Genomic DNA, 72089 nt, shown 5'->3' on the forward strand with positions numbered 1-72089 from the left:
CATACTTTATAAATTTTGTTGCTCAAATTGTTCCAACTTTGACCACTGGGAGCTCATTTAGTTGACTCTTGGGCCCCATAAGTTTTTTCTTTTTTGAGCACTTATTTTCTAGCACTACAAGATATGCTGGATTCATCTTCTATATTTCCTGCCTCATTTCTAGAATCAGCCCCTTCCTCAAGGAACTATGTTTCCTTTTATTGGGGAATGGTGTAAGAAACCAAGATCTGCACACTAGGTGTGCTCATTACTGCTAGGTTATTGTTCCTAGGCCTCTAAGTTACCTAGAAGGTTGGATGTATACCAACCCATGTAGGTGCACATATCTGCAAATATACCCACCTTTATCTATATTAAACCGAACGTGAGTTCATTAGAGTATATAACTCCAATCTACCACATGGGTCATTCTAACCTCCCTCCCTTGCTTCTCTTCCCACTTCAATAGTGAGAAACCTGATGTCCATTTACTTTAACTGTTATCAGTATCCATGTATAGGGCTTTCAAAATTGCTCACCCATGTGCCAGTGGGAAACCATTTCACTCAATAGAGAGTGGTGTTATGAACACCCTTCAGTGAAGTTGGTTCTTTAAATTAGAAACATATTCAAGGAATATTATTTTTACCTGAAATATGGCAGGAATTTAATAAAGATACGGTTTAAAAAATATATTCTAGTTTCCTCAATTCCTTGTTTGTGCAACTGGCTCATCTAAATTAAGAGCAAAACTAGTCCATTTCTTTGGTTTCCTTTGGCTCATTTCTCTTCCCTTCTGAGATTCAGTTAGAAAGTTAATGGGAATCCTAATGGGTGACATAAGTAACCCAAGATCCTGATAAACTCTCAAATTATGCTGTGTAATGATGAAGACAGTACTCAACGCTTTACCTACAAAAGAAGGAAATGTTAAATCCTGGTGTAGGGCATCCAAGACATTCTACAATAGGTCATCAATTGATTACTTCAGGAATAGCTGCCTCTAATTCCTTAAGATGAACATTAAACATAACACCAACTGACTTGTGTGAACAAGTTGACACCTTCCTGTCATTTTGGAAAGCTCTCTACAGAACAGACACTTATCTCTCAAAGTGTAGATAATTTACATAATAACTCACCAAAAAGCTAGAAGATCACCTGTTAGCTCACAGCCCAGTGGTACACACAGGAAATAGTGAGATGAGCATTCAATCCCACTCTTAGTGAGAAAGACAGAGAAGAAAACAGCTATAGCACTCAGATAAATATTATGATAGAGGTTAATATAAAGTCTTCCCTCATCCCTAGGATTGGAATAATTTGATAATTTCTCTTTGCTTATACTAACTTTATTTTACTTATTTTATTTGCTATTATGATTCATTATTTTCATGATCTCTTATTTCAATGTTATAGCATTCATGAAGGCAGATATAAGATCTTATTCATTGCTTTGTTTCCACAGCATCTAGCACAATGCTTTGACCAGATAATAGCTGTTCAAAAAGATTTACAGAATAAACCTTTAAGAGTTTGCTAATATATAAATGACATTTCTTATCAAACTAATCTTTTTGTTATAAAGGATGTGAAAATTCTTTGAAATCATACATTTAGGACTATCTGAAATAGCTTGTTGGTAGGTAATCCTTTTAATTAAAGACTATGATTTATTATGGCAGCATCATTAAACTTTTGGTAAAGAAAAAACATGAAATTATATGGAATTATAGCTCAAATGTAGAATGCTCAGAAAGATAATTATAAAATCTAAATATACTTGCTGAACATTTATCATGCTTTAAAGTTTTAATATACCTGAAAACAGAAAAAAAATTCCAATCTGAAATGAATATTAATAAAATTAAGAAAAAATGTGAAGTCCATTGTTTAGAAGTGAGTAAATATTATTAATACAAATTATGCTACTGAGTTGACTATTTAAATAATTATTTCAAAGCATATATTTAATTACTTATTTTAAGGCACCATTAACATCACCAGGTACAGGCCACCAAAAGCTGTAAGATAATGTTTACTAAATGTATTTCACTTGTCTTTTCAAAAGAAGTAAAGCCCAATTTCCTATATTGTATTGGTTAAGGGAATAAACTCCTGCCAAATGTGAAATATGCCTACACAAATTAGCTATTGCTATGAGATAATATTCAGCAAAGGTTACAAGGAACCAATCAGAGATTTTATCTTTACAAATAATAAGTATGATGGAGTAGAATTTCTTGAAGATGTTTATAATCTGAATGATATATGTGTGCAATATTTTTATAGAATGGAAAGGGTAGCCTCATTTTGCATTCATTCACTCAGCATATATATTATGTGTAAGGCACAATGTCTTGTGAAAATAGGTATAGAAGGATGTTACCTCATCATCTCTTTCTTTCTCTCTTTTCCTCTCTTCTTTCCTTTGTTCAGAAAATGTGCAGTGCAATATTTTTCCTAGAATCTTATCTGGATATCTGGTTTCTATTTCTCTTTTATTTTTATATTCAAAGAACCTTGTATAGCACATGCCATAGAACTTCACCTAGAACATTCCTTTCAGGGTGGAGACACTCAGAACTCTGGCTGGCAGGCTGCTCCTGGCTGCCCCTTCAATTGCCCTCAGTTAAAGTTGCACCCTTTCCTTTGAAGCAACCTGCATCCAATGTCTAATTGATGGAGGGAGAAAAGGGCCTGGCCCCCTTGTCTCAATTTGGCAAAACTCTGAAGTATTATCTCACTCCTGAGCTCTCTCTGTGAACTTGTCTGAGGGCCTGAGGCCCCTGCCTCAACTACATTGAACTCCAACTTTTCCCTCTGCCAGTCCTGTCCTGCTCTCTTTACTTCCTTCCAGGTGTGACTCCCTATAGTCCCTTCCCTATAGTCCCTTGCCTACATATCTTGTTCTCAGTTTTTGTATATAGTGAACTTAACTTAGAAGAGTTAGTACTGGAAGTGACCTAAAAAGCAGGCTCTAAAATGGGGTTTTGGAACTGCAGCATCTGTTGGCCAAATCGCAGGGAATGCAGCTCCTGGTGTGTTGCGGGGTGTAGCTGTCAAGAATTTTACAGGGGCGCCTGGGTGGCGCAGTCGGTTAAGCGTCCGACTTCAGCCAGGTCACGATCTCGCGGTCCGTGAGTTCGAGCCCCGCGTCAGGCTCTGGGCTGATGGCTCGGAGCCTGGAGCCTGTTTCCGATTCTGTGTCTCCCTCTCTCTCTGCCCCTCCCCCATTCATGCTCTGTCTCTCTCTGTCCCAAAAATAAAAATAATAAACGTTGAAAAAAAAAATTTAAAAAAAAAAAAAGAATTTTACAGGTGGTGAACTGGTTAGAAAGGAATTCATTAATGCTTGCAATATCTCAAGTGTTTGAGAGGTACAAGGAAATTACTAGTTCTAGAGACCATCTGATCAGATGGCTGTTTCTGGTATTGATATGTTAGATAAAAACAGGCTGAGAGTGATTCACAAGTGAATGGATAAGTAAAGTAAGGGAATTTAAGGTAGAACGTGAAGGTTGTATGGTTTTCCTGGTGGTATATATAAAGTCTCATCTCTAGCAAACAAAGGGCAGAGGATGAAGATGTGAGCAAAAACTTAATCAGAAAAGTAGCAGAGCTCCAGAGAAGGTTGAATTCTCAGTCATAGGAAGTTTCCTGTAGTAAAGTAAGGTCTCTTACCAAGAAGGAATAGGACCCTGAAACTGGGATGCAGATATCTGATATGATGTACTTAAGACTTTAGAACCCAGAGCACTTCTCCAGGTGTTGGAAATGGAAAACACATCCCTGGCATAGGATGATAGAAAGGCTTCTTCTCATAAGATAACATATGGGTTGTTCTGAGCCTGCTAACAGAGGAAAGGGGCTATATGCTGATGGGATACAGCATCCAGCAGCATGTATAAGGAGTAGTTGTGAGAGAACATATAGAACTGGATCTTGAGATTGCTTGAGGTTGCCAGGGTATGTGTGGGGTGGGGGGGGGAGAGGAGATATAAAGTTTGATAAGGGAAAGTTTACTGATATGGCCTACCATCCCAAGCTAAGAATTTAAAGCACAACACAAGACCTCTCGTGCTCTCATGCTGTGAGGAGGGCTCTTGGAAGGTGGGAAAAGTGATTCTCTATATTATAATAAGTACATGTCAGATGGTAGAGGTGGGATCAAAATGATAAGTGAAATAAGTATGCTAAATAAACTCTAAAAGCCCAGAAAACACACAAGCTGACTATGATCCAGAGAGAGCCTGAAAGGCATGTCATTTGCCAAAGTATGAAGGGCATGCCATTTGCCAAAGTGATAGAGAATATGATGATTAGAATGGTACTAGCATCATTGAGAAGCTCAAGGTAGGCGTCTTTGGTAGGCCGGGGCTGAGGTTAAGAGATACCATTACAGAACTGGGTTCCCTAGCAATGGTATGATGGGAGGGATCCCAAAATAAGGCTACGCAGCATCGACTACCAGAAGCAATGTGGGAACAACTACTGTAATACGTGGCAAGACTGGACTGTCAGCCCAGGGTCCTGGACTCCACAGTGCTAGGAAGATGGTTAAAGACAGTTTTTATAGGAACAAGATACATGGCCAGACATTAAGAGTGTTGCCTTATATATACCATTAAAATGAATTACAATGTATAACCAGGAGGCAGAAGGAAATCACCCTAATGAAAGTTTATGTTTTTTTGTTTAGTTCTCATATCTGGAACCTGTTGACTGGAGAATGTGAGGCCTCATGAGCAAAGATCCTGAAATACCACAGTATATACATATGATAATGATTCCCCTAGACCTTCCCTGAAGGGAATTATGGCTACTTGCTCAGGTAAGCTCATACTGAACAAAAGGGAATGGCCAGACATTTATAGGACTATTGGGCATAAATCTGAGTTGACACTGATGACTGGTCCCAGTGTCATCATGGCTCCCCTGCTGGAAAGATGATAGTTATCAACTGTGGCTGCCAAGGCAGAAAATGTAGTTCATTCAACTAACTTTCTTCTTGTACATTTCCTTAATTAACAAGACAAACCAGTGTTTGGCCAAACTTTACATTAGAAGGGAGTGAGCAGTGTAAAAGAATAAGAAGTGGATTATAGTGTTGCAATGGGCTGCCTGGATCCCTTCTCCAGTAGAAAGACACTCACTCCACCAGCTTCCAGGAACATTGGTTGCTGATGCTTACATCTGTATCTCTCACCAGTGTCTGCCCTTGGCTTAAGAAAACTGTCTTCCCCATGGTCGACTTGCTCTCATTTCTTTCCTTAAGCCAGCTTGTAGATGTGCCAGTTTGGAGTTTAAGGAGCCCATAATCACCTCCAGATGCTGGCTACTCCAAAATGTGCTGCCATACTGCTGCTGCTGTGAAATGAGACGGAGGCCCTGGTGAAGCCGGTGAAACTCAAACAATCCAGAGAAATTTAATACAATTAAATGTTACTTAATTCTTCAGGGGCTGCCATTGATGCTGAGCTGTGAGGCTGTCCTGGATGGTCTTTTTAGGCACTAGAGCTATGACCCAGACAAATTCTCCTAAGGTTGGGAGACCACTAAGATGGGAGACTACCAGATGATGGTTGCTCAAGAGACTTTGTGAGACTCTGTGGCTTCTATCATGACACAGCTGTCTCAGGTTACATGCACACACACACACACACACATACACATGCATGCATATGCAAACACATACACACCCCCCACACCATCATTTTTCACCTATAGAGCTACATGGTAGGTTGGAACTGGACAAGATCATCTGTCTGGGCTCCACTCTCAAAAAAGGAAGAAATTAGGATCCTAATCATTTTCTTCCTGGTTATATCTTCATGCCTTTTGCTATTTTTTTTTTTTTTTTACATTATACCCAGAAAATTGAATTCTACATACCAAGAAATTTGGGGTGGAGCAATTTCTGTTAAAAAACAGAAACAAAAACTCATAAAACCTGGTAAAAACTTTCTCCAAGGCAATGGATACTCACTATCTTTCATCTGTTATATGAGAGGCCACATGAGAGATTCTTTCCAAAGCAAAAACAATAATATCAAGGAGAGTTATATCTCTGTGTTAGATCTAAGGTCTGGTTGTCTTAAAAACTAGGTTTTTGCTAATAACAACAACAAAATATTTTATGTACAACCTTATCAAACATTCTTTAACATGCATATTAACTTTGTTGGTGAAAAAGGAAAAACAAACTAGATGTAAGTGTTTGAAAATAGATTAATCATTATTATGTTACGCTATCCAATTAATCAATTCAAAAAAGACGATCCAGGGGCGCCTGGGTGGCGCAGTCGGTTAAGCGTCCGACTTCAGCCAGGTCACGATCTCGCGGTCCGTGAGTTCGAGCCCCGCGTCAGGCCGCGTCAGGCATCTGGGCTGGTGGCTCGGAGCCTGGAGCCTGTTTCGGATTCTGTGTCTCCCTCTCTCTCTGCCCCTCCCCCGTTCATGCTCTGTCTCTCTGTCCCAAAAATAAATAAAAAACGTTGAAAAAAAAAATTAAAAAAAAAAAAAAGACGATCCAGAGTAATAACTTGTGTCATTTAACTATTTCATTATTGAATACATTTTTCAATTTAATTTTCACCTGTTTGCTACAAAGTATACAAAACAAATATACAAACAAAACAAACAAAAATATACAAATGTATATTTTTATAAATATATATGTGTATTTAAATATAATAAATATATACAGGAGGCCAAGTAAATGGTGGTGAGTTTGCAGCAGAAATGAAATGTTAGAACTTAGGTGATAACAATGAATTAGAAGTGAAGTCAAAGCTTCAAGAAAGTAGCTTTCCTTGAAATACACTGATTGGTTGTCTGCATTTGATAAATATATTTTTATAATTGCTCAAATCATATTTCAAACTGCTTCTATGAATATATCCTCCCTGGAATATTTTAAATCTTTCAATGCGTTTATTAGGAGCATATATTATAAAGTACGAAATGATTATTTAATGAACTTTCTCTTCTGCTTCAGCTCCTGCTATGACGCACCACCCACAAAGCTACATTGAAGTGAAAGCAATGTCATAAATAGAACATTCCTAAAGATGTAATATAGTATCATTTTAAAACTTTAAATTGCTAGCAGGTGATGAATGAGGTTCTAGATTTAAAAAAAAAGCTTCGACTGCTGTTTTATTGGATGTCAGGGTGCAGTGATATGGGACTGCAGTGATTCAAAGGTAACGTTCAGAGCTGCTGCACCCAGAGGTGGTGTAAGATGGCAAGTGTTAGGAGGTCATGCCTTCTGCATGGATGGAGGTGATTTTTTTGTTCATATACAGGACAGAAGTTCCTGATAGAATAGGGACTACAAAATCTTCCAATCGCTGCAATGAAATTCAAAAATTGATGTTTGAGACATGGTAAAAAATAAAGGCCCATTTAAAAAAGGCAGAAGAGTATAGCACCATGCAAAGAGAAATAGCATTTAGTAGCAGTGACTAGTGGCCTATGTTTGCAGAGCATACTAGAAGAACAAAAAATCTCGGTAATGCAACCAAAGCTGTTCATAATTTTCCCTACCTGTACCTGTATCCCTACACAATGTACCTTGTAGTTTTTTGCAGGGGTGAGGATTTCAAGGAATAAAAATAAATATACAGAGTAACTCTGAAGTAGGCATTGGAGTAAACTCAAAGGCCACACTAAGGTGTTTTAATGAACTATAAGTAGGAAAAGAGAAGGAAATGGCAAGAAGAAGCATGGTCTCCACCGTGTTCTGTGATATATTATTGTTAATAGCAGTGCTGATAATCTGCCTTAAATATTTCGGTCTCTGTTTTTTGTTGAGTCCGTAGGAGGATTATTCATTGCCGTAAATTTGGGAGTGGGTTTGAGGGTAGAAATGGCACACATAAAGAATAGTCCACTTAATCCTGTTAAATCTTTGGTACATTTTCTTCTTCTCAAGCAAAACAAAACCTAATACTTCAGGTGTACATAATAGTGTCATAGCCAAGCATTGAACAAAACCCATATTAATTAGTTCAGAATAATTAACGATTTTTCATTGTAATTACTTTCAGCCTCATCTTTCAAAAACAAAATTGTAAATATTAAGGACATAAAACTGAAATACAAATTTGGACTGGAGTGGTAGTCACTAATAAAAAGAAACACATTTCTGCAATTATACTGGGTCCTTGCTGACCTTACCTGGCCAAAATCAGAAAATCAGAACTAGAGTAGGAAGAAAAGTACCATTGAAATAAAGCTGCAAATTTCTCTTTTATTATTACAATATAAAGTACGAAGTTACGGAGGTTCAGAAATGTCTTTTAATTTCAACAAACAAATATTAGACATTTATTACCTGCCAAGTGCTATGTGCTCGTTGCTCAGGATAAGAAATGTAAATACTACACAATTTTTTGCCCTTGACTTGCTTACAGTGTAACTGTGAAATTGTACAAAGGTTCAATTAACAGTGTCAGGTGTCCTTGTCGTATGGGTGAAGTTGTGACTTGACGTGACTGCAGAGACGGAGCCAGAACAAGCTATAATTTTTTTAAGCCACGGCTCTTGAAAATCATGAATACATAGTCTGGGAAGGAAGGAATGCTGTCAGTCACTAGCTTGAAGATCAGGCAGAAAGAGACAACAGGAATGAGAGCCACTACCAGCTTACATCAGGTTTCTGCAACATGGTTTCCTTACTTGAATGGGAGTGAATGCTAAGATTTTTGGAAATACCCATATAGAAAAGCTATACTCACAGCCCAACAAAACCATAAACACTTTTTGTATTATCTGATACTTTGTACTATTCACGCTTCAGCTCCTCTCCATTAAAATAAAGACTGCACGTTGAATACTGGTGCACTTGCTTTCCATTTCCCCTCTGTCAGTGTGATTAAAAGGTGAACACATATTATTTAGCCCCAGGCAACATCTTGCACAGGATCTCTGGCATTCAGTAGGGAATTATTTTGCAGTTAATGAACTACTGAAAACATTTTTAGCCAAGCAAAATATTTTATCAAATTCATTTTCTACTTTTAAAATATATACTCATTATTTTTGGCACATGAGGGAAATGCCAATTAAAAGAAAAGTCATTTAAAGTTAAAAATGGTTTCTAATCAAACATGGTTGGAGGGGAGAGGCAAGGTAAAAAGTAAAGCATTAAAATAGCACTGTCCCAAACAGCATCATGAGCATAGACTCCTCACTCCAACCCTTCTCGAGAGAGCCTGAATAAGCAGATGGCTTTGAATTTTGCTTAGGAAGAATGAGCATATATTTTTAAGAAAGGGAACACTCATAATATTCACTGGAGAGAGTAATCAAAAAAGAGTAACTTGTTATTTTTCTTTTTCCAAACATAAATACTTTTGCTGTTTTCACTTGTAAAAGTACTTCATGCTCGTTGCAAAAATCTGAACAAGTATGAAGAGAAAACTAGCTTCCCTGAATTCCACTATGAACAGTTGGGTGCAATTCACTCTGCTATTCAAGCTGACTTCCTGTTTCTTCTAGAACATTCTAAGGACTTCCCCGGCCTCAAGCGTTTGCATTTGCAATTCCCTCTGATTGGAATTCTATTCCTTAGCTACTTGAGTAGCTTTATCTCTACTCCTCACTTCTTACAGTTTTCTTCAGACTTTATTTATTTATTTTTTTTTTTTCAACGTTTATTTTATTTATTTTTGGGACAGAGAGAGACAGAGCATGAACGGGGGAGGGACAGAGAGAGAGGGAGACACAGAATCGGAAACAGGCTCCAGGCTCTGAGCCATCAGCCCAGAGCCTGACGCGGGGCTCGAACTCACAGACCGTGAGATCGTGACCTGGCTGAAGTCGGACGCTTAACCGACTGCGCCACCCAGGCGCCCCATTTTTCTTCAGACTTTAAAGAAGCCTGCTATAACCACTCTTACTCAAATACTAGTTCCCACTCATGGCTCCCTATTCTCCTTACCCCCATGAATTTTCTTCACAGCACTATTTCCACCGAGAGAGGATATATAATGTACCCAAGTTCATACAGCCAGAAGTGGCAGCCTCAGGATTCACTCAGGTGATCTGGCTACAGGGTAGGTGCTTGTAATTGCTATAAGATGCTGCCCTTCTGTACTAGACATTTAATACATCTTCTGGGGTGAATTCAGTATATTTGCTGACACATTTCTATGTACATATACTTTCTTTCATAAATGAAAGCATATCAAATATACTGTATTCTCATCTCTTAAAATATATCAAAAGTCGAATGAATTTCTATGCTTCTATGTGGCTTTCTCTCTATATATCTGAATCTGTGTCTATCTATAAATCCTAACTATTTGAATCAGTCCATTATTGTTGGATACTTTAGTGGTATGCACAAGTTCACAGTTATGGTCATTATAAGACTGTTTTGAATACTTCTCCAATTGTTTTAGAGTAAATTTCTATAAGTGAGATTAACAGGCCACATTTTGAAGGCATTTAAAATATTTTACAACTTTCAGAATTTCTGAACTGACTTAAACATCCACTAGGAGGGCCTGAGAGGGCTTGTTGTGTCCTGCCTGATGGCTAATACTTGCCAGTTATCCATGGGCAGCAGGGCAGTCCAGCTGTGTGCCCCCCTGATGCTACCTGAGTAAAATTCCAATTTTGTCATATCTTCACTTTCTTGGCTATATAATTTTAGGCAAGCTATTTAAACTCTGTCTTCTACTTTGTATTTTAAAATACTGCATGTACATATAATTAATACTTTATTGTACATGCTACATGATTTTGTCACTTCAATTTTTTTGTCATTTATCTTAGTTTATGGTATTTGTTTTCCACACACTTTATATTTTCTTTCTTTCTTTTTTTAATAAGGGAGCTGTTTTTGAAGTTTTGTTTTAGTTTTTATATAGTCACATTAAGTAAATATCATGATTTCTGCCTAAACATGAAAATGATAATTCATACAGGTATAGTCTCTTCATTATTATATCTTCCCCTGCATGTTTGGACTATTCTTATGTTTGGAAAGTTAGCCTTTATTCATGAATGTATTCTAGTACAACTTACACAAAATTTGCAACGGCAAATTTGTGAGAAATTCCAAAGTCCGTTTGTGAGAAACTCAAATACAAAACAAAAGTATGAAATAAGGAGCGGAAGTTCCAGTCTTCTTTTACCAATTCTAAGATTAATTGCTGTGAACAATTTCTTTGTATCCTCTGGCCCTCTGATATACAAATTCTATCCATTGTTCTATAATTTGCTCCTCACTTAATATGTAGTACAATCCTTCCATATTAGTATGTTGACATATAACTTATTATTTTGATTGCCTATGTAGATTTCCATAATTTGAAAATGTTAAAATGTATGTAATTATTCTTAAGTGATAAACCTCTAGACTGACTCTAGTTTTCACTACTGTACAAGGTTCAGCTGTTTTTTTTTTTTTTTTTTACCTATGTCCCTGCATATTTGTACCAATATTTATGAAGGAAAACCTGGAAAACCAACTGATCACTCAAAGGATATGCATATTTAACAGTTTTGTAGAAAATGTCAAATTGCCCCCAGTTTGCCCTTCCATCCATCCTTAAAAGCATGTCTGTGGTTCATTCTTTAACAAATGTTCAGTATTTACCATCTGCTTTTCTATCTAATGTAACTAACTTATTTTTTTATTCTGAATATAATTTGAATTTCTTTTTATTCTTTGATGTCTCAGATTACATGAAGACCTGTCCTAGATTTGTCTCTAAGGAAACATTTTCTATACTGAGTATTTTATGTTTTCTCCTTTTCCATTATTTCTATTTCCTATTTGTAGTATACTTGAACTGCTTGTGAAATTTCTATTAGATATGTGTTGGATCCTTCCAATCTACCCTCTATGTCTTTTGAAGCTTTTTTATAGTTTTATATTATTTTTTATTTTGAACTGTATATTGGAAAAAAATAAGTATATCTTCTAGACTATGAATTCCATCTTAAATCTAATTTGTTCTTGAACTTATTCTCTATGTAGAAATTTGGAATTATTTTAGTAATCAGGTTTTTAATTTCTGAGAACTAAAATTAACATCTTTCCATGTATTAGTTACTGCTAGTTTTCTACCATTTCATCCTTCTCTTCTTTGTCAACAGAATATGGAATGGTAATATGCTCAGCTAAAACAAAAACTAAAACAAAAAAAAGAAAGAAAGAAAGAAAAAAAGAAAGAAAGAAAAGATAAAGGAAGGAAAGAAAGAAATGAAGGAAAGAAAGAAGGGAAGGAAAGAAGGAGAAAGAAAAGAGAAAGAGAGAAAGAAAAGAAAGAAATGAAAGAAAGAAATGAAGGAAAGAAAGAATGGAAGGAAGGAAAGAAAAAGAAAAAGAAAAACAAAAGCCTTAATTTTCCAGCCTCCCTTGCAGCAGTATTGTGTTCTGGTAAACAGTTGACAATGGGCTCTATGGAAGTAAAAAGCACAAGCTTTGCAGCTTTTTCTGATTCCATGGTGTAAATACTCAGAGCTAGAGTTACCTGAGTTACTTCCTTAATTCTCTCTCTGGCTGAAAAGTCTGTTCTTAAACTCTGTCAAGGAACACGTTTACATTATCTCTCTATCTCTCTATCTCTCTATCTATCTAGTGTTCACTGAGAACAAACACCATAGCCAGGCACACGGAATACTTGTCTGGAATGAACTAGCTGCTGACTACTCCTTGGTTTATTCACTCCCTCCAGCAGTGGTGAACCTAGACCTTGGGTCCAGATTCCTGACAGGCAATTCCATTTAATTCAGAAACTATCCTATTATGACCAATGGAATTGCATGCTGTTTTTGTTTGTTTGTTTGTTTGTTTGTTTTACTCTAAGTTTCTGTCATTAATCCAGTGCAGTGTCCTTTATATTTTCAGATTATTCCTCAGTGGATGGCTCCTTCTTGGTTTTATATTGAAACTGTGAATTGTTTTTATATTTATATTTCTTCTGTTACTGAAATCATCTTCTGGGGAAGAAGTGTGTATTTTATATGTTGAATTGGAACCAGGTAAACTTTAGACTCAGACAGCAACATTTTATTTATTTATTTATTTATTTATTTATTTATTTATTTATTTAAATGTTTATTTGTTTTTGAGAGAGAGAGAGAGAAAGAGAGGAGCGAGCAGGAGCGGAGGAAGGGCAGAGGGAGAGGGAGACACAGAATCTGAAGCAGTCTCTAGGCTCTGAGGCGTCAGCAGAGCCCAATGTGGCCTCAAACCCATGTACCCTGAGATCATGGCCTGAGCCAAAGTCGTATACTTAACAGACTGAACCACCCAGGTGCCTCAGACAGCAACATTTTAAAGGTCATGATCTCACAGTTCGTGAGTGTAAGCCCCATGTTGAACTCTGTGCTGACAGTGTGGAGCCTGGTTGGAATTCTCTCTCTCTCTTTCTGTCTTTCCACTCCCCACCCCCCAAAATAAATAAATAAATTTTTAAAAATGCTAAAAAAAATCGTATGTTGAATAGAATGTCATAAATGCAGTGCATAAGGAAAAAGACATTAAAGTTATATTTGCTATGGTCCTACTTTGTGAACTTCTTAGTGCTTGTAATCACTTAAGATTTTATACTTGGTAAACACTTTCCATGCCATTAATATTTGAGAGTATTCTTTTATTCTACAATATTTTAGTTACTTGCCTCTTTTAGAATTTTAGGGAGCTTATTTTTCTGTTGGTTATCTTGTTTTACTTTTTAAGCAATATCACGGTGAGCATCATTTTACCTAAATCTTTGGTTACATATAACTAAATCTTTAGTATAATTTTGGAGAAATGAAATCAGACCAAGAATTTCCACTTTCCAAATAAATATTGATATAAATAATTGAATTAATTGGATAGTGGTATTTCAGGTGGAGATGCTAAGTAAGACAAAGGATTGGGCTTAGGAGTGAAACAGATGTGGTTTTAATCTTAGTTCTGTTTACAGGCTGAATGAATTTGGGAATACCCTTTAATCGCTGTATGTAATTTGGAGATTATAGGGGCACCTGGGTGGCTTGGTAGTTTAAGCGTCAGACTCTTGATTTTGGCTCAGGTCATAATCTCATGGTTTGTGAGACTGAGCCCCGTGTTGGGCTCTGTGCTGACAGCATGGAGCCTGCTTGGGATTCACTTCCTCCCTCTCTCTCTTTGCCCCTCTTCCGCTCATGCACACGCATGTGGCTCTCTCTCTCAAAATAAATAAATAAACTTAAGAAAAAAGGAGGTTGTGATGTCTTGCACAGGGGAGTGTTGAGAAGATGAAATGAATGCCCTATGTAAATCGCTCTGTACTTGGTAAATAGTGATTCCTCAGTCATGTCTAGGTATAGAAGTTATATGCTGCAGTAGTACACATCTGTGTGGTCATACAGCATCAACTCTGGCTGAAAATAAATGCTCTTTTTATTGATATGTTATCAATAGTTTTACAGAGTTTCAATAGTTACCAAAGGTTTTGAACTCTTTTATCATTAGTGTTCTGAACTAAGCCATTTAGTCCATTACCTCAATTTTCTTCCAGTTATAGTTTCTCGGTTCTAATTTATAATTTGATTGAATTTCATCTTTAATTTTTCTACGAGTGAGCTCTGCTTTATGTTAACTGGCTTCATGCATATTTGCTCAGCATATTTTTAATGGAGCTTTTGTATCTTCAGAAAAATCACTATAATTGTTACTTCCACCCCTCTAGGCTTCTCCAGATTGTTTGAGAAGGCAGGGTTGACTCTGTGGATAATTACACAGTTTGTGGATAATTACATGAGAAAATTATTTGCTTTCTGGGAATTTTTTTTTTTTTTTTTGGTAAAAGTCTAACATAGCAACACTTGAGACAAGATCATATATACCAACAAGAATTCATATTGTCACAGTTAAAGAATAGAAAAAGTGCTATCACTGAATTTTGAAATAAATATTGAATACCTACCATGGAGCAGGCTTTTTACTAAGGATCGTAAACAAGACACATATGGCCCGTAATCCCCTGGATTTTATATTCTAAAAAAAGTAACAAGAGTGACTCACATTCCAGAGCCAAATGGCTCCATGGCTCATTGAAGCTATACATGAAAATTAAAGTCTTCTATTAACCCATTAGAAGGCATCCAAATTAATGGCATATTCCAATACACTCGAACAAAGAGAAACCTGATAATAAACAGTTACTCTTGCCAGTGATCTACATATATATATATATATATATATATATATATATATATATATGTAAGGAATAAATCACAAACTTTCCCTTCAGCTTTATATGCATATTACAGCCTTTAAAGGAGTGGGCTCAGCAGAACACCATTGCCGCTGTAACTGTTTTCCATTTCCCAGTCTGCACAATGACATGAACTAGAATTCTTACTTCTCCCTGAATATCCATGACCTTAGGGAAGCATCTGAGGTTTTTTGGCAATGGGGCAGAATATTTGAAATTTTTATAGTTTTGAATAAATAGAATTTATATTATATTATTATAACATATATGAAGTGTAATGAACATAATATATTAATAGATAAAAATACATTTTTATATTTTATGCCCTGTGTGCATGCTGCATGTTCCATTTAAATCTCTTTATCCACCTTACATTTGGATTTTAATAACCTATTAAAATTTGTTTAATACCATTTAAATGTTAAATGTTAAATTGATCTCACTGACAGAGAAAATGTATGCCAAATCATTTAATTCTTGTATAATCTTCCCATGAAGGTGGACAGGAATGTCCCTTGATTGGACATGGTAGCTTTTGAAAGCAGCCTAATAGTGAATGGGCCTTTTAAGCAAATTAATTTCACCATTGCACATATTGAACTTGTGGTTAAGTAAAGCCTTTCAGGGTTTCCTCACACACATTGCTGTCAGATCAGATCACTGTAATGATCTGCCTGGCTCCTGTCCCCATTGCATGCCAATCCTGAGGGAATTGAGACCCCACGGTAAACTTTAAAAATCCTGTATTTGGGCCTTGACAATTTCTCATTTGTGCACCAACAGTTTTGTAACGAGGTTTCTGTTTTTTTCTCTTCGCTTTTTGGATGGAAGTTTTTCCTAGAGAGCTCGGTGCTAACAACTGGCACCATCTCTTGTCTCTCTAAGTCCTGAACCCTATCTTCATTCCTTAGTTCAAGTCTTATTCTTAAACAAGATGTGTGTCTAATCAACAAAATCCTGTTTCTTTACATTCTCCCCATTGCATTCTTAACTGATAGAGACATCACTCTTGATTTGTAAGCATGCATGCTAGGCTTATGTTGTTAACATGTTCTGGTTCATTTTAAACTCCTTGCCTTAGGTACCCTTCACTGTATACTTATCTATTAGTCCTATTTCTAATTCTCCTTAAAAAAAAAAGTCAAGCTTACTGGGGTATAATTTGTGTAGTGGGCAGATCGTAAAATAGCCCCCAAAGATCTATCCCCTGGTATTCACATATTTGCGTGATTCCCTCCCTTCATGTGTAGGCTGGATGTGGTGACTCATTTCTGATGAATAGAATAAGGCAAAAGTGGTGGACTGTCATTTCCAAGGTTAAAAATTACGGTGGCTTCTGTCTTGGGCTGCCTTCTTTTGATCTCTTGCTTGCTCATGTTGTGGGAAGCCAGCCGTCGTGCTGTGAGCTACACTACGGAGACACCCACCTCTCAAGGAACTGAGGAAGATCCCTGGTCAACAGGCAGTGAGGAACTGAGTTCTGCCAACACCCACTGAGTGGGCTTGGAAGTGGATTCTACCTCTACTGAACCCGGCGATGACTGTAATCCCAACCCACCATTTGACTGCAGCCTTGTGACAGACTGAGCCACAGGCGCCCAGCAAAACTAAGCCTGGATTTCTGATAAACAGAAATCATGAGATAGTAAGTGCTTATTGTTGTCAGCTACTATGTTTGGGGATACTTTGGTAGGGAACAATAGATAAGTAGAATAATTCCCATACAGTATACTTCACCTTTTTAGATATACAGTTCTTTGAGTTTTGGCAAATGCATACATTTCTGTGCCAACATCACAATTCAGATACGGGACATTTCCATCCCTCATCCCGAAATGTTCCCTTTTGATACTTTCTTTTTCTTTCTTTTTTTCCTTTTAAGTCTATTCATTTATTTTTGAGAGAGAGGGAGAGAGAGAGAGAGAGAGAGAGAGAGAGAGAGAGAGAGAGAGAGAATGAGAGCAGAGGAGGGCAGAGAGAGGGGAGAGAGAGAATCCCAAGCAGGCTCCACACTGTCAGCACGGAGCCTGATGTGCAGCTAGAACCTCACAAACTGTGAGATCATGACCTAAGCCAAAATCAAGAGCTGAACAGTTAACCAGCTGAGCTGCCCAGGCACCCCCCTCTTGATACTTTCTAATCAGTGTCTTCCAGCTTCTATAGCCCCTGGCAAACTGATCTGTCTCCTGTCCCTATGATTTTGTTTTTTCCAGAATGCCATATATATGGAATCACACAGTAGGCAGCCTTTTGTGTCTGTTTTCTTTCACTTGAGTGAAAGGAGTTGAGTTCTTTTTACTGCTGACCAGTATTCCATTTCATGTATGTAGCACAGTTATTCCTCTATTACCAGATAATGAGCATTTGGAATATTTCCAGTTTGGGGTGATTATAATAAAGGTACTATAAACATTTGCAAATGCTTTTGCGTGGCCATATGTTTTCCCTCTTGGTTAAATACCAGAGGGTAGGGATTATACGGTTGCATGTAAGCATAGGTTTAACTTTATAAAAACTATTAATGTATTTTCAAAAGTGAGTACACTTTACATTACCACTATTAATGTGGTGACAGTTCCAGCTGCTCTGTATCCTCAACAGGTGTTGGTATTATCAGATTTATTTTCCATTTTAGCCACTGAAATATATTTTCTATTTTAGCCATTGTGAATCTAATTTGTATTCTCCTAATGACTGATGATGTGAAGCATCTTTTCATTATTTGTTTAAATTTATTTATTTATTTATTTATTTATTTATTTATTTATTTATTTCATCATTTATTTAAATTTATTTATTTCAATTGCTGAACCAAACTTGTGATCCTAGGATAAAGCACACTTACTTTTATGGTGGATTTTATTGATTCAATTTTCTAATAATCTATGTTATGAAGTATGTTAGTCTGTACACTTCTTTTCTTATAATAGCCATGTCTTTTTCATATTAGTATAGATCTAGTGAGTTGGGAACTCACATGATGACTTGAGAAGTGTTTTTTGGAAGAATTTGTGTAGAATTGGTATTGTTCTTATGAGTATAGATATTATCAGAGATATATCAAAACTAGAAAATTTCTTTATTCTTCTTTCAGTTAAAAGTTAAATGATTCTTCAGGAGTGTTTTTTTTTTTTTTTTTCCTTCACAAACACTTGATTCTTTCCTCTTTGCTCCTTTGTAGTATAGATTAGGAAAATATAGTTTCTCTCTTCTCTCTCTTTTATTTTAGAGAGAGAGAGAGCGGGGGAAAGGGACAGAGAGAGAGAGAGAGAGAGAGAGAGAGAATGAATCCTAAGGAGGCTCCATGCTCAGCACAGAGCCTGACGCTCCGGAATCCAACGTCCTGGGATCATGACCTGAGCTGAAATGAAGAGTTGGACACTCAGAACTGAGTCACCCAGGAGCTGCCCCTCTCTTGCTTCTCCATAAGGAATCATCCTAACACTCTTCTCCAAACACCAGGATTTATTCTTAGATTTGTCACACACACACACACACACACACACACACACACACACACACACAGACACACACTTTTTATTAAATACTGGCATTTCCCTTTCTATTAAGAAGTATTTACTTGAGATTTCTCATTCTATTCACATGTTATTTGTCAGTTCCATAGCTCCAAATTATGTTACTATGCACAAAACTATATTTGCCTACTTGTGTTAAAATATTAAGCCCCAATTTCTCACCCTTATTTGTGCAATGACAAACATATAGTACCAAGAGTTACTTCATAGATTCAGAATTATGTTCTCACTGTGTACAGGTATTGTGCTTAGGCAATGAGGATAGGACAAGGAAGACAGACATGTTTTCTACTCTTATGGGACTATAGACAAGTGGGGAAGACAGTATTTTTACTAAACCACATAATTCCAATTTTGTGTAGATCATCCCTGTCTTTTGGGTACCTGGCTTGCTCAGTAAGTAGAGCATGTGACTCTTGATTTGGGGGGTGTGGGTTCAAGCCCCACATTGGTCATGGAGCCTACTTAAAAAAAATAAATTAAAATAAATTAAAGAAATAGATCGTCCCTCCCCTTTTTTTTTCATCCTAATATTGGGGGAGGTCATTGAAAGGACATAAGCATGGTCTGAAATTCAAGCTAGACTTGGTAATAGGAGGCTTCTCACCCCCCTCTGCTGTCCTTGGAATGTGTGTTTTCTTTGCCTTCCCTGCTCCCAGAAGCTTCCACAAGGATTCAGCCTTAAGATAGTGATGTGGTGTTGAGACCCTCTGGATGACATATGTGACTGAACCCGGTGAGGGCTTTGTATCAACTTTTACAATTTAGCTGACAAGTACAGAGATTACTTACCCACTGTGCCTGTCCAAGACAAGCATCACATGTAAATTTCCTTGTCTATTAAACTTGCCACCTCCCAATCTGGAGCGGCCTGCTCTTTAATATCTCCTTAACCGCTGTGTGTGGGTGCTCGTTTCAGATTACACCTGAGAAGCTTCCAAAGTTGCAAACCAGCACCTAAGAATGCTGGAAGTCTTCTTTACTGAGATTTTTCTCTCTCATCATTTTTTTCCTTTAGTATTTACTTTGCATACAGGTGAAAGAATGGAAGATTTTCTTCTTACCCTTCATATTTCAATTGAAAATTTTTTTGAATGGTCATTGAAAACACATTGTTTATAACCCATTATATTGTTGACAAATGTGGCATAGGAAGTCAAATCCATTTGCTTAGTGATTTGCACATTGTTGAATTTTACGAAAGTCTCAGTCACAGTTCAGGAATAGAGCATACCTCTGTCTATGCCAGCAGACTTACATGGCAGTATTTTACCTATCCTGCAATACTTCTGTTTTTTCTTCCCCCTTCTTGGAGCAAACATGAGTTTCACTTTCTGGATTAGAGGATCTGAGTTTTTCTGTCTTTAGCAATATTCCCTGGTACCTGTTTTGACTTGAAGTGAGGCATAATTCCTTTTGATATTTAGTACAATACAATTCATACCATTGGTCTCTTAAAACTGGGTTTTATTCCATTCCAAACTCACTGAAATTATGGTTTTTTAAATGTTTAGGGTTTTTACCATAAAAGCAATGCATATAGCTTAAGATATATGGATAAAAATGATGCAAAGTTAAAAAGTAGTCTTGGGTGCCTGGGTAGCTCAGTCGGTTAAGCATCCGACTTTGGCTCAGGTAGTGATTTCATGGTCTGTGAGTTTGAGCCCCACATCAGGCTCTGTGCTGACAACTCGGAGCCTGGAGCCTGCTTCGGATTCTGTGTCTCCCTCTCTCTCTCTGCCCTTCCCCTGTTCATGCTCTGTCTCTCTCTGTTTCAAAAATAAAATAAAACATTAAAAAAAAGTAGTCTTGTGGGTACCTGGTGGCTCAGTCAGTTAAGCGTCAGACTCCTGCTTTTGGCTCAGGTCATGATCTCATGCTGATAGTGCAGAGCCTGCTTGGGATTCTTTCTCTCCTCAGCTCTATGTCCCTCCCCCGTTTTCCCTCTTTCTCTCAAAATAAATAAATAGGCTATAAAAAAATTTTTAAATGTAGTCTCTTTTCAAAACTATTTTTTCTGAGGTGTGCTTACAGAAATTAAAAATGTTTAACAAGAAATAAAGAAGACCTCAAATATATATGAATAATTGCCTTTTAAATATATTTATTTTGGGTATAGAATTCCAGAGTTTTTGTTGTTATTGTTGATAAAAACTGTTCCATTGTCTTCTAGCTTGCAGTTATTCTTAGGAGGAGTCCACTATTATTTTTATTTTTATTCCCTTTTATGCTATGTTTCTGACTGATTTTAATATCTTTTTCTTTGTCACCGGTTTTAAGCAATTCGACTGTGATGTACCTTAGTATAGTTTTCTCATGTTTGGGGTTTGTCAAGCTTCTTGAATTTCTAAGTTTATAGTTTTCATCAACTTTGGAAAGGTTTGGCCATTATGGCTTAAATTTTTGTTTAATTTTTTTCCTGTTCTCTTATCCCTGTTTCAGAATTCCAATTATACATATGTCTGACCCATTAAAGTTCTCCCAAATCTCAATGATGTATTCATTTATTTTAGGCTTTTTTCCCTCTCAGTGTTTCATTTTTTATTCTATTGCTATGTTGTCACATTCTCCACTGTCTTATCCTATAGTATTTAATATGCTGTTAGTCATATCAAGTATATTTTTAATCATAGACATACTTTATATAATCCCTTAAAGTTCAATTTTTTAGAAAATATATTTCATGGCTCTGCTTAACATACTCATGCATGCTTCCTCTACTTTCTTGCATACTTCCTTTAATTTCTTGACACATCAAATAGTTTAAGTTATTTCAAAATATCCTGGTCTTTTGATTCTATTGTTACTGTCATTCCTATTGATTGACTTATCTCATCATTATACATGATGTTTTCCTGCTTACTTGCCTGCCTGCTAATTTCTGATTGGATGCCACACATTTTGAATTTTAACGTTCTGAGTGCTGGATTATTTTGTATTTTATACATTCCAGTTTTATTCTGGTATAGGTAAATTATTTTGAAACAGACTGATCCTTTCAAGGCTTGTGATTAAGCTTTTTTAGATTGGATTTGAGTAGTCTGTAGTCATGTCGCACTAATGAAGCAATACTACTCCTCAGGTGCATGTATCATGAGGCTTGCCACTGTCTGCTGGGACATGCGCTATACCTAAATTCGTGTTACCCCTAGGAATTCTTTCTTCAGTTCTTTTCCTGTGATTCTTTTCTCACCCTTGTATGATAAGTACTCAGCTGAGGACTCATGGAGAATACTCTCCAGCTTTCCCAAGTTCTTTCTGTGCAGTACCCCTCTCTCTAATACTCTTTCTGCATAGTTTGGCTGCCTTTCTCTTCTTGAGTTCTCAATAAAGTCTCCTCAGTTCATGAAGAGGACCAGGATATGTTTATGGTTCTCCTCCCTGGGCAGTGGCCTGGAAATGCTAGTCCCCTGAGACAATGGTCTCATCTCATTGCTTCCATTTATTACCACCAACAGTGGACACTTTGTATTTCCTTACACACTTGGTAATAATGGATTTTGATATTCTTATCTGTCTATGCTCACTGTCTTGTGATATCTATTATTGAAGGTCTGAAAAACATTAATTTACATATTTTGTCTGGTGTCTTACTTCCTTAAAGTAGGGGTTAAATCTGGTCCTTTGTTACTTCATCACAGAAGATATAGCCAAAGTCCCCCAAGATAGAGCATGTTTTAGTTCTAATATGCCACTATGTTCTTTTTCTAGAATTTCCAAGTTTCTACTGGGATTCTTTATTTGTTCACTCATTCTGCCATCTTTTGCTATAAATCCTTTAACATATCTATTATAGTTCTTTCAAAGTCCTTTTCTGCTAATTTCTGCACCTGGGACATCTGCTTGTATGCTTTTGTTGACTTTTTTTCATGATTATGGGCTACATTATCCTGTAATTTTTAATTGAGGTGGCTTGCAGATACTCTGGATTTTCTTACCTCCTCTATATTGGAATTAATTCTAGCTGGCAGTTAAAGTTTCATAACCATTTATTTATGTATTAACTGATTTGTTAGATTTTGTTACAGATTCAGGATACAAACCTTTGGCGAACGGAATATATGTGTTACAAATACCTTTTCCAGGCATGCCTGGTTAGCTCAGTAGGTTGAGTATCCAACTTCAGCTCAGGTCATGATCTTGTGGTTTGTGGGTTTGAGCACCATATGGGGCTCTGTGCTGACAGCTCAGAGCCTGGAGCCTACTTGGGATTCTGTGTCTCCCTCTCTCTCTCTGCCCCTCCCCTGCTCATGCTCTATCTCTCTCAAAAACAAATAAACATTTAAAAAGATACCTTTTACACTCTGTGACATACCTTTACTTTCTCCTAATAATACCTTTTGATTAAAGAAGTTTATTATTTTGAAATAGTACACTTATATGTGGTTTTTTTTTATGTTACTCTCTATACATATTGTATCAATTTGTACTACCACCAACAGTGGATACTTTCTATTTCCTTATACATTTGGTAATAATGGGTTTTGATATTTTTATGTGTATCCATATCTTAGGTAAGAAATTGTATATTATTGTTTAAATACATTTTATTCAATAAATATTAATTCAGAATCTGTTGTATAGCTAAAAAATTTCTTTCTGCATTATCTGAATAGACTATACATCATATCCGCAAAGTTACAACTCTCAAGTATGTTCATTCCAGCTCCAGGATGGGATGGGATTGGAGTGAGAGAGCTAGATATAAACCAATAACAAACACGATAAGGTGGTAAAACTATGCAGGAAGTTAAAACAGAGTTATGTGACAGACATTGGATAGTTGGCAATTTTATTTTGGGTAGACTGGAAATGCTTACTTGAGAGACCGATTTTTAAGCTAAGATTTAAAAAAACAAGAAGGAGCCAGTCATAGGAAGAAAGAAGGAAAAACTACCAGAAAGAGGGAAGTGCTAGTGCAAAATGTGTTACTCAAATATGAATTTTATTTGTGAAACAAAAAGGGAAAACACTGTGGCTATGGCAAACAAACATGTGGGGGCAAGACAAAAGTCATCAGAACTCAAATTTAGTAACTGGCACACTAAAGTTGAAGGATGGAAAGATATGATAAGAAAGGTGCCCAGGACAAAGGGATGAATTGCAACAGGTCCAAACAAGTTCTAGACATTTAATTCTCAATTTCTAAATCTTCATTGCATCTAGGGTTGGAAATGCCAACTAGTTCTAGCCAATAATGTATATGGGGAAGTGAGCTGTGGAGGGGCACATTAGTAAATGCTTTTGTTCCTAGATAAAAAAAAACAAAACAAAACCAAAAAAAAAAAAAACACACCAAGATATGCACCATGTGTTCTTTCAGCATTGTTTCCTGGCTTTGAATATTCTGATGATGTCAGACACTATGGTGGCTATCTTCAAGCCGTGTGCTTATAAAGAAGCCAAAAAATATTTTATTTATCCAACAAATATTTGGCTTACTGAAAGGGAGAGAGTGGAGTTGCCCTCCATCGTGATGGAAATTTGGTAGTTGAGCAGAGTTTCAATGGTAGATGAAGTGTTCAGTTTTAGACATGTTAAATTTGTGATCCTATTTGACAGTCAACCAGTTGAACTCATGGGAGAAGTGGATGGTAATAGGGACGTTCATTGGAGAAGAGTGTAAAAATGTGAAATATGGGAAACTGAACAGAGCAGGGAAATGCAGGGTTATTAGGAAACACTAAGCCATCTAATGTTGGAGATCATGAATTTACATGAGTGTGGTTATAATGAAAGACTGTGGAATTTAAGTTTAACAACGATGGAAGTCAGGAACTGAGGGAATTGAGGAACAGCAAAAAGTAACTTTAATGCATTAAAGTCCCCTGGAAAAGAGACACTAAAATGGAATAATTGGAAATTGTCTTCAGGGACTGGAAGACTGAAACTTGGTTTACAAATTGGATGTAATTATTAGTAATTTAAGCCATGGGATCAAGTCGCCAAAGTACACTATAAGATCAACTTGTTGGAGGGGAGGTCAAGGAACTGAGAGGCCAAGGGATTGGAAAGATCACATGAATAGATAATTAAGTTACCCAGAATTATGACAGGAGTGGCATTGGTGAAAGTGATCATGATTCAGGAGCTAAAATATTTAGAGAGTTACAGTGAGGGTCTGTGGGTGACTGCAATATGGAGGGATAGCTAGCGGCATAGTTTAATGGTATACAATTCAAAGTTGGGGGAGGTAAGGAAGAAGGGAAATAGTGTCATATTAAACTGAGACTGGAGAAGTAGAGTCATGGATTTAAATCAGCTGAGCCCTTCCTGACACTGTCAAGTCCCTGACCTACATAAATCTAGTCTCCTATTATGTAACATTATTTTTTTTAATTTACTTTATTTTTAAAATTTACATCCAAGTTAGTTAGCATATAGTGCAACAAATGATTTCAGGAGTAGATGCCTTTACCCATTTAGTCCACTCCCCCCTTCCACAGCCACTCCAGTAACCCTCTGTTTATTCTCCATGTTTAAGAGATATGTTTTGTCCCCCTCCCTGTTTTTATATTATTTTTGCTTTCCTTCCCTTATGTTCATCTGTTTTGTATCTTAAAGTCCTCATATGAGTGAAGTCATATGATATTTGTCTTTCTCTGACTAATTTCACTTAGCATAATACCCTCTAGTGCCACCCATGTAGTTGCAAATGGCAAGATTTCATTCTTTTTGATTGCCGAGTAATACTCCATTGTACATATATACCACATCTTTATCCATTCATCCATCGATGGACATTTGGGCTCTTGCCATAATTTGGCTATTGTCGATAGTGCTGCTATAAACATTGGGGTGCATGTGCCCCTTTGAAACAGCATACCTGTATCTCTTGGATAAATACCTAGTAGTGCAATTGCTGGGTTGTAGGGTAGTTCTATTTTCAATTTTTTGAGGAAACTCCATACTGTTTTCCAGAGTGGCTGTACCAGTTTGCATTCCCACCAGCAGTGCAAAAGAGATCCTCTTTCTCCTCATCCTCACCAACACCTGTTGTTGCCTGAGTTGTTCATGTTAGCCATTCTGACAGGTGTGAGGTGGTATCTCATTGTGGTTTTGATTTGTATTTGCCTGATGATGAGTGATGTTGAGCATTTTTTCATGCGTTGGTTGGCCATCTGGATGTCTTCTTTGGAGAAGTGTCTATTCATGTCTTTTGCCCATTTCTTCACTGGATTATTTGTTTTTAAGGATGTTGAGTTTGATCAGTTCTTTGTAGATTTTGGATACTAACCACTTATCTGATATGTTGTTTGCAAATATCTTCTCCCATTCTGTCAGTTGCCTTTTAGTTTTGCTGATTGTTTCCTTCTCTGTGCAGAAGCTTTTTAATTTGATGAGGTCCCAATAGTTCATTTTTGTTTTTGGTTCCTTGCCTCCAGAAACATGTTGAGTAAGAAGTTGCTGTGGCCAAGATCAAAGAGGTTTTTGCCTGCTTTCTCCTTGAGGATTTTGATGGCTTCCTGTCTTACATTTAGGTCTTTCATCCATTTTGAGTTTATTTTTGTGTATGGTGTTAAGAAAGCGATCCAGGTTCATTCTTCTACGTGTCACTGTCCAGGTTTCCCAGCACCATTTGCTGAAGAGACTGTCTTTATTCCATTGAATATTTTTTCGTGCTTTGTCAAAGATTAGTTGGCCATACGTTTGTGGGTACATTTCTGGGTTCTCTATTCTGTTCCATAGATCTGAGTGTCTGTTTTTGTGTCAATTATCATGATTATAAATTCTAGTTCAGACATCTTGCTTCTATTAGGGTTGGTTAAGTCCCTGGCTATTGTTTCTCCCTGCTCTTTCTTTTGGGGTGAATTCCTTCATTTTGTCATTTTGAAGAAATAAAAGGAATTAATAAGGTAAAAAAATTAAAATGAAAAATTAAAAAAAAAACCCACACATACACAAAAATCAAATAAATGATGGTAGATCCTGGGTGTGTTTTGGTCGGGTATTGCAAGGAGCTTGATAGATTAGAAGAAAAAAAGGGGGGGGAGGAAAATGTTTGAAAATTTACAAAAATGAATAAAATGAAACGATAAAAGTAAAATAGAATTTAAAAAATTTACAAAAAAGTAAAAAAATAGTAGAATAAAAAAGTTAAAGAAAAATATTTTTAATAAAAATTGAATGCAAAAATAAGGTTTTTCTTTCTGTATTCAGGAAAAAGAAAAATGAAAAAGAAAAAAAAGAAAATTGAACAGATGGACGAGGGAATAGTCTGAAATATGATTGAAATTACATCGTTTTCCCTTAGAAGTCAACTATGAAGTACCTTCTAATCCGTAAATTAAGCAGGCAGAGAGACTTGTGTTCTTAAAGGGAGATTGGCCCAGTTAGGCGGGGCTTAGTGTAATGGCTCCGTTCTCCATTAGATGGCGCTGCTTAGCTCACTGGGGTGGATTGTTGTGGCGCTTACAGGTGTGTATGGGCGTGGGTAGGAGTGGGGTAGTGGTGAAAATCGCGTCACCCAGCTACCCAGTGTCTACTCTCCGAACGCTGTTCTCCTGGATCAGCAATTGCCCACCTGGCCTTTGTCTCTGGCTTCCGTCTACTCCCTGCTTTTACACTGTCTGCAACCAAGCCATCAGGTTGCCAGGCAGCACCTCCCTCCTGAGTTTTATCTCAGATATGGCTATGTTTCCCAACCCCTCACTTCTGAGGGACTGAGGCTTTGACTCGCTCAGACCTTCTGGGAAAGGGTCTCACCAAGCACTGGCTGGGTGCTGGCTGCACCCAGGAATATTCACAGGACCGTGCTCCTGCCAATGCCCAGAGACTATTGCTGGGTACTAGCCCATCCCAGAAAAAGTTCACGGGATAGTGTAGCAGCAGCGTTTCAAGGATTACAGAAAACCGCAACACACAACTGGCACCAGGCTTCACCCTTTACCACCTTGTTCCAGCATCAGCAAATGTGGTTGTTCTCTGGGGTCTGCTGGGACCACTGGAGTCTGCTGGGGTGGCTGCCAAATGTCCTCCCAGCAGGGGAACCACCTCTCGCCAAGTGACCCGAAGATCCCCGGACTCCACTCTGCTCTTGGGGATTCGCCCTTGTCAGGAGCACTGCCAGGTATCCAGCTGTGGAGTTTCAGACTCTGTGCTCCCCCTGTTTATAGAGTCTTAATGTAATTTAAACCCTCTCCTCCCCTTTGTTTTTCAGTCCCTGCAGCTGTTTCCACTTTTCCACTTTCTCTCCAGCTACTTTTCGTGGTGGGGGTGCTTTTCCTGAACTTCCCCCCCCCCCCCCCACCATCCTCTCTCCTCAAACAAAAACAGCTTCCTGCCCTCTTTGGCTTCTCTCTCCCCCCAGTTCACCTCTCCGCACCACATACCTGCTGAGTTCTGTGGTTCAGGTTGTGCAGATTGTTGTGTTAATCCCCAGATAAGTTTTCTAGGTGTGCATGATGGTTTAGTGTTGATCTGGCTGTATTTCATGGATGTGAGATGCAAAATAAGCTTTCATGCTGTTCCTCCATCTTGGTCCCTGAGTAACATTATTTGCTTTAGCCTCTGCTTTTTCGGTTTGTTGTTATTTGCATCCAAATTGATCCTAATATAACAGATATGGGTTGTTTTTTAGCAGGTGTCTGATTTAATCTAATGTAAATTTTAAAAAGAACATTTTCGCTGCTCCATGGAAAATGTGATATATGGAAGCAAAGATAGAGGCAAAATTACTAGTGGCCAATAATTCAAGAAAAGATGCTCAAACTGACTTTTAATATTTGTTGGCCATTTGCTTGTTTTTATGTCAGTTGCTTGATGTGTGTTTTAAAACAACAGAAATTAATTTTCTCACAGTTCTGGAGGCAAGGAATCTGAAATCAAGTGCTGGAAGGGCCACACTCCTCTGAAGCCTCTCAGATAGGATCCTTTCTTGCCTTTTCCAGCTTCAGATATCTCCTGGCATTTCTTGGTTTGTGGCAGCAGTAAGTCCAATCTCTACCTAATTCAATGGCCATCTAACCTACCTGTCTTTGAGCCCAAATTTCCCTTTTCTTATAAGGACACTAGATATTGGGTTAGGCCCCAGCTCAACCCATAATACTTGGTTATATCCTCTGTTTAGTATTTTTACTGGACTATTTGTTTCTTTCTTACTATTATTTTGTAAATTCTTTAAAAATCTAAATTTAAATTTAAATTTATATTTAAAAATATGCTGCAATTTTCCCTTTTTTTAATTTAAAATTTAGTTAACATATAGTGCAATAATGGTTTCAGGAGTAGAATTCAGTGATTCATCACTTACATACAACATCGAGTGCTCATCACAACAAGTGCCCTCCTTCCTACCCATCACCCATCTAGCCCATCCCCCAACCCACCTCCCTCCATCAACCCTCAGATTGTTCTCTATCATTAAGAGTCCTGTGTGGTTTGTTTCCCTCTCTTCTCTTCCTTCTCCCTCCCCATATGTTCATCTGTTTTTTTTTTCTTAACTTCCACATATGAGTGAAATTATATGGTATTTATCTTTCTCTGACTACTTATTTTGCTTAGCATAGTACATTCTAGCTCCATCCATGTCATTGCAAATGGCAATATTTCATTCTTTTTGATGGCTGAGTAATATTCCATTGTGTATATATTCCACATCTTTGTTTTCCATTTGTTAGTTGATGGACTTTTGGGCAGTTTCCATGATTTGGCTATTGTTGATAGTGGTTCTATAAATATGAGGTGTAGGTACCCCTTTGAATCTGTTTTTGTATCCTTTGGGTAGTTAATAGTGCAGTTGCTGGATCATAAGATAGTTCTAGTTTTAGTTTCTTGAGGAACCTCTATACTGTTCTCCAGAGTGGCTGCCCCAGTTTGCATTCCCACCAATAGTGCAAAAGGGTCCCCTTTCTCCACATCTTTGCCAACACCTGTTGTTTCTTTTGTTGTTAATTTTAGCCATTCTGGCTAAATTTGATTTGTATTTCCCTGATGGTGAGTAATGTTGAGCATCTTTTCATGTGTCTGTTAGCTATCTGGGTGTCTTTATAAACATTTTTTTAAGTTAGTTTTTACACTTCATTTAGGAAAAAATAGCTATTGGAAACCTTTAATTTTTAATAAGTAGGAGTCCTTCTTTCTTGAAATGATAGCATTTTGTTACTTATGAAATATCTATCATTCCAAAGTTGTCTTCAATGTACACATTTTAATCAATTATCTTTTTAATATTTAAAGAATTGAATTTTTGATTATTTTGGAATTTGCTTTTATTGATATCCTAATTATGTTATATTACATCATGGTCTTTAACCCCTTTTTTTAAATTTTTTTTAAATTTTTTAAATTTTTATTTATTTTTATTTATTTTTTTGTCTTTAACCCCTTTTATTAGCAAAGAGATCAACTTGTGTTTATTGTCCATATAACCAATTCCTGCTTCAGGCCAGGTTGATGCATAATATAGGCCCTTACTTCACCTGGAATGGTCCCCCAATGTTCTTTCTTCCTGTTTATCAGGATGAACTGAGTTATTTATGATATATTCCCAAAAGCTTCTTGCTAAGCCAACTTGGAAATTTCTAGGCTTATTCCTTCTAGTCTGAAGTACAGGTTTCTCCTGGGAAATTCTGCTCTTGCAAATTTAACTTTTCCACGTGTGTATGTAGACAATCACTAAATGGGTATACTCTTGAGGGATTTAGGGGAGGAAATATCCTTGAATAGAGGGGTTGGGCATGGATTATAGAGTAGAAGAAACTCCAAGTCTCAATGCCCAGGAGAAAAATGTTAGTGAATAGAGTTCTTGAACCAATATGAATCACAAGTTGTTACTGTTTGCACATAGATTTTTCTTTATTTTTCTTCTTCTTCTTCTTCTCCTTCTTCTTCGTCTTCGTCTTCTTCTTCTTCTTTTAAGAAATAAAGACTTTGCAGTCAGGCTACCTTTAGTGGCCATAAATCTCTCCCAAATGCTAAGAACCTGCTCAAATTTGGCAAGCCAGCTGAGTGAAAAGGTCATCTTCTTGCCTACTGGCAGATTCTGTAGTTTTTACCACACAATTCCCTTTATGGTCATAATTGTCCCTTGCAAAAATATAGCGTTACAGCAGAACTCATAAAACTGCTGCCTCTGGAATAAACAAGAAAGGGCACATTCTCATTTCAAAACAACTTATGCACCAATAGAGTTTAGCTTCGATTTAAAATGGAAAGTAGTGATTCCACTAACAATGCAATATCTTTGATAGACAGCCCGTTTGGCCTTTTAGTACATAGATGAATCTGTTTGCACTTATTTGGATACGTATGTCTTTTAGATTGTATCTAACAGATGATTCTCTCATATATTTACAGTTCCTATAGGGCAGCAATGCTCTCTTTGGTTAATCCAGGACTCAGCACACTTTTAAGTGTAAGGAGGAGCTTAATAATACATGTGTTTTCAGCATTTTCAGTCTTGAAAAGAAGCAAAAAGAAAAAGAAAGAAACAGTGCATGGGGGAAGAATGGGTGCAGCCTCAGCCTGAAAGAGAATTTAAATTGACCTCCACACTTTGAAGTTGGCAAGAACACGATGTGTGGGAAAATAAAGGATGAACAGTAAGAATCACATATGCAAAACTACTTCTAAATCGGGTGGGGTTTCAGTGAATTATTTCACAGATACAGTAGCCAAAGCCCTATTTTTTGATGGAGGTAATAGTAACTTTTACATTCTGGGACATGAAAAAGGAAATAAAAATTTTGAGGAGCAGGTTAAGGAGGCAATAACTTTCCTTCCCAAGGTACCTGACCTGTAGGGAAAGAACATCCCACAGATATATAGTGACGGAGGAGAGGCCATTAGACCACATGAAAAACATAAGACAGGGTATAACTTTTGTGTTTTAAGCCCTGTGGCCCAGTTGTGCTTTGGCTTTGGTAGATGATGGTGTGCAGATGTTGAGAGCTCTAGACCTACACTGGCTAGATCTGAACCCATATTCTCAAGTCCCTATTCATGTGAGCAAGTCACTTAACTTGGTTCTACTGCAGTTTGATCTATCTATAAAATGGGGCTAATGATAGTGCTTACTTTATGGGGTCTGTGTTAGTATTAAATGGGTTAACATATGTAATGCCCTTAGATCAGTGCCTGATACTGCATAAACACAAAAATTTCAGTTATTGGAAGTAGTTGTAGCAACAGTAATACAAGTTGCATTAGTTTGCTTGGACTGCCATAAGAATGTGCTGCAGACTGGGTGGCTGAAACAACAAAAATTTATTTTCTCAGTTCTGGAAGCCATATCTCTAAACTTAAGGTGCCATCAGGGCCATACTCCTTCCTTGCCTCTTCTGGCTTCTTCTGGTGGTTCTTGGTGTTCCTTAGCTTGTGAGGACATTACTTCAGTCTCTGCCTCTGTCTTCACCTGGCCTTCCTCCCTGTGTCTCAATATCCCTCCCCTTTATCCATTTAAATTCAAGATGATCTCTTCTTGAAATCATTAACATTACATCTGCAAAGTTCCTATTTCCAAATAAGGTTAAATTCATGGGTACCTGCAATTAGCACTTGGGCATATCTTTTGTGGAGGGACACAGTTCAACGCACTGCATACCCCATGCCTAGTGGTTCAGGTATGGTTTATCACACACAATATCCCCACCTCCACCCTGTGTAAGTGTTTTTACACCTGAATTTTTTTAAAGTAGCCTGTCTTTTCAATCTCAGCAATAGGTTTAGAATGAGTCAGTAATTCTAATTTGGCCAATCAAACCTTTCCTGGAGTTCTAAGACTTTTCTGATATAATGATTTACTATTGGTCTTACATAAGCAGAAGTTAGTTGAGGCCATCAGGCCCAACCACACTTGAAGAAGCCATTTACTTTCCAGTATGATGAAGGCAGCTTGCAAAAAGAAGCACAACTTTGGCAGTGGGAAGCTGGGAGGGAGGGAGGAAGGGAAGGATGGAAGGGACAAGAAAAAGAAAGAGAATACTTTCTTTTTGTGGTTTAAACAAAAGTTATCTCTTCCTCACTTATAGTACTTATCACTTTATGCCATCGTATTATAGACATTGCCTGCATGTTTCTCTCCTTTATTAGGTGAAGGATTGAAGATTCCTTGAAGGTCAAGCCTGAATGTGATTGATCTTGGTGACCTCTCACAGTTTCTATTCCATTCCACTGGGAACTCAGAAGAAATTTATTGAATGAATGGGAATGGGTGGGATTAAGGAAACTACTCTTTTAAAATCTCTTACTATGTTTTACACAGTGTGCTAAGTATTTTCTGTAAATTATGTCATTTAACCCTTGTAACATCTTTGGAAGGCAAGCATTATTATCTCGCTTTTAGAGATAATTGAGCTGCCACTCAGAAAGTTTCTTTGGATTTCTAAACACCATTTAGTCTCAGTGGTAGAGTTAGGATTTGGACCCAAAGCTGCATAGTTTTAAACTTGGCCTTCAAGTCTACCTGGTCCCCAAATTTAGTGTTCTAACAGAATTTATAACAAGGAGGAACATTTCGGTCAGTTTTTATGAGGATAAATGATAGAGGTGGGACACTTGATTTGAACTTTGAAGAATGGATATAATTCCTATATCTAGAAAAGTATTTTGAAGATGCTTAAAATATATAAAAGAGCTCAAGCAAATTCCTAGTTCAGAACTCTTCAGTAGCTTCTCCTTATGCTTGGGATAAAATCCAAACTTCTGACTGTGTGTTAAAAAGCCTTTCATGACCTGTCATTTGCCTTCTAGCCTAGCCTTATGTATGCCTTGTTCCCAGACATTCTAAAGCTTCCTTTCTGTTCCCCAAACACACTCAACACACTCCTGCCTAGTCACACTAGCATTCCTTTTCTCTGATGCACTCCCCTGAACTCATGACTGGTTCTTTTCTGTCATTCAGATCTCAGAGAGGTAGCACATCAAAAGCAGCTTATTCACTGCCGTCAAATAAAACTGTTTTAATTTTAAATTTTAACACTTCACTCTATTTGACATTTTCTTGTTAGTTTGCTTACTTGAATGTGTTTGTCTTCTATTTTCCCACTCCACTTGGATGGAATGTAAATTATCTTAAAAGCTAGACCACTGTCTGTTGGTTGCATCTCCTCTCCCCACATCCCTGGCAATCATATGGCTTCAGCAGCTATCTTTTGAATGAATGAACGAAATTATAGTAGCTTGAAGTGGCTATGGATTGGCAGGACCCACAATAATTGAACTCAAGATCAAATGTAACGGAATAAATATTTGAAAGTAATTGGCTGGCGTACAAGGTGCATTAAGGATAGCAGGAGGTAAAGCGTTTTCATATGGCCATTTGGATGCTGCAGTTTTGTTTTGTTTTATTTTGTTTTTTTGATGCATTTATATCAAAAACGGTTCTGGAAAAATAGATGCGACAGTGATGAACATACCAGATGGCAAGTATTCATAGGCTTTTCTTTTCTTCTGCCTGCAAAGGAAGGCATTTTCTCTGTTCATGTTCTTGGATCCCGTTGTGTTGATCAGATAATGGGAGTTACCTCCCATTGGAGAGGTATCTTTAATATCTCTGTCTCTGATAGAGAAGAATGGGAGGAAAGAAAAGACGTGGATTGATTTAAATAAGAAAGGTGATGTAGTAAGTCATGAAAGGAAAGCATTTATCAGGAAGGCAAAGAGGGAAAGAGGGCCAGTGTTCAGAGAGAAACAAAGAGGTTGAGGGAATAACAGCTGTCCTGCAAAGAGGATTTTTGAGGGTTTGGAGGGATAAATAGGACTGATTAGGACATTTGGAGTGCTTTCTGTGATGTGTTTTCCCTGCTTCTTCACCTCTTCAAGGTACTCCAGTACAGAGTTGTATGATTTTTTTCAAAGCTACTGGAGTTGGATTTGTGTTTCTCCTCGATGTGACAAAGCCCAGAGAAGCCTCTAAAATAAAAATTTTACAACATAGATCCATCTGCTCCATGTGTATGTTTATTTTTAAGTTTATTTATTTTTATTTTTGAGAGAGAGAGACAGAGACAGTGAGTATGGGAAGGGCAGAGAGAGAGAGAGAGAGAGAGAGAGGGAGAGGGAGAATCCCAAGCAGGCTCTGAATGTCAGCACAGAGCTCAACATGGGACTCAAACTCACAAACCGTGAGATCATGATCTGAGCTGAAACCAAGAGTGGGACACTTAACCAACTGAGCCACCCAGGCGTCCCAGTATGTTTGTTTTTATTAGAAAGGAAGTCATGCTACAACGTGTATCTCAGATGTTAACTTCTTTCTTACCCCCATTCCTGCTGCTCAGTGAGCATCACTTCTTTAAAGCCAGAAAACAACCAATACCAGGTTAGCATTTTAAGAGTTTAATGCCTGATGATTTTTCATCATAGTAAAAATATTTAGCAAAATAAAATACATTGTATGTATGCCATTGATTATTAAGGGAAATAACAAAAATGTTACTGAGAATTTTTTGTACAATTTGATGCTGAGATAAGTAATTATACCATGACCCAACTCTCTGCCGTGTTTCCCAATAATGCCACTTTTCTTTCAGATAAATATTCTCAATGAAATAGCATTGGTCAAATAAGGGGGTTTACCAAAAGCAATTTCCCGTAGATATAAATAGGAAAAGTACTATCACTAAGCTAGTTGGTCTATCTATTCCCATTTGGAAATGATATTTCTAAGTGAGGAATAAAAGACCAAGAGTCAGGCCATACAAGGTATATGTTAATATGGAGATAATAAGGAAACACTTAGCTTATATTGATTAATGGTCTTTCCTGAGATAAACAAGGTTGGTGACATGACTCCTGATGATATGTGATTTGTTTGCTAGACATTTCTCACAAACCAGTTCATTCTTCAGTCCATTTCTTGCCTCATATGTCTGGCCTCCATGTCATCTCATTATCTGCCTTGGGTTGATCATAAAGTGGTAGAGTTTATAGATGGAGGGAGGCTGAAAGTGAGGTAAAAATATATGTTTTCCAGAATTCAAAGAGTTGAAAGTTTGGTTTTTTACTTATTTATTTCAAAATAACCACATCAAAGACATTCAGTTAAAATGGTGTGGGTGTTAGTAATCAGCTGTATCAAAGTAGCCACTCTAAATGCCACATTTCCAGGGGAAGAGCTGGTAAGATTCATAAAGGGCCAAGATTAGATTTAAAAGGCACATTTGTGTTAGATTTTGGATGTTTGAGTAAAAAACATGCATTTGGCCTCGATTCTATAAGAAATAGGAAAATAGAAAATTTTCTTTTTTAATCCGAGTCATAAAATAAAGTGGCATATTTATTGTATCCAGTAAATTCCAAAGTTAGTTTCTTAGGTATTAAAAATCTTACTTGGAAAAATAAAAAGAAATTAAAAAAAATTCCATAGTCAAATATATTTGGGAAACACTAAGTTAAACACAGCCAAGCAAGCATATTTCCAAGCTGCAGGGTCTCCAGGGCCTTCAGAGACTTTTGATACTCCATAAATGTCCCAAAGGGGGATAGTAGACAGTGTTTCCTCAACTTGGGGAACTAGTGGTTTGAAAACACACTAGTCTACAGGATGCAAATGATTTCGAGGGTAAACAGAACTGGAAAGTAGAGGAAATAGTAAAACGATTATCCAAATAACTCAGAAGGAAAATAATAATATCCTGCCTTAGAAGTAACAGGATGAGGGGCACATGGATAGTTCAGTCAGTTAAGCATCCAACCCTTGATTTTGGCTCAGGTCAAGATCTCATGGTTGTGGGATTGAGCGATGCATGGGGCTCTGTGCTGAGCATGGAGCCTGCTTAGGATTCTCTCTCTCCCTCTCTCTCTCTGCCCCTCCCTCACTCCCTCACTCTCTCTCTCTCTCTCAAAATAAATAAATAAACATTGAAAAAAGAAGTAACAGGATGAGATTGAAAAGGAAGTTATCCATGCTGGGGTATATAAGAAGTATTCAAAAAATTGGTATAAAATAGACACTCTTGAGATTTTAACGATCCCTTTTACAGGTATATGTGTATACATACTTAATTTTTTATTAACCTATACTTCTGTCAAATTGAACATTTCTATCGTTAATTAAATGTGACATGTGCCAAACTCCTTATACTTTGCTGTACCTACTCACTTCCTATGTGACTTATTCACCTAGTGCCTCAGTCTCTCAAGCTCTAACACATCAGATTCTTCTTTGACTCCTCCTTCTCACCACCTAAAAATTCACAAAAAAACCTGTCACTTTTACCTCCTCATTATTACTAATCTTTGTCCACCTCTTCATCTCCTCTAACTTCTCATCAAATTCTCTTTCCAAAAGTATTTTCTTAAAAACAAGTTTGATGGTGTCTGTCACCTTTGTTCTGTGCTTGAAATGCCCTTCTTTGTTGCCTAATGGATAGAGTCATCCTTCTAAGTGAAGGCTCACATAACCTGGTGCAGACTGCACATTAGTCACATTAGCCATCTCTTCCTCAATTGAGCTGGGGCTGTTCCCTGACACCACACAGCAGGCATTAGGTCCCTGTGCCTTGTGCACATGCTGTCTCCTCTACCTGAAGTGTCCTTCCCTCTCCTCTCTATTTGCTGAAATCTTGCTCATTCTTTAGAATTGTTTGCTCCCTCTTCGATATCAGTTATGAAGATATTAATCTGTCCTGTCACTCTCCCTCACATACTTCAAAGCTGCTATCATATAGGCAAAGAAAAACAATATGGTCCTACCTTTGTTTCCTCTACCGAAGTCAGTTTGCTCTTCATGAATGAGTAAGCATTTTCTCTAATCTTCTGGTGAATTTGTCGGTCTGGAATCTTCCCAAGACTTTCTAAAGGTTGAAATAAATTATTCCCATTGGTTCCCCTTTGTCTTCTTCTCCAAAATATAAACACCACTTAGTTAAATTTAATTCCATTTTTGGCCCATTTTGCCTTTTTAAAAACAACTAAAAACTGCTTATTTCATTACTAATATTTATCACATAATTTACTAATTTTCAATTCAGTAGCAGCAAACCAATTCCAAGGTCACTTTCCAAGTCTTTTTAAAAAACGAGATGGCAAAGTGCCAACAGTTTGGTGCAGTGTCCAATTCTAATGAAAGATTAAACATTTTAGCCAGCAATTCCAGCGTCCTCTGACTGCTTTAAAAACATTTGGTTGGATGCCATCTGTTCTTGGTGATTTATTTATGTTTTGTTTGTCAATTTTTTCTAAAGTATCCTCTCGACTTATTCATTTATTGATCAATTTCTCTGGCCTATGCACTATGAAAGTCACTAAGAATGTATTAAACAGCTAACCTGTGCCCAGCATAGTGCTGGGTAAATGTGGGAAAGGAAAGACATTTGAGATTATGCATCCGTCCTCCAGGAGCTTGTCTTTAGTTGGGGTAAAAAAGCAAAAACAAAAATATGTAGACCATGTGACTTAAGTGACCCAGGTGTTATTAGCTGCAGGTACAAAATACATTAAGGTCCAGTTTGCAATGTCTCTTGGGCTCCTTCCAGCAGTCCTCTCCACTTCCCTGCCAAACCCTTCCATTTCTCTGTGGTGTTTCTAAGAGGTGGTGTTTCTAAGAGGTGTTCTCATGTGCTCTAGAAAAGTCTACTCATATTCTTTTGTGCTAACATTGTCGTGGACATTTATTGCTTCAAATTGTTTTGAGAGAGATATTTCACTATGGCCACTGCTGTCAGTAGTCTTGAAATTTTTGCTTTCTGTCAGGCATAAGTGCAATTGCTGATGCTTCTTGTTTTCTCTACAAGCTGGCTTGATGCTGCCGTTTAGTTTCACGGAAAGACTGGAAGACTTTTGCTCATCCTAATTCTGTTCCCTAGGCTCTGAAGTGTTCCTGACTGCATACCTCAGCTCTCACTATCTTTTGAAGAAGAAATCCCTCATTTTCTGTCTTGCACCTCTTTTTTAGACCTTGGGGTGGCTGGACGATAGACTTCATCTTTTATTTCCTCAACTTGATTTCCTCTGCCTCTGTCACCATGCACCATTCTTTTCCTTCCTCTTGCAACCAAAAATAAAACTCATTCATATAGACTCATGCAAAACAATGCTGGGAGGTATCAGTGATCCTACACGTCTAGTCTTTGTTACTAAATCCACAATGCATTGCAATAATCCTCACAACAACCCTACAAGTTGGGCACTGCTATTCATGCTTTACAGCAAAGGGTACTTAAGTTTAGAGAAACTAGGCTTAAGGGTACAGGACTAGTGAGATTCCATTATTAGAAAACGTTGGCAGTCTATTCCATGAGTGGGAAACTGCAGCAGTGTGATTGCTTTAATTTGCATTCCTTTTTGTTATATATATAAAAATAGTAATGTCTTGATTATAGAGAAACCAACAAAATGAAATTTATTTTGATAGAACTTTAAGATAGAACATGATATTACTTTAAGTTACATTCATGGTGGCTGATTGGTCCCTCCATCGGAATCTTTTTTTTTTTTTTTTTTAATTCTAATGTAACCCTCTAAGCCAAATTTGAAATCAGTAAACAATAAGGGCACTGCTCAAATCAGGCATTATCTGCTTCAGAACTTGTCAGGTCTCAGTTTCTGATTGGCAAGTGAATTACAGCCAAATACTTATTAAATGGTTAGGCTCCCTTCCAGTGCAGTCTTCAATTATCTTTGTTATTGTACAGCAAAGAACATTTGCTTGATGAAGTAGGGCTGATTTGCTTATTGTATGTCTTTGCATTCTCGTTAATCTCTTCAATTCTGCAATTTGTATTGGTTTTCTAGTTATTAGTGTGAATTCATGAGACCATGCTTTATTATTAGTGCTGTCTCCTAGCAGTACGTAACCCTTTGGAATATGCAAAAAACATGACAGATCTCTCAGCCCTGAAGTCTTTGCAGGCTGAGTATGAATGGCTCCACTACAACAAACAGACAGGGAAGAGTGCTAATGTTTTAACTGGTGAAGTGAAAGAGTGAATAGGAATCTATTAACATTCTTAGACATTTAAACAGTCATCTCTTCCTTCTTCTCATCCCTGTAGCTTAAATGTAGTTTAAACAATGTATTTTCATCTGTGTGGGATTGTCACTTCTTTGCTGGTATTTAGTAGATTCATGACGATGCTAGACCTAGTCTCAATTTTACTGTAGGACTTTAATCGGAGAACCCCTTGAGCTTCTTAACAAAGATTTCCCTGTTAGGTGACCCACATGAACTCTCTAGCTTATAATTAAATATTGATTAAGAAATGGTCTTAGTACATGTCTTCAGAAAATCCCAAATAATCAAATGGTCACATTCTTGAACTTGGGGGATAACCTGTCTTTTCCTTTCACCAGACATTCCTAAGCATCGTCAGACAGTACCTTAATGAGGGCAGATATAGGTAGAGAGATCTTGATATCTCTTGAACACTACTTCAAGGAGAAATACAACACTAATGAATTTCAAAGATATTCTAATCAATTCTTCTCAGTGGTGAATTATTTCCATAGGACATTAGAATTCTTACCTTATGACTTGAGAAACGTGAAGTTTGGCATGGGATATGGGGATACACCTGCAGCTTATGATGTTGTGACATGTGAGTAATTACAAAAATAAGATTACTGGCAATAAGTTTTTGGACAGTGTTCACTATTATATCTTTTCAGATGCCAGTGAGAAGTGATCATTTCTCCATTTCTAATCAAGTCTTTCTATATTCAATATTGTGCAAAGATGCCCTGAGAGGTAAAGTGTGTGAATAATGATATTTTATGACTGCAATTATTCTTCGGTTGATTATTCATTACTCATAGTGTGAACTCTGAGTGAAATTTACATTCTCTTCCTATAGTTAAGTGTTACTATCAATTTAGTGTTATAAATTTCTGCCGGATGTAAAGTAATCACGCTTCATTTCCAATATCGAATTGTCTTTGAGTGAGTGATCATATGTCTTTACCAAGCCTTTTCTATTAATTACTAATATTTTCAATCTTGTGTAGAACCATAAATCTTATCCATTAAATGAAAAATCATGGTTAATTCTGAATCATTAAATGAAAATGAAAGACTAAATCTAACTCAATTCATGATAGTATCCTTCTAAACTTCGTGTTTGCCCTAATTTCCGTGAAACCAGATGCATTTATATGCTTGCATCACATTTGGATTTTTTTTGCAACTGTTTAGCTTTTATTTATTTATTTATTTATTTATTTTTAATTTAAATTCAAGTTAGTTAGCAGCTAGTGCAACAATGATTTCAAGAGTAGATGCCTTAATGATCCTTACCCATTTAGCCCATTCCCCCCCCACAACCCGTCCAGTAACCTTCTGTTTGTTCTCCATATTTAAGCATCTCTTATGTTTTGTCCCCCTCCCTGTTTATATATTATTTTTGCTTCCCTTCCCTTATGTTCATCTGTTTTGTACCTTAAAGTCCTCATATGAGTGGTCATATGATATATGTCTTTCCTAATTTCGCTTAGCATAATACCCTCTAGTTCTATCCACATAGTTGCAAGTGGCAAGATTTCATTCTTTTTGACTGCCGAGTAATACTCTTTTGTGTGTGTGTGTGTGTGTGTGTGTGTGTGTGTGTGTATACCATATCTTCTTTATCCATTTCATCCATCGATGGACATTTGGATCTTTCCATACTTTGGCTATTGTTGATAGTGCTGCTATGAACATTGGGGTGAATGTGCCCTTTGAAACAGCATACTTGTATCCCTTGGATAAATAGCTAGTAGTGCACTTTCTGGGTCATAGGGTAGTTCTATTTTTAAATTTTTGAGGAAGCTTCATACTGTTTTCCAGAGTGACTGCACCAGTTTGCATTCCCACCAGCAATGCAAAAGAGATCCTCTTTCTCTGCATCCTTGCCAGCATCTGTTGTTGCCTGAGTTGTTCATGTTAGCCATTCTGACAGGTGTGAGGTGGTATCTCATTGTGGTTTTGATTTGTATTTCCCTGATGATGAGTGATGTTGAGTAGTTTTTCATGTGTTGGTTGGCCATCTGGATGTTTTTTTTAGAGAAGTGCCTATTCATGTCTTTTGCCAATTCTTCAATGGATTGTTTGTTTTTTGGGTGCTGAGTTTGATAATTTCTTTATAGATTTTGGATACTAACCATTTATCTGATATGTCGTTTGCAAATGTCTTCTCCCATTCTGTCAGTTGCCTTTTAGTTTTGCTGATTGTTTCCTTCACTGTGCAGAAGGTTTTTAATTTGATGAGGTCCCAATAGTTCATTTTTGTTTTTGGTTCCCTTGCCTCTGGAGATGTGTTGAGTAAGAAGTTGCTGGCCCCAAGATCAAAGAGGTTTTTGCCTGCTTTCTCCTTGAGGATTTTGATGGCTTCCTGTCTCACATTTAGGTCTTTCATCCATTTTGAGTTTATTTTTATGTATGGTGTAAGAAAGCAGTCCAGGTTCATTCTTCTGCATACCACTGTCCAGGTTTCCCAGCACCATTTGCTGAAGAGACTGTCTTTATTCCATTGAATATTTTTTCCTGCTTTGTCAAAGATTAGTTGGCCATACGTTTGTGGGTCCATTTCTGGGTTCTCTATTCTGTTCCATAGATCTGAGTGTCTGTTTTGTTTTTTTTTTAACGTTTATTTATTTTTGAGACAGAGCATGAACGGGGGAGGGGCAGAGAGAGAGGGAGACACAGAATCAGAAGCAGGCTCCAGCCTCTGAGCCATCAGCCCAGAGCCCCACGCGGGGCTCAAACTCATGGACCGCGAGATCGTGACCTGAGCTGAAGTCAGACGCTTAACCGACTGAGCCACCCAGGCGCCCCCGAGTGTCTGTTTTTGTGCCAGTACGACACTGTCTTGATGATTACAGCTTTGTAATAAGCTTGAAGTCTGGGATTGGCATCACATTTGTGTTTTAGCCTTTTTCCCAGTTTATTCCTTCCCCAATAGTTCTATATTTATAACTTGAATTCTTACAAAAGATTTTAAAGTAGCTGTCTGCTGGGTTCACTATGGTTTCAATGTCTTTTCTCAATAGCTTGAATTTTTTTTTCAAAATATTTGAATAGATTTTCCATTTATTTCCAATACCAAATGTGTTCACATGTTTGGCCAAAAACATTAAATAGTGATCATATAAATTATTTGCTGCAAACACATAAAATAGTCTTAGTCACATATGCCCTTTTCTTCATTTTTTTTCTATTATAGGTAAATAATACTTTGATGAATATTCTTGTACATCATATTTGTACTCATTTCTTTCATATAATTGTTTAGAAGTTATATCAACAGGAAAATGCTCTTACTTGGGCAAATTTTAATCTTTGTCCAAATTTGGTATGTGAATATATATATGAAATTAAGTCATTGCATATATTTATTAACCACTTATGTTTCCTCAGTTACGAATTACCTGTTTACTAGTTTCTTTCATCCACATGTCTTTGAGTTTTCATATTCTTACTAATTTGTAGGAGGTATTAATAAATTTGTAGGAATTATCCTTTGTCACATATTCTCCTTGTATACACATTTTATTTACTTAACTTTATTAATCCTCTTTTAAAAATATTTCCTTCATTTTCTTTTAAACTAAGAACTTATTGGGGTGCCTGGGTGGCTCAGTCAGTTAAGTGTTTGTCTTCAGCTCAGGTCATGATCTCACAGCTCCTGAGTTTGAGCCCTGTGTCGGACTCTGTGCTGACAGCTCAGAGCCTAGAGCCTGCTTCAGATTCTTTGTTTCCCCCTCTCTCTGCCCCTCCCCTGCTCAAATACTGTCTCTCTCTCTCTCTCAAAAAATAAATAAATATTAAAGCATTTTTTTTAAAGAACTTATTTAGCACTGTCAAATTAATATTTGCCCATAGTTTCTTTTAACTTTTTTCACTTTCCCCTATTTACTACTTTAATAAATTTGTAATTTGCTTTGTTTCTCACAAAAGTGACCTATTGAACCCACACTCTTGCTTTCACCATTGGCCACAGGTTTAGTATGCAATTACAGTTGCCTTTTAGAAAGTTTGATTAATTTTAAACTCCTGCTTATAATGTTCTGTCACTAGCAGCTTTACTTCTCTGACTCCAGCTTGTTCCCAGCACAAATAAGAGGTACCATAGTGATGGCCCACAAAAGATGCCCATGCCCTCAGCTCTAGAACATGTAAATATGTTACACTACATGGCAAAAATAACTTGGAAGATGGAATTAAGGTCATTACCCTTAAGATAGGGAGACTATTTTGGATTATTTGTGTGGACCCAACATAATCAGATGGGCCCTTCAAAATGGAAGAGGAAGGCAAAAGAGTCAGTCAGAGAAATGTAATGTTAGAATAGGCAGGAGACATTCAAGGCGTGAGATAGACTTGACTCTCTGTTGTTCCAGTTGGTGGTGAAGGAAGGAAGCCTTGAGGCAAAGAATGGTTGGTCTTTAGAAATGGAAATTGTCCTCAGCTGACAGCCAGTAAGGAAATGGGGACCTCAGTCTGACAACCACAAAGAACTGAACTCTGCAAAGGAACTGAATGAGCAAAGAAATGGATTCTCCCACACAGACAGAAAGGCACACAGACTTGATAAACGTTGACTTTAGTTCAGCGACATCATGCTAGACTTCTGGCATACAATACTGTATAATAATAAATTTGTGCTGTTTAAGATGCTGAATTTGTGGTAATTTGTTACAGGAGTAATAGGAAACTAATACACAAGGCTTTCTGGACTTTGGTATTGGGCATATCTGGTTCAAATTCTGACTTAGTCCCATAAGAGCTGAGTAATTAAGGAGATTTATTGACTACCTATCTCATGGGGCTGTTGGGAACCAGAAAATAACTCCAATAATGATAGTAATAGCAACAATGTCAATAATAATACTAATAATATATTAACAATACAATAATATAGGTACACACATTTATTTTCTAAATAATGATTGTAGGCAAGACATTGAATGTTTACTGTATGTCAGAGTCTTAAATATGTATTACTTCTTTTAATGCTTATATTAAATCTCTTATATTAGATGGTTTTGTTATGATCTCCTGTACCTATTTTTTTCTTACACATGAAGGATAGAGTTATTTTTAAAAAACAAAAAGGAGAGGAGCAGAGAGGGTAAGTAACTTGCCTAAGCTCATGCAGATAGTCAAAGAAAGCTGGAGCCAGTGCACTGACCTAGTCAGTGTCATTCAGAACCTGCATGCTTAATCACCTTGCTACTGCTGCTCTATTAATTTTTTTTACTCTTTTAATATTAACCATTATGCCACAGATGCTCAGTTATCATTGTTTCTGTCAGTACTATATTATTGTTATCAACCCAATATCAATAAAAAGTCCACAGGTAATACAAAGGTAATAGTGGGAAGATTCATGTATGGGGTTTTGACTTTGAGCAAAGATTGCCTTTGAGCCTACTGTATGGTTTGATCAAGGGGCCAGTTTGGCTAAGCAGAGCCTTTACACCAGGTCTAGGAGTTGGCAATTTATCCTGGAGTCAAGTGATCTGCCTTTAAGTACTAGCAGTTTTTTAATCAATCTGTGAATTTTGAATAGTTTATTTAACTTCCATGTTCCAGTTGCGTAACTGATATAATCATGAATTCAATGAGAATGATGGTCATCATAACTATGAAGTTGCAAGATAGATCATTCAAATATGAGGCTTTGTATCAGCAGAACATTTTTTTTAGAGTTTTGGAAAAGGGCAAAAATCCAAAATTGTTGGATTTTTCACATATATCCAGAGGGTTTATACGTTTTGTTCATCAATGTAGTTGCTTTCATAACACATTTCCTCTGGTTTTCACAGTGTTTAGCCATGGGACTTAAGGCTGACAAAGCAGAAGTGTATGAGAAGTGAGACAGTGAGAAGCAATGCCCAGCTGTTTAATATTATGATACTGCAAAAAAGAATCAATCTATCTTCCTGTGGGAGACACAAGTACCTTGCTCTGCAGCAGCACTGTGTACAGAGAGGAGATGCTCTGAGTGCTGAGGATATGATGACAAAGACAGGGCTGGAATTCGCTAATGAATTCTCAGTCAGAGAAGACCCCTGCCCCTACTAAGTAAATGCTGCACCCTCTTGGCCTTGACCATCTCACAGATGGTGCTTGTATTTCAGCCTTTCCCCCCAGTCTGAACAAAAAGGATAATTGGGAGACCTTGGGTAGGGGAGAGATTATTCTAGTCAAATCTGGAAGTCCTATAAGCCTGGGCCAGAGGATACAACTTTAATCACCTCTGGGCCCCTCCTCACTTTGCTCAGTACTCATCTGGCTTCTCAATTAGTGTTTCATTTCTTTGGCAAGCTATTTAGTCTGCTTATAGTTTATAGTACTCATTTATTTTCAGTCATAGTCATGGTAACTCAGCAAAAGCTCTAGCTTAGAGGTTTCAACATCCTCTTATTCACCTTCTTGGTTTAACTTTGCCAGCTCACTTCCCACCTAGAAATCAGTGAGGTGTCTTTGAAAGGCAAGTCTGATTGTAATATTCCTTGCCTACCCCCAAGCCAAAATTAAAATCAGAGCCTCTTAATATCAATTGCTTTATCATGAAGAGAAATTCCACATTCCTTAATATATCTTCAGAAGTCTTTGTGCCTACTGTCTCTCTCTCTCTTGTTCATTTCTCCAGTCCCATATTTTCCTGCAGTCTACCCCTGCTTTGACCCTCTGCATGTCCACATGAGCAAGATTTCAAATCTTTGCAGTCTGGTAAAAACTTGCCAGCATGTCACATAATTGCTTTTCTTATAAGATAAAGACGTAGCATCTTTTCCTTAGTAAGCAGAATGCTAATGCTTGTACATACATACATACATACATACATACGTATATGTATGTACCGTCTGTTTTTAAATGCTCATGGAAATTTCATGTGCGTTATGTTGTTTATTCCTCATAACACCACTTGGAAGTAAATAGTATAATTTTTATCATCTCTTTTTCATAGATGACAAAACTGGGCTCCATGTGCTTACTATTTAGCCTGAGTCACCAGACAGTGGGTGACAGACCACGTACATCTGGTTTACTATGTAGAGTCTAGTTTCTTTTCAATTCTGGGTTATTTCGAGATGCCTCTAGTTCAAAATGAGGAATAATTCAGACAAAAATCAACCCCGTGAGAACAAAGTCCATGTATGTTTCCTTCACTAATGTGTTGCCCATTACTGGTCTTGGCAGAGAGCAGGTACTTAATAATTATTTGTGAAATGAGTGAATGAACCTATATTGGGAATTATCTTCATTGCCTTTTGAGATTTTTATTTTTGTAAATGGCACACAGAGAAGAGATGGGATCTTCTAAGGTACTTAACATGCAAGAGGGACGTAGGACATTGAAGTGTGAATAGATAGACTCAGAAATGAATCTTGGCTCTATTTATTAGTTGTGTGTTTTTGGACCATTATTTTAATTCCAAATCTCAATTCTATCATCTGGAACTTCAGTCATCTGGCTAAAACATGAAGACAACATTATTTGCTTCATAAAGTTTTTGTGGGGGGTAAATAAGATACATATAAAAAGCATGTACCACAGGGTCTAGCACTTAGAAGATGCTAGATAAATATTAGTAGTTGTCTTCCTGGCATGAGAAAGAAGTGTTAATTCATAGCCATTTAGGTCAGCAAGAGATCCAATCATTTAACTTTTTTTTTTCTAAATCGTCATTACATATTTATAATTTCAGGCTGCTTGATTTATATGTGTTCCTGTTAGCTGCGTCTAAGCGGTTTCCAGCTTTTACATACCCCTAGAGTTTATCTCATTCTGCTGTATGTTGGAAATAAATTTTGAAAATCATACCAATATAACTCAACAATCTTTCACACTGGTGGATTTAGTTGTGAGTCTTAGCTAGGAAAAATAACAACCATAGTAAAATGTTTTGTAAATCCATACCTGATTGGAGAGAGGATATTAGAAGTTAAGCTCTTGATTTTAATATATCTGGGCTTTAAGCTACCTTTTGTATTTTGCTTGGTATGCTAATCCATACAGAAAGGACTACAGAAATTTTGATTTTATGAAGGCTTCTCTAAATGATTCTTTTAACCATGTGAGTACTGAAATGTACAGTTTTGCAATCCATTCCAAGTACTCAAGGATTCAGGAAACAGCACTAGTTTTGCTTTTAAATAAAAATTATTCTAGACACGAGTTATGTTCAGGGGTTTCAGAAAAGATAATGATATGTTTCTTGAATCCTTTATGTTGCAATATTAATTAAGTTAGTTCAATTTGTTCCTTTCCTTCAAATGCCTTTTTTAAAACAAGTTGAACAAAATATGTTTTTAGCCATTTCTCCAGCTGATTATTGCCTCTTGTTAGGTTTTGGCAACTCCTTTCCCTGGTAAAAATGTGTGGATTTCGAACCAATGCACAATTTACATCAATAGCTTCTGTAAAGTCTTCGCAGTGGCTCTGATTTGTTAGCAAAGTCATTTCAGCTGATATAAGTCTCAATCTCCCCATTGGTCAAAAGCAGCAATTAATATCCACCTAACCAGTCCATTGTATGGATGAAATAATATATGCATATCTCTGTGTATACATGGAGAAGAGGCTCTCTATTAATCCTTTTTCCATCGTTCTCTGTTAAGTATTCTTTCACCATCTATATGCTGCTGATGGTTTTATGTCTGGTAATAATACCACTTTGCGTTTATGTACCACTTTCAAGTTTGCCAAGCACTCTCCCGTGTCAGCTTTTCATCCTCATAACAAACCTGATAGGTGGGTAGCACAGTGATTACCACTTCCATTTGGAGATTAAAAAAAGAAAAAAACAAAAACTGTCACATTGTAAACTTTTTGCGCGTGAAGGACTGTCTTTTGCTCTCTTTTTTGTTCCTCAGGTTGAGCTTAGCAGTGAACTTGGCATATATTTGAGGCTGTATAAATATTTGTTGTATGGAACTGATTGATGGGAAGGACAGTAACTTCTGCAAGGTCAGACAGAGGTTATGGCAAGACCAGGACAGTCTTTCAGAATTTTCCATTAGACAAATGGTGAACAACTTTTAATTTTTTTTCCCAAAAGGGTCAATTCAGGGAAAATAAAAATGTTTATGTGCCACAATTTTCCAATTAAAATGAAAATAGCTTTATTGAGTCTCAAGGAAAAATATATTCTTTCTACTTAGATTACTTCCTTCTGCAGTAGGAAAGTGCCAATGAGAAATATTAGCACTCCTTTTTCACCACTAAAATGTTAATATCTGAGAATATTTGAGAAGGAGCCATGGAGAGGCAGCTTTCCAATCTTTTATCCCTTATATTTGCAGAGCACTTTAGAGTTCACAAAGTGCTTTCATAGGCATCATCTAATTACATTCTTGAAACAATCCCAGGAAGGGGTATTATTACCAACCACACTATACAAAGGGTACACTAAAGTTAAGGTTGGGAGGAAATGACTTGCCTAAAGTCACACAGCAAGTGCATATTAAGCAAGGTTAGATGCATTGCCTCACATACCATATACACTGAGCACTAACTCCCTTCACTTGTTTAGCTATTGGGGGTGGATATAAAATAGATTCCTTTCACCCAAAACCCAAAACAAAATCATTCTGGGCATTCTTTCCCACTCTCTCTTATCTCTGCATGTGGGGGTTTCTTTTTCGTTTTTTTTTTTTTTTTTTTTGTCCAGCTGAGTACAGAAACCTGGAAATGAACCAGTCCAACACAATACAACACAACAAAACAAAACAAAAACATACTACTGTATTTCCTTCCCTGGAGGGTTTCTGCCGTAAAGTCTCTGCTTTGTATGGGTGAGAAGGCTGCCGTAAGAATTATACTATGAACTACAAAGTGAAGTCCTGTGGCCTTCAGGCTGTTCTGCATGACCTAGTTGGGTGACTGATGCTACCAAATAGAGGTTTGCTCTGGTGTATGGAATGCCAGTGATCCGGTACAGTTTTGACTTGAAAATCTAGAAATTAATTTTGTGGTGATATGCAAATATAATAAGATGAAACATTTTTCACTAAATATGCATGTAGTGACCTTTCTTTCCCACATTTATCCATTCCATTTTTTCATATACTCATTTGCTTTTGTTTACTTGCAACTGGAGATTGCAATAAGAAATTTATTTAACTAGGTTGCCCACTGTGAGCAAGTGAACAGAGGATATCCCCCCCTCCCCCTAACATCACCATTGCTCCTCTGGGGAATTCTCCAAGCCTCTGTGGAGAGTGGAGGTAATCTGTGGAACTATGTGAGGCAGGTGTACATTTACATAAGGTGCCAAAGCTGGGAAGTATGATGAGGGAGAGGGAATTGCACAGGGGGCATGGCTTTCTGCTGATGTGACTGTCTCCCTATATACTGTCTCATCCCACTGGTCTCCTCCTTTATCTCTCTTCTGTGGCTTCTTATTTGTCATGGCTACATGAGGTAAGAATTAATTTTAAAGTTCTTTTTTTAAGGGTACTTTTCTTTTTTTTGCTACTACATCTGCTCCCTCCCTCATTTACATTTCACAGTTTATCTGTTGTAAGTGACATCATTTTCCAAATTCCTTTGAAGAGGACAGAGTTGTCTACCCCATGGTAACTGATAATATCTTTTGCAGGGAGAAAGCATACTTGTGGAAAGTGATGTTGGCCTCAGATAACTCACTACCCTTGAAATCCAGAACCGCTCTATATTTGATTTTCTGCTTTCTGACCCAATAGAAATAATCATTGACTTGTTTTAGACATGGTTGTGTTTGCCAGCTGATTGATGAAGTCCACATTTAGTGGACTTGCTGGATTTTTCTGTTTATTCTTTGAGTAATGCTGCTGAAAGTGAAATTAGACCCCGGATAAGCAGATAGATTTAGTCCACGGTAGGAAGGTCACCTTAGACTTGGGTACATATACTTTTTCTTCTTCTCATATTTTCTTACATCTGCATTTCTAAAATATCACTATGCTTTTTTAATCAAAAAGCATAAATGCAAATATAAATCAGTTAATAGTTCATTGAATTAGAAATCTGTGCAACATGCAATTTGCAAGTATATGTCACTTTTGTGATGTTTGTCATTTTCCCTATTTGCAACATGCTAGTGACTACATAAACAAAATTAGCCCCATGTATTTTTATTTCATAAGAATCAAAATCCCCAAAACCTATGCTTATGTCCAGAATTTCCCCAAAAGATAATTAGCATAATTGGTAAGAAAAGCTTATACTGTGCTTTCTTTTCCCAGTGTGGTAACTCAATTGATTGTCAGAAATAAGATTCAGCCTAATAATGTTCACATTTTGCAAATATTTATGAATCACCTAACTCCCCAAGGCCCAATTGTTCAGCCCTCAAATACGAAGCCATTTCTGACTCCTCCTTGGAATTATCTCAGCCTGTCCTTGTTTAAGGCGCAACACTTACTCATGTTTAACAGCATGTGATATATGTTATCATTGGTTAATGTATTCAATACAGATGATGCAGATAATTAGTTACTGATAATTAGTGGCAGATACAGATGGCTCCCAGGCACCCCCTCATTTTTAAAATAGACTGTTGAGTATAACATGCATACAAAAAAGTGCACAAATCACATTATAGTTCTCTATAACTTTTCACAAAGTGAACATATTCATGAAACCCTTTTCCAGAGCCCTGAGTAGGACATTACCAGTTCCTAAACAGTGGCCTCTGTGTTCCCACCCAGTCATAGCTCTCCTCATCAAAATGAAACCATCCCATCTCTCTCGTCACCATAGAGGAGTTTTAGTTTTGTGTATCTGGATTCTTTTGCTTAATATTATGTATGTAAGTATGTGTATTATTAGCAGTACGTTCTGTAGTACTGTTATTTAATATCCCATTTTATGGATATGCCACAATTTATTTATTCCTTCTACTATTGCTGAACATTTGTTTTTGTTTGCTTTTTTGTTTATTCATCTGGGCTATGAGAAAGAATGTGCTGTTATGAACATTTTAACATATAGCTTCCAGTAAGTGCACACATATGTACATTTCTATTCATTATTAATCATCTTCTTGGGATATAGAATCACCAACATGAAATCATGTTTTTAATTTTTAAAATTAAATGCATAAAACCATGCATTTTAATTTTTTAAAAAATACAAGAATGTGTTGTGCAAATATTTGAGTTTTGAAAGCAACTAAAGAAACTTCTTAAGTTGGTCTTCTTCCCCATTCCAAACATTGGGGTTTTTAAGTCTGTTTCAAGTTCTGTTCCCCAGAAGCAAGCAAGCTAATTAGTAGAGAGTATTCATTTAAAGAAAACCTGTTCTCAGTTTAAAACAAAGAAACAAACAAAATATTTTGAAGCATCAAAGAAAAAGGAGAAATCACAAAAAATACTAAAGGTAATATGAACTCCTAAAGAGAAACTTTCATGTGAATTCCTAGAAACTTGTATAAAAACAACTCATACCAACGCTTAGTAAACTTAACCCAGGTCTTAACAATGAACCCAGAAAAGACTAGAATGATTTCTAAGATATAAAATATGAAATCAGCATTGGAAACATTCAACATACTATGGTAGAACTGTCTCTGAGGAAAATAACACAATGAAATAGAAGTCAGACTGGAAGAATTTTAACAGTGTACATAATCGCAAGAGAAGATGGAGAATGAGAATATACTATGTGAATAATAGGAACCAGCAGATAGGAACAAAGAACAAAGAGAGGTGAATAAATTAGCAATGACATAATAAAATTAAAAAAAAATACATTTTCCTTATGGTGATCCTTTTTTTCTTCTGTTTCAAGTTTTTATTTAAATTCTAGTTAGTTAACATGTAATGTAGTATTGGCTTCAGGGGGTAGAAGTTAGTGATTCAGCACTTACATATAACACCAATGCTCATCCCAACAAGTGCCTCCTTAGTGCCCATCACCTATTTGGCCCATCCCCCACCCACCTCCCCTCAGTGTGTTCTCTATAGTTAAGAGTCTTTTATGGCTTGCCTCCTTCTCTTATTTTTCCCCTTTCCCTTACATTCTCCTGTTTTGTTTCTTTTTTTTTTTAATTTTTTTAAATGTTTTTTATTATTTATTTTTGAGAGAGACAGAGACGGAATGTGAGTGGGTTAGGGGCAGAGAGAGAGGGAGACACAGAATCAGAAGCAGGCTCCAGAGCTCTCCGCACAGAGCCTGACACAGGGCTCGAACTCAGGAGACATGAGATCATGACCTGAGCCGAAGTCAGACGCTCAACTGACTGAGCCACCCAGGAGCCCCTCATCTGTTTTGTTTCTTAAATTCCACATATGAGTGATCGTATTTGTCTTTCTCTGACTGACTTGGTTCACTTAGCATAATACCCTCTAGATCCATCCACATTGCAAATGACAATTTGCCATTCATTCTTTTTATGCTGAGTAATTTTCTATTATATATATATATATATATATATATATATATATATATATATACCACATCTAAAAGAAAAAAAATTTAGAACAGAAGTAAATAAATTCCCAAGATTGGGACTTGAGAGACATTTAAAAAGGCCCATGTGCTAAGTAAAATGTATAAATGCAAACTACTATGAAAATACATTAACAATTTTTAACTTTAATTTTCAATGCCAATATATAATAAAACAACCTATCAAACAAATACTGATTAAACAACTTATGCAAATACCCGTTCCTGAATACAGCACTGGCAGGTGTGATACAGTATCTTAAGGTATGGAATTCTATACTTTAAACTCAGCAATGATGTCTTTTTCCTTTTTCAATTTTCCTAGCACCTAGTTCCCTGAGTACATGCTCCTATTTTATCCAAATTGATCATTCTTGAGTCTTGTATAAATACATATTCTGTAGGTATTATCTCTATATGTCCCAAGATATCTCAAGGAGACTCATGGGATCAATGACGAACATTCAAGAGTTAAATAATACTGATATTTCTAAGCATAGGTAAAAGTTTGTTCCAATTATGGACTAGCCACTTAATGTGATGTTTTTTAAAAGAAACACTTGGATTTAATTAAATAACATTATAAAAATAGGAAAAAGACCAATAAAAATAAATGAAAATACAGAACACCAAAATTAAGGGAGTGCTAGGGCCAAAAAATCTTAACTGGTATAACTGTTAGAACTAAATAAGATATAAAAAATAAAAAGTGAAAATTAATAGACTCTACCTTCCAGATAAAGATATATGGGAAGTGTAGAAGGTAAGAGAGAAGCTATAAAGGTGTTCAACTTTCTTTTTTCAAAGACATATATGAAAAAAGACTGTTCTTGTATTTTAAATCTTCTAATACATTATAAAATGATCAATTATGCTATTAAGAAATGAATAGTAAAATAAGAGCATAAAATAGAATTACAGAAGGTGACATTTAAATAACAATTAGAATATGGTTAAGTTGTTTAAAACCTCTATAGAAAGATGAAACTTGAATTGATAAATATACAAAATATATATAAATACATTTTTAAAATTTATTTATTTATTTTGAGAAAGAAAGAGAGAGAGAGCACTTCAGGGGCGTGAGAGGCAGAGAGAGAAGGAGAGAGAGAATCCCAAACAGGTTCCATGCTGTCAACATGGAGCCTGATGTGGGGCTTGATTCCACAAACCATGTGATCATGACCTTAGCTGACATCAAGAGTCCGACACCTAACCCACTGAGCCACCCAGGTGTCCCTAAACACATTTTTAAGGAAAGCTCTATTTAAACACTCATGGGGACCACTCTGGCCCTACACTGTGGTACGTAGATCAGTGTGGACCTGGGTCTGCCTTCATCTGGAGCCAGGAGTCCCAAGCACAAACAACGGCGAACCTGAGCCTCAGCTGCCTCCCTTTGCCCTTTCCTGCCAGGACCAAATTGACCCTCTCTATGGAGGTGCCAGCCTAAGCATCACTATATTTGGGGACTGCTATTTTTAGGGGATTCAAGGAAGACTTTTTGCTGGAAGAGGTAAGACAACATGAAACCTGAAGCACTGGGACTTACAAAGCAGCAGCACTGAATTTTTGCAAACAGTTGAGATCCATCCTCATCAGTCTTGTTCAAAACTGTTGAGTTTTTATGACTGCCCAAGCAAAGTTAACGAACAGTTTGGATGGGATCCTTAAAGGTTGGAGAAAGAAAGTTTTTGATGGTACAGATTCCAGTGAAACATATAGTAGAAACATGCAGAGAGGAGGTTATTCATAAGCAGCTCACCCACATCCCCCGTGTGCTGGATCTCATCCTCTTTCTCCTCGGCTTCATCTCTATCCAACAACCCCAGTCATGCTTTAGAACAAATGCATTTTCTTTAGAGAAAGGAAGGAACTAAAAGGAAATCTCGTTATTCCCAGTCTAGGCAATAATAGTCAGCAAGATTGCCAAGTACCTGAAGTCATACTTCCCAGAGTTATGTCAAAATTATTAAAGAACATGGTACTGATTTTTTTTACAAGGATGGAATAATGAAAGACATCAGGATGATTTACAGGTTTCTAACACACTTCACACAAGCCAGTGTGTGCAGGTGTGGAAGAGTGAGCTAGTTGTTCAATCTTGTCAGGCAGAAGGGAACATATTAAGAAGATAAATTACTTAAAGGGAAAATATAAGGAACAGAAGAATATTGTAGCAGGTGATGGTGGTAAGCAGACAGATGCCATCTGAAAATTTGGAACCAGCGTTCAGATGCCATCTGAAAATTTGGTTGTCAGATATCATACCTGGGTGTGTAGCTCAAGGTAGAAGCACACTGGGAGACACAGATGCCTCTGATCCCCCTGTCTCTTCCTTTTGATTGTACCCATAGAACAGTCAAGAAAGTACTTTGAGCCATTCTAGCATAGAAAGTAGTATCTTTATGCCTGGACCTCAGATCATAGGCTCTTCGAACTCTGCTTCTACTCTTAACTGAAGTATCCTGGAAGTAAAGAAGACCTTCTTCCTCCCCCGACAGTAGCAGGAGACAGAGTTGAGACATCAGATAACAGTGATTATGAAAATTTGATTGACACTCATAGATATCTTTAATAAGGAATACCCACATTTGAGGGAATGACAACCCATGATACATCCCCATGGGGTCCAGGAATACTCAATCTTACCATATTTAACTAAAGAAAAGGAAGTGTCCACTTAGCACTGTTTTCTTAATTAGTTGTGGTGAAAAAATTTTTTGAGGACTTAATCTGGGGGAAGGATGCTTTCTCAGACCCCTGGACTCTGATGAGGAGAATCCCTATGCACAGAACTATAAGAGCCTGGCATTTGAGGGTCCTCACCTTCTGATCCAGTGTGCAGGTTTCAACAGAGAATCATTAAGAATATCAAATTGTCCTAATTTTGGTGATATTCGTGGATATACTGGTATATTTAGGCAAAGTAAAATTTATGAACATAGTTCCTATTCTTTAAAATAAATTGGAAATTAAATACTAAGCACAAGTAGTCTATGAATGTTCCGTAATTAGTCTTAAATGAAAAACTTACCCTTTGCACTATCCTGTCTCGAAATTGATTTTTTCAAAAGAAAGTGAGCTTAGCAGCAGCCTCCAGAAAATCTTTCTATGATGAGCCAAGATCATCTTTGCCAGAATTTTTTTTGGTAAGAAACCTGATTGGAACAAACCAGATTTGCCTTCTCTTGCCTTATCAGATAGGACAACTTCTTTCTACTAGCCTAATATGTATTGGCACTTTAAATGGTTGCCTTTAAAAATATATACAAATGCTAATTACCAGTATGTAATCATCCAAATAAGTATGTCATAAAATAAATTAATTAATTTTGTTTTGAAGGATTACAGTGACTGTGATCTTGCACTAGCCACATTTATGGTCTCTGTTCTGAAGTTCTAAAGGAAGGCCACACAGCTGTAGATAACAGACAGTCATTATGTACCAGATCCAAATTTTATGACAGACAGATTCCAGACACAATGGATTTAGTTCAGTTCATATGTAAGGGATATGATTCATTTAGACCTTCTGACAAGTCCTAGTGTTAATTTGATTTGTGGAGGAAAGATATTTAATAAATGGAGTCTTGATAAATAAAGATTCATCTTAAATCTGGGGGTGGGGGGAAATCCTTATGAGCTACAGGTTAAAGTAAGTGGTGAGGATCTATATTTTATTTTTATAATCTATTTTTTTTCAAATATAGAGATTGTGTCAATGTTTCTCAGATTGGAGAAAAATAAAATACATTTTTTGGTCTAGTTGTAGTTCATTCTGAATTCAGGGAATATCAAACTAAACTCATAGCTTTCTACTTTGAGTTCATAAAATTGACAGTAAAAAAGAGATGAAATAAACTAAACATTCCATTTATAATTATAGAAAAGTAAAGATAAAAATGAAAAGAAGCAAATTTTCAACATCTGTTTTCAAGATAATAGCCAAACTGAATAAGTTTGCCTGTAAATATTGATCAAAGTGCCTGGCTAATTGCCTTTGCACCACTATGTAAAGTGCAGATGTGATAAAATTGAACCATGTTGGCATTAATTCTTATTTAGGTTTCCAGATTACATATTGGGGCTTTAAATCAATGGATTTTAGTGGCACAATAGGTGAAATGTATAACATGAGCCAGAGGTACTTATTATGATATAACGCTTAGTATATTTAAACTTACTAATATAGTAGATAAGGTCTTCAGAGGAGAGTCATGGTGTTCATAGTTGCAATGAATGGAAATTGCCAACATAAGATTCACAATAACAAGTTTGCATACATTTTATATTATTATATTTACTTTATAAATTTATTTCGAATGTAGCAGAGAAACCTAACATGAGATTAAACAGAGTCTTCTGAAAGCTGTGTTTTCCTTTGTTTATAGCAATTGGAAAAATCCCAGGCATATTCATGAAAATGAATACAATGATATAGAAAATATAGCAGTAAGAAATCCATTTTATGCATCAAGTTCTTGAATACTTTTTTGAATGCTTGTCTTGCTCAGTTTCATCAACCCCAGCGCATAATTTAAGGTTTGGAAGCAACATTTCATATCATCATTTGGTTTTAACATCTACCCTGAGTATTTCCTTGATAACAAATGTATTTGACACTATCACAGATGAAATTTTTTTTTGGTTACATATAAACCTGCCATTTCCCCAGTGCTTTGTTTTCATATATTGAAATTGGTGGTTTTATATACAATTCATGCCAATCTACTTAAACTATGTTGAACTATAATCCAAAAATATAAGCTCTAAAATTTAATAAAACATTTTTCAAGTGATGATATATATGCTTTTAGTCATCACCTAGGAATTAAGTTGGAGAGGCCATTTGTCATAGACATTTTGAAACCCCACATAGTGAAATTATTTTTACTGTATTTATGTTTTATTATGTTTTTATAGTCAAAGTATACCAGGTTAATCAGGTTTTTTTTAATGTGTTTTCTTAAATTATTTTATTTTACGTTTTTTATTTATTTTTGAGACAGGGAGAGACAGAGCATGAACAAGGGAGGGTCAGAGAGAGGGAGACACAGAATCTGAAACAGGCTCCAGGCTCTGAGCTGTCAGCACAGAACCCGACGTGGGGCTCGAACTTACTGACCGAGAGATCATGACCTGAGCCAAAGTCGGCCGCTTAACCGACTGAGCCACCCAGGCGCCCCTGATGTGTTTTCTTGTATCTGTTACTTAAATAATATTTTAAACTCTGTGTCCTCTACCATATGTATACTAAGTTCACCATTAACCCCTTTGAATTTGTTTCAAAATACATTTCATCACTGTATAATCTAGACTGGATTTAACCTTGGTAACTTTTTTTTTTCACATTTTCTCATTAAAATAGACCAAGATATATTTGGAGATATAAACCAATTTTTAAGAGGATAAATATAGTCCATGTCAAGGTAGTAAGATGCAATGAACTTATAAAAAAAAAAAGTTGAAGAAATACTATCTTCTGAGAATTAAACTAGTAAAATAAAAGAGTGTGGTTGGAAGTTTATGGTTGATAATAAGACAGGGATACTTGCATATTTGCATAACAAAGTAAATGATGTGGATATTGAAGGGAGGTGGTCATTAGGTCATTATAGTGAGTAACTGAGAGCCAAGACCTCCTGGGAGAGGAGCCAGGTATCCGTATTTTCAACAAATTCCCCATGTAATTCTTTTGTAAACTGTGGGTGTTTGTATGGAATTTAAGTCTGATACATATTTTACTCATTTTGTTTTTGAGTGAAGGTTTTTTTTTTTCCAGTACTTTCAGAAAGAGTCTTGGTTTAGATAATTTGTCTAACCTCACAGAGTTTTTTCTTCTACACGCTTGAGTGTGTGTGTGCATGTGTGTGTATGGTTAGTGTTAAAAAAAAAAATATATATATATATATATATATATATATATATATATATATACATACATACATACATGCTTGCTTTGTAGGGTTTTATGTCTCTGTCAGCTTTCCCCACACTGGATTATTTTCTTCCATTGCTTCTGTTCTGTCCTGGTCAATTTTGATCCCACCATTAATAGTTACTCCTCAATGTGGGTTCCTATTCCAGAAGGCAACTCTAGTGGGTCAGTTTGAGAGTTCATAGGGGACAGACAGTCTCAGTCCCTCAGATGACGTTGTTGTGCCCTCCTTGAGTTTACTCACATACTGTAGAGGGGGAAAAAACCCTCAGCTTTGGCCATTGTTCTCAGTGGGCCCACTGCTTGTCCCAGCCAATATCTGTTGGCTATTTGGTGTCCTCTTGTATTTAAGCCTGTCAAATATCACATTGCTTCTATCGGACTCCATGCCATGCTTCTATCAGACTGCATACTTGGAATTTCATGCAGTTCCTAAGGCAGTTGGCAATTTTTCACCACCTGCACATGTATTGGGGGATACATTATGGAGATAACTCATCCCTTAGTTTTTTGTTGTAAATGCAATCTGTATGGTCTTGATTTTACTATCCAGTTACTTTGCTCGTTTTTATGTGGGAATTCAAGATAAAAACTATGCCTGCTATTGTAAATTTATATTTTCCAATAGCTCTATGGATGATTCTTTTACACCACTGCTGTATACCATAGTATCTTAGCTCCAGTGCCTACCACCAACTAACCTCATTCTTGTTTTTCTTAGTCTCAATACATGAGAGAAAACCCGAGTAATTATTAGACAGAAAAGGTTTGCTTGCTCTCATGTCCAGCCACGACTAATGAACTTATAGGAACTATTACCTATTTTTATTTAAGACTGAAAAGTACAGATCAACAGAGGAAAAAGAATTGGTTGCTTAACAATTTATTACAATGGTTTTCCCTGAGATATTAAAAGATGTAACTGAAAATAAGAAAAGGACTCCCTTCTCACAGGCTATTGCCTCTGCCTGAACTCACCCTATGCCCCATCATTTGGCTGACTGATTTCAAGTTTTCATTACATACCAGTCCTGATCCCTGAACCTTCTGTGATCTATCCTTTTCCCTCAGTCTGAGTTAAAAGTTTTCTTATTCATCCAGTAAGTTTCAATGTTTTATCTTCTTGTCTTTCTCCATATAGGACACTAACTTCCTTAGGGTGGAAATTACATTTTTCTCTCTGTATCTCTAGCACCAAGCATGAAATTTTTCATGTAGAAAGAATAATGATGATGAATGAATAATTGATGAATGAATGAAATGAAAGAATGCATGAACATAGATCATTGGTAATTTCACCACTTAGAAGTCATCATTGACTGTTTATAGCAGGCTGAATAATGCCCTCCACCCCAACTCCAGGATATCTATGTCCTAATCTCCAAAATCTGTAAATACGTTGCCTTATACATCAAAAGTGTCTTTGAAGATGTGATTAAGGATCTTGAGATTCAAAGACTGGTTATCTTAGATTATCTGGATGGGTCTTAAATATAATCACAATGGTCCTTGAGGCAGACCATGTGGATGTTACTGTAGGAGAAAGAGGTAGTGCTGAGTCTGGTAAGTGGTCACTAGCTAGGGAATGCAGGCAGACTATGAGTTGGGAAAGGCCAGGAAACAAATTCTCCCTTAAAGCCTCTAGAAAGACACACCCCTGCCAGAAGCTAGATATTAGGCTTTTGAACTCCAAAACTGTAAGAGTTGTTTTAAGCCACTTATTCTGTAATAATTTATTATAGCAGCCATAGGAACTAAGGCATATTTTGGTACCTAAAAGTGGACTGCTCCTTAACAAACACCTAAAAATGTGGAAGTTGTTTTGGAACTGTACGAGCAGAGGCTGGAGGAGTTTGAGAGAATGATTAAAAAAAAAAAAAGACCTAGATTAAATGATAAAAATGTCTTAAAGAGACTACTAGTAGAAGGGTCAATGTTAAAGACATTGCTGGTAAGGGCTCAGAAGGAAGCGAGGAACACAGAAATCTTGTATCGTTGTAGGGAATACCAAAATAGTTAAAAACGATGTTTATGGATATATGAATGTCAAAGTTACTTCTGATGAGAGTTCAGAAGGAAATGAACACCAGAGGGGGATTCTTACTACATAGTGGCAGAAAGCTTAGCAGAATTATGTCCTACACTTGTGTTAGAATCAAAATATGTAAAAGATGAACTTGGATATGATGAGCTGAGATGATTTCCAAGCACATATTGAAGGTAAAGTTTGGTTTCTTCTTGCTGCTCATAGTAAAATGCAAGAGGAAGGAGATAAATTGAGGGAACTCTCACCCAAAAAAGAAACCAGAACTTGACTTGAGAAGTTCTCAGCCACTCCAGATTATAAAAGATGCTAAGATTAGGAGAATCATTGTAAGGAAATCATACTCCAGAGATAAAGTCAAGGGTATGGCTGGATAATCTCTTGACAGTGTCTCCAATGGATCAAAAGGTCAAAGTATCCAGCCACACAGAGAACTCCTTGAAGAGATTAGGCATGCCACTCATGGACCCCCTCAGCCATCTCAGCAGAAGCAGGGAATAGAGATAGGATTATATAGGAAAGATCTGTGGAAGAATGTCTTATCTAATGGAGTGAATCCCTGAGATATACACGGAAGACCCACAGTTTGTTTAGAATGTTATACCGCCAGAAACACTGTCAGCTTGGACTGAAAAGGACAGAGAGAGGGTGAAATGAAAAGGGGCTTTAAGAGTTCCAGGATTCTACAGAAAGAAAATTGGTTAAAAGCATGACTCAATCGCAAGCATGTGCTACCCTTCATGAAAAAGGATGGTGCAGAGGGAGCTACAGGCCTAGAGGGTGGAGCTATGAGCCCAGAGGTAGAATCCAGAGCCAAGAAGGCAGAGTGCCATGCCAGAGAAGAGCATTCCCAGACCTTGCAACCTAACCAGGCTTGCCCAGGTGGATTTTGAAATCGTTTGGGCTGAGGACTCCTCTTTCCTTTCATTTTCTCTCTCTCTTTTTTTTTTTTTTTTTTTTTTTTTTACATGAGATTGCCTAAAACTGTTAACCTATGCTTGTCACCAGTATGGCTTGGGAGCAAATAACTTGTTTTTAAGCTTTACAGATTCACAGATGAAGAGAAATTGTTTCCCAGGATGTATTAAAGTCAGACTCTCATTCATACCTAATTTAGATAAGTTAAATGGTGAGATTTGGGATTTTTTGAACAGGTGAGACTTACTGAGATTTGGGGCTTGAGTTAATGCCGTAATGGTTTGACACTTTGGGGGAACTTGCAATGGGGCAAATGTATTCTGCATTTGGGATGGACTGAATATTTGGAGGCCAGCAGATACCTGGCGGTAGCTGAATATTACTCCACACTTCCACCGGATGACTATTTCCTAATTCTTGTAACTTGTGAATTTGTTACCTTATATGTCAAAAGAGACTTTGTAGATGTGATGAAATCAGGAAATTTGAGATTCTCTTGGGTAATCTGGGAGTAGAGGATGAGGCCTATCTAATGATAATGGTCTTATTAAGAGACAAGAGGGTGAATGAGGGGTAGAAGATGAGCTGGTAGAAGTTGGAGTTTTGTAAAGAAAGCACCACCGGCCAAGCAATGCAAGCAGCCTCTAGAAGCTGAAAAAGGAAAGGAAATAGAATTCCCTCAGAAGACTACAGAAGGAACACAACCCACACTGATGACACACTAAAATGACACACTGATTTTAGACTCTGGACCTCCAGAACTGTATAGAATACATTTGTTTTGTGCCACTAAATTTGTGGCGATTTGCTACAGAAGTAATTGGATACCAACACACTGTTGCATTTTTGTTGCTGTTTCTGATCAGTAACATACACTTCTAAGTTACATAAAAATCAGCTGACAATTGTTTTGTGTTATGTAGAGAATATATTCCAGTAAAGATTTGAAGACATTCTTCATTTTTTTTTATTTTTTAAAAAAAAAATTTTTTTTTTCAACGTTTTTTATTTATTTTTGGGACAGAGAGAGACAGAGCATGAACGGGGGAGGGGCAGAGAGAGAGGGAGACACAGAATCGGAAGCAGGCTCCAGGCTCCGAGCCATCAGCTCCAGGCTCCGAGCCATCAGCCCAGAGCCTGACGCGGGGCTCGAACTCACGGACCGCGAGATCGTGACCTGGCTGAAGTCGGACGCTTAACCGACTGCGCCACCCAGGCGCCCCATAGACATTCTTCATTTTAATAACTGCATGAATCTATGAGTTTTCACAAGGTACTTTGGGATAGATTCTAGTCACGTAAATATGAAAGTCACTACCAGATGTTTCTTTTCTTATGAAATGTTTTTGCCACAGGTAAGCTTTTATCTTCTTCCTCACCCTTACTTTGCATTCTCAATGTCTGACCTTCAGAAATAGAGGCATCTCCCAACATACTTTAGACCGCACAAGGGCACTTAATCATGTAAACAGTAAAATCAGTCTCACTGCTAATCTTTTATCTAATGGTAAGTTTCTTAGCGGTGTGTACTTTGATGGTGGTGATGAAAGGAATAGGTTTTTATTTTATGATTCCACCATGCACATTCCAACTCAAGAATCCCAACACGTATTGGTTGTAATTATAATAAAAAAATTTTGTTTCTTTTTTTCTTTCTTGATTGTGGATACATTAGCATTGCTTTGGAATCGAATGCCACTCCAATTTCACTTTTCTTTCTGGAATGTGTAATGTAAAAAAAAAAGTGATGCAGTTAGTGATATTTTATCCATGAAAAGGACATTCGTTTTTCCTTTTTCCTTTTGTTATGTTATGGGCTATGCTGGAGATAATGGATTACAGTGAAGCCATCTTCACAGTGATTCATCAATCTTGGTGGGTGGGGGCAACATCCATTCTGCTCTTAATAATTGGTTTCTAAGTGACCTGGCCTTTTGTGGCATGAAAAAAAAAAAACACATTTCTAAGGCTTGAGAATTACATCTAGCAACAAGACAGAAAATGTACTTATTGTCAATGAGTAAATGAAGACGACAAAAAGGATGCAGAACTCTTTAAGTTTCATGTCTTAGAGAAATGAGAAGTAGAATGGCTTCTCACAGAGTCACATATCCACAGTCCTTTTACCTGTAGAATAATTAAACAACAAAAGCAGTTTGTGGTTTGAAGATTCCACATTGACGAGATCAGCCAAACAGAACTGCTTGTTTTAAGCTGCTAGTCTTAGACCCATGTTTCAACTCTGAAAAGAAAGGTTTAATTCTAAATCTGATTTATAAATTACTCAGTTTAAATAACTGGGCAATTGACAAGGCAATTAAAACAGCTAGATTAGCTCTTATTTTAATATCTTAATCCTCCAAAGTTTAAAATGCTTTGATCATCACATGTGATAAGCTCAGTCACATACTAATGCTATTAATTACTTGTTAAAGCAAACTTTAAAATTCATCATTTTATTAACTTTTCCATTTATTAATGGGTCGGTCCTCTTATTAGCTCCATTTTTCTTTTCACTTTTTTTTTTTTTTGCAAAGTTTAAAAATGTAGGCTATAGCCTATAGCCTTAGGGCACTAGAATGAGTCTTTTCACTTTTAAACTTTAAAAAGATGCCTTAAATTTGGATTCTGGAAGATTAAGTTTCACTGATCTCTCAAGACAACAAAGTCATCCCTCCAATAACTACAACCCATCTCTGGACAATTTCTCACCGTTTTGTTTTCTGTTAGATTATACTCCTATTGTCAAATCAATGCTGACAGTCCTATGCTTCCTGCTTATGATGTCATAGAAGGTTTAGTAAAGGGAGAAATTAAATATCTGGGAAGGATTAAAATACAATCACTGAAACCTACTCACCCACCTGCACCACTTCTAATATTTGACCTCATGCTTGCAACCCCTTTGGGTTTCAACACAATCTCTTGATTATTAATTGAAATACTGAGATTATTATTATGTTAATTACTCATTATTTTGAAAGAAAGTTTGTTCCCCTTAGGATTTCTAATTTATTCCTTTGGATAGCTAATGTATAATTATGCAGTATTTCTTATGAGAAAGATAAATGAGATAGAAACCATGGCTATCTTGATGAGACATCCCACAACTCTACCAAGCTGACCTCTTTATGAGCCTTGTTAGTTTTATTTGAGAAAGCACACATTCATCTCATTATTTACTCTCTTAAAGTTCATTATACCTAAAAATTAGCCCCACAAGTTATAGGTGAATTTAATAGATTTAATAATTTTCTAAATGCATTTTCCGTTGACACAAATTCAGAGTCAAAGGAACCTAAATCCTTTCATGAAAAATACTCCCTCTACACTCCCAATGAAGGGCATTTAAAATTCCTCTTGAGATTATAAGGGAAATATATTTTTTTTCCTTAAGCTTATTCATACTGGGCCACTGGAAATGAGGAATTTTATCTGGATATTTAATGAGCAATCTTTTCCCCCCACAGATTAAAGTGACTACTTTATTAGGCTCTTTAAGATAGGGAAGCCTGGATGGTAGAACTTTGGATTCTGCTATCTACTTTGCATGGTAGGGCCAAAGAACCTAGCTATGTCATCGAATTGACTATATCTGATCCAGGTTACATCATTTTATTTGGACAAATTAATTCTGCTTCTTTTTCTATAAAATCAAGAAGAAAGATATACCTCACTGTAGATCAAATGAAACAATCCATATAAAACACTCAGTATGCTGGCACAAAGCAAGAACTCAATGTGTTAGATGGTATTTATTATTCATCATGACACAATTCATGGTTTTATACTGGCTTTCCAAATCTATTATGAGAATGTAGAATATTCAGCACAAATAACCTGATCAGCCAACTCCTGGTTCTATTCTATGAAAATATAAGTTAATAAAATAGAAAAAATGAAAAAGCCATTGAATGCCTTTATTTCAAAAACAGACTGAACTATGGATTTCTTTAAATCATTAGTCTCCTATTGCTTTTAAAAGATGAATCAATTTACAAAAATCCAACTTAGAAAAATCTTTTTGGAATTGAACTATTGTGTGGAGGTAGTACACCTCTTTTAAGAACATATTGATGTCATTTTTCCACTTGTTTTGGTGGTGGTGACTGCTGGGTTGAAGATAGAACTCCATGAATTCAAGTGAGGTGTCATATTTCAAGCTCCCATTTTGTCTATCTTTAAAACACAATTTTTTGTTTCTTTTCCCTCCAAAATGAGAAGGCTGATGGTTTGGAAAGTAATAGAAGCAGACTTTCTAGATCCGATAGTGCTGTACTTTCTTTTGTGGGACCACTCAGATCAGTGTGAGTACTGTGCAGGAACCACAGAGCTTCTAACTTCTCCTGCATCATTCCTTGTGCCTAGAATTGTGGGTTTTTTTAATGCAATCACTAAAATTTAAAATGTCTCACTAATTAAATCATGTTTTCTTAAGGATAACTATTAAATTTTTATGAGTTTTTTTTTCTTTTGAAAATGTTAATATCTGGTAGGAGGCCTTGAAAATTATACAATTACAGGAAATTTTGTGCAGTTTATAAATTAAAAGAACACAGGGAAAAAAGGATGTAGAAAATCCTTTTGGAGCTAAATTTTTAAAGAAATTTAAATTGCTTTGTGAATTACTATGATTAACATAATTTGATAAAGTAAATCATTTCTATTTTTTACCATCTGCTTTCAGTAGGATTTGAAACTGACATTTTGGACTCAATGGTCTAGTGAAATATACCAAATCACACATAACATACACATTCTGAGTTCTCAAAGCTCAAGTTTAAACTTCTAGATTCAAATTTCACTTCCTTTGATCGTTTTCTATGTTCTTGATACCTTTATTACTATTGCTACTATATAAAAATAAGTGTTTTATATATTTTACCTCATTTACTCCTCACAATCCAACTTTGTGTTAGACATTATTCTCATTTAAAAGATGAGATCAATTAAACTCCAAGTGGTTAAATAACTGGCCTGAGGTTACACAGCTACTAAATGATGAAGCTAGATTTCAAACCAGGATTCCTAATTACAGTGCAACTTGATTATGGTTTCATATGCCAAGAATACTATTTGTCACTAAGGAGAGAGATAAGACACACAAAATAACTACCATCTTGATCTAAAGTATGATGTTGGTGATGGAGGAATCACAGAAGGTAAAATGGGACAGAGAGTTTTCCTGGAGGCAGTCAAAACATTTTCACAGAGAAGATGGAAATTGGGCTGAGTCTTGACAGATGAGTGAGTTTACCAGGAAAGTAATGGTACCAGAAAAATTGTCCAAGACATAGAAATAAGAAAAAGAGATTGTTGGTTGTCGTTTCAGAGGAGTGCTAAGTGATGATGTTTAGTGGGTCAGAGCTGTGCACCTTCAGTTGATTTCCTACTCAATAGGCTATATTCAACTCTGAAGGGGTAGGACTTAACTTTTAGAAAACAAAGAGTCATATAAATGATTCATTCATAAGAATGAAAATTGACTTTTCCCCAGGAAATATAGAATTGATTTCTATCCAGCACATGTAATAACCCTAAACATTGCATTTTATCACCTTATGGGATATGAGATATTAACTAGACTTGAATATATGCAAACTTATTGCTGCTTTCTAACTAAATACTGTGTACGTGTGTGTGTGTGTGTGTGTGTGTGTACAGGACCAGTTTTCATTATATATATATATATTTTTCCATTATATTAATATGTAGTATATATTATAATATATATTTAATAATATATATTTTATTTTATGTTATATATTTTATATGTTATATTTTAATTATAATATATATTTTAATTATATTAATAATTTTTTCTCACTTTCTCAGGTTCATTTTATTTTTATTTTATTTTTTAAAAATATTTATTTATTAGTTTTGAGAGAGAGAGTGAGAGAGAGAGACAGCACAAGTGGGAGAAGGGCAGAGAGAGACACAGAATCTGAAGCAGGCTCCAGGTCCGAGGTGTCAGCACAGGGCCCGATGTTGGGCTCGAACCCACCAACTGGAAGATCATGACCTCAGCCAAAGTCAGATGCTTAACCGACTGAGCCACCAAGTCCCCTCTCAGGTTCATTTTATATTTGCATGACAGCCATGCAATTTTTTTTTAATTATATTTTAGCAATGAATTATGGAAATTTTCGTTAGAACAACCACCTTGAACATAGAACAGACTCATAAGATTGTCTGACATCTAGGGGTTGCACATACATCTGAGAATATAGTTGGGGGAATGCATGAAGCAAGGGAGGCAAGCAAGTCCCACTTTTTATAGGCTTTGAATGTTACGCTAAGTAACTGGAGCTGTCATGTAAGTATAACTGTTAGGTGGAACTAAAACACATAGGCTAAAATCAGAAAAGAGCTGCATCCTTGTTTTAATGCCTTGGTAAGCCCACTTAGTTGGAACCACTATATTCATGGGATTCAATTAAAGAAAAATTGCAGTGAATTTTCTGGACACTCAAATAATAAATTCTAGTGAAAAATATCAATGCAGTCATTAATATGTTCAGTCCTAGGTGATCATTAACATTTCCAACCTCATTCAAGGCTTCTCCATACTGTCGTTTGGCCCCGTGGCAAATTGGCTACCAGGCAGAAGGGGGCATGGTCATTATCTCCCTGTTTTCCCTATAGAATCTGTGCTCTGTTTCTCCTCTCCATTTTTCAGGTGGTAAGTAATGCCTCCTGAATCTTATTTGACTGGTTCTATTGAGATTATCAAGGGTTGGTCCTCTCTTGGCTTGCTGAGCCTTTAAACCTATTTTCCCATACAGCACTCTTGAAGGTAATTTGGAGAACCTTCTATTACTGGAATTCTCTTAAGAACTTGCAGGTCCTTCAATATAATGTGGTCCATCATGCTTAGAATGACTACTATAATGATTTTTTTAATGAATATAAAATACACAAAGTACAAAATAAATGCTTGTTGTTATTATTGTCAATTTTTTTAAGTTTTGAAATATCTGCAACATGTGATTGTAGCCACAAAAGAGACATGAATGTATGTTTGAAAATTTCAATTTCCTGTTTTATATAGTCTTAACTATCTTAACAGTGATTCTAAACATAATTTTAAAATGATAATAAGATACATATACAAATACTGTTTTGAAGGATTATAAACATTTATGTAAAAATTCTTTGCCAAATCACAACGACTTTCTGGCATAGTCATCTTGAGTTACTACACACTTTTGATTTTTTATTACCAAACTGATTGGAATTAATTTTGTTTGCTCTTTTTTCAGTTCCCAGGCACCAGCCTAATTGATACTGTGTTTCTGCTTCAGTTGATTAGTTTTTCTGTTTATATGCAATTTGGGGTTTGAAGGGGAACAATGATAAGCAGATTGAGTGTCAGTAAGTTTATCAACATATGGCTTTTCTGTCTGAATTGAATGGGAAATGTAAAAATGTATTAAAACTTACCTTTGAAACCTATGAAGAAATAGTTCAGAAAAGTATCTAATGAGATGGAAACAGAAATTCTCTAATTGCAACTTCAGCCATTATAGTATTTATTAAAATATAACAAACCAGTTGACACATTTTTCTTTAATTCTTTTCTCGTCAGGATAGAGATGCAACCTCCAGAATCCTGAATGCAAGAAGGAAGGTGGTATTCTTCTTGATTCCCTGCAAGCTCTCTTGTTTTGTTACCTCCCTTCACTCTGGATTCTTGTTCCGCAACCTTCTCTAATCTTTGTTTCTGTTTTCAACACTTATCCCTGAACAATACTTTGACTTCCTTGAAGCCCATAGCATGCAGATACATTCATCTTCTGTGTGGTCATTTTTGATGACTTAGAAAAAAAAATCTCTATCCATAACTTTTCTGAAGTCCTGCCCACTCAATTACTTAATCTCCCAAATTGCAATGAACTTTTTCAGTATCTCATTTCAGCAACCCACTAATACCTTTTAACTCATTATCAAGCGCACACAAAGCAAAACGAAACTAAACCCTACTACTTTCAAGACTTGAACCCTGAATTTTCTAAGAAATTCAACTTAGAAATTATATTATCTGCCTTTTATATTCCTCATTTTCTTTTATTTGTAAACTATTATGTAGTTGAAGGATTCTTGAATACACTTATTTAAACATGTTAAGAGACTCCACTGTGGGCAAGCAGTATATGGGCAATCTCTGTATCTTCCACTGAATTTTGCTATGAACCTAAAGCTGTTCTAAAAAAAAAAAAAAGGTCTATAAAAATAAAAAAGATTCCACTATACATTTGTGCAGTCTAATATCTACGGGGTCTTTAAAATTTTTAAAAATAAAAAATATTAAAAAAAAAAGAGTTCGGGGCGCCTGGGTGGCGCAGTCGGTTAAGCGTCCGACTTCAGCCAGGTCACGATCTCGCGGTCCGTGAGTTCGAGCCCCGCGTCAGGCTCTGGGCTGATGGCTCGGAGCCTGGAGCCTGTTTCCGATTCTGTGTCTCCCTCTCTCTCTGCCCCTCCCCCGTTCATGCTCTGTCTCTCTCTGTCCAAAAATAAATAAAAAACGTTGAAAAAAAAAAAATTAAAAAAAAAAAAAAGAGTTCAGCAATCCCTGTATACACTTATATAGGCTCTTTTGAGGCTGTTATAGATCTTCCCAGATAGTCTCAAGGTCCTAAACTACTTTGTCAAACAACGGCCTTAATAGCAGACATTAGGTATTATGTCACTGAAAACCTTAAGACCATCCAGAAGCAGTTCCTTAAAGTTTGCTCTTCATTATTTTTTAGGTCTCTTTACTCATTTTTCTTTCCAATATCTAGGATGAAGTCATATTGTTCCTCCATTGCAAGCTTTCTCAGCTTGTACACTCATTCCATTACTTCACACTTCCTCCTTAACTTACTTGGTTTGACTGTTTTCTAACCTATTTTGGACTTTTCTTTCTTGATTTCTTTTCCTCATACCTATGAATACACTTTTTTCCCCTATTTTAAGTTGAAGACAAAAAACAAAAATATTTATGTAGATATTTCTATGCAATGAGCTTATACAAAGGATATTATCTTTATATCTCCCAACAGGAATACCTTACTGTGTTGTAACTTTCAAGCTCACTTGTAATATTATTTCAGAATAAATCATATATTAATATTATGACTCAGTATAAGTCAAAACAATGGGACAAAGTATTATTTTTTTATTAGCTTCTGACTCCTGATACCCATGTCAAGTTTGAAGTGAGGTATGGCGTGTGAGTTTTGCAGACCATTCATTTATTAAATAGATTTCTCTGAAACTCTAAATTAGAAAAAATAAGTTTTCAAGTCTCAGACTTAACATCTGTATTATTTAGCATTACTTTTATAATGCTGGTTACACAGTCTCCTGAAATTTTTCCTTGAATGTCTTTCAATATCTTGGGATATTTTATCTTCTCTGTATCTTCAGACCCTCTTCTTTTCCTTTCCTTCTATAAATAGCCATATTCAACAAGGTCCTTCTTGATCCAAGCTTCTTCTTTCCTCCTCCTCTTTCCTTTGGTGCTTTCAATGATTCTCACAATTTTATTCTTCCTCAGAGCAAAATGATGAGCATATTTATACCTCAAACTGTCTTCTTTTCTAGGACTTTTGAGATACAGAGTGAACTCAGTTGGCTGGATCTCCTCACACTTACCATGTTCAAGGTACACCTATCACCATCCTCCCTAATCATGTCCCTCCTCCTGCTACATTTGTCTCAGTTAATGGAATAACATAATATTCTTCCAAGGCATAGATCTTCCTGCTCATCTTTGACTTTTCAACATCCTCTAAGTGCTATGTGTAGCAACTCACCAAGATACTATGGGTTTTACATGAGAATAGCAATGTGGCTTTCCTCAAAAAGCTTAGAAGTTGTTTTTTTTTTAAATTTTTTTTAATGTTTATTCATTTTTGAGAGAGACAGGGACAGAATGTGAGTGGGTTATGGGCAGAGAGAGAGGGAGACACAGAAGCAGAAGCAGGCTCCAGGCTCTGAGCTGTCAGCACAGAGCCCAATGCGGGGCTTGAACTCATGAGCCATGAGATCATGACCTGAGCCGAAGTCCGGCGATCAACCGACTGAGCCACCCAGGTGCCCCAGAAGTTGTTTTTCGTTAAATTATAATATGGATCTTCTAGACTAGGACCTAAAATGTAATCTTAAAAGAAC

The 72089-nt window shown here is 36.6% G+C and overlaps 1 pseudogene; it reads left to right on the forward strand.

The window, feature by feature from the left end:
* The first annotated feature begins 24233 nt into the window (after positions 1-24233).
* LOC131490959 (BRISC complex subunit Abraxas 2-like) lies at positions 24234-55603 on the forward strand (annotated as a pseudogene).
* The last annotated feature ends 16486 nt before the right edge of the window (positions 55604-72089 follow it).

This window comes from Neofelis nebulosa, chromosome 2 (genome assembly GCF_028018385.1).
Source record: "Neofelis nebulosa isolate mNeoNeb1 chromosome 2, mNeoNeb1.pri, whole genome shotgun sequence".
NCBI lineage: Eukaryota > Metazoa > Chordata > Mammalia > Carnivora > Felidae > Neofelis > Neofelis nebulosa.